Source organism: Pan paniscus, chromosome 7, assembly GCF_029289425.2.
Source record: "Pan paniscus chromosome 7, NHGRI_mPanPan1-v2.0_pri, whole genome shotgun sequence".
Lineage (NCBI taxonomy): Eukaryota > Metazoa > Chordata > Mammalia > Primates > Hominidae > Pan > Pan paniscus.
In genome coordinates this window covers 638,399-710,487 of record NC_073256.2, presented here as the reverse complement: position 1 = coordinate 710,487, position 72,089 = coordinate 638,399, and positions in this window count along the sequence as shown.

The following is a 72,089-nucleotide window of genomic DNA, read 5'->3' as shown; positions in this document are numbered from 1 at the left end:
CATGTTCATAGAGATAGCGGTGTTGATTTTTCCATGTTTACAGAGATAGCGGTGTGGATATTTCCATGTTTATACAGATAGGGGTGTAGATATTTCCATGTTTATATAGATGGCGGTGTAGATATTTCCATGTTTATACAGATCACGGTGCAGATATTTGCTTGTTTATACAAATAGCGGTGTAGTTATATCCATGTTTATACAGATAGCGGTGTACATATTTCCACGTATATAGAGATGGCTGTGTAGATATTTCCATGTTTATACAGATGGCTCTGTAGATATTTCCATGTTTATAGAGATAGCGGTGTAGGTATTTCCATGTTTATAGACATAGCGGTGTAGATATTTCCATGTTTATATAGATGGCGTTGTAGATATTTCCATTTTTATACCGATAGCGGTGTTGGTATTTCCATGTTTATACAGATAGCGATGTAGATATTTCCATGTTTATACAGCTCGTGATGCAGATAATAATATCTTTATACAGATGGCATTGTAGATATTTCCTTATTCACACAGATGGCGGTGTAGATGTTTCCATGTTTACACAGATGGCGGTGTAGTTAGTTCCATGTTTATGGAGATGGCAGTGTGGATATTTCCATGTTTATTGAGATGGCGGTGTAGATATTTCAGTGTTTATAGAGATAGCAGTGTAGATATTTACTTGTTTCTACAGGTGGCTGTGTAGATATTTCCATGTGTATACAGATGGCATTGTAGATATTTCCATGTTTATACAGATGACTGTATATGTATTTCCATGTTTTTACAGATGGCAGTGCAGATATTTCCATGTTTATAAAGATAGCGATGTTGATATTTCCATGTTTGTACAGATGGCTGTGTTGATATTTCCATGTATACACAGATGGCCGTGTAGATATTTCCATGTTTGTACAGATGGCGGTGTAGATATTTCCATGGGCATGCAGATGGCGGTGTAGATATTTCCATGTTTACACAGATTGTGGTGTAGATATTTCCGTGTTTATACACATGGCGGAGTAGATACTTCCATCTTTATGGAGATGGCAGTGTAGATATTTTCATGTTTATAGAGATGGCGGTGTAGATATTTCCATATTTATAGAGATAGCGGTGTAGATATTTCCATCATTCTACAGATGGCAGTGTAGATATTTCCATGTTTATACAGATGGCCGTGTAGATATTTCCATATTTATACAGATGTCTGTGTAGATATTTCCATGTGTATACAGATGGTATTGTAGGTATTTCCATGTTTATACAGATGGTGGTGTAGATATTTACATGTTTATACAGTTGGCGGTGTAGATATTTCCATGTTTTTACTGATGGCAGTGTAGATATTTCAATGTTTATAGAGATGGCGCTGTAGATATTTCCATGTTTATACAGGTAACTGTGGAGATATTTCCATTTTTATACAGAGAGCAGTGGAGATATTTCCATGTTTACACATAGCGGTGTACATATTTCCGTGTTTATAGAGACAGCGGTGTAGTTATTTCCATTTTTATACAGATAGTGGTGCAGGTATTTCCAGGTTTACACAGATGCCTATGCAGATATTTCCATATTTATACAGAGGGCTTTGAAGATATTTGAATGTTTATACAGATGGCAGTGTAGATATTCAAATGTTCCTACACATGACTGTGTAGGTATTTCCATGTTTATACAGATGTCTTTGTAGATATTTCCATGTTTATAAAGATAGCGGTGCAGATATTTCCATGTTTATACAGATAGCGGGGTATATATTTCCATGTTTATACAGATCATGGTGTAGATATTTCCATGTTTATAGAGATGGCGGTGTAGATAATTCCATGTTTATACAGATCACGGTGTAGATATTTGCTTGTTTATACAAATAGCGGTGTAGTTATTTCCATGTTTATACAGATTGCGGTGTAGATATTTCAACGTATATACAGATGGCTGTGTAGATATTTCCAGGTTTATACAGATGGCTGTGTAGATATTTCCATGTTTATACAGATTACTTTGTAGGTATTTCCATGTTTATACAGATGGCGGTGTAGATATTTCCATGTTTATGGAGATAGCTTTTTAGATATTTCCACGTTTATACAGATTGCGGTGTAGATATTTCCATGTTTATACAGATCGCAGTGTAGATATTTCCATGTTTATACAGATCGCGGTGCAGATATTTCCATGTTTATACAGATCGCGGTGTAGATATTTCCATGTTTATACAGATCGCGGTGTAGATATTTCCATGTTTATACAGATAGCGGTGTAGATATTTCCATGTTTATACAGATATCGGTGTAGATATTTCCATGTTTACACAGATTGCGTTGTAGATATTTCCATCTTTCTACAGATGGCATTGTAGATATTTCCATGTTTATACAGATGGCGGTGTAGATATTTCCATGTTTATATAGATGGTGTTGTAGATATTTCCATGTTTATACAGATAGAGGTGTAGATATTTCCACGTTTATAGAGATAGCGGTGTAGGTATTTCCATGTTTACAGAGATGGCGGTGTAGATATTTCCATGTTCATAGAGATAGCGGTGTTGATTTTTCCATGTTTACAGAGATAGCGGTGTGGATATTTCCATGTTTATACAGATAGGGGTGTATATATTTCCATGTTTATAGAGATGGCAGTGTAGATATTTCCATGTTTATACAGATCACGGTGTAGATATTTGCTTGTTTATACAAATAGCGGTGTAGTTATTTCCAAGTTTATACAGATAGCGGTGTAGATATTTCCACGTATATACAGATGGCTGTGTAGATACTTCCATGTGTATACAGATGGTATTGTAGTTATTTCCATGTTTATACAGATGGTGGTGTTGATATTTCCATGTTTATACAGTTGGCGGTGTAGATATTTCCATGTTTTTACAGATGGCAGTGTAGATATTTCAATGTTTATACAGATGGCGCTGTAGTTATTTCCATGTTTATACAGATAACTGTGGAGATATTTCCATGTTTATACAGAGAGCAGTGTAGATATTTCCAGGTTTATACACATAGCGGTGTACATATTTCCATGTTTATAGAGACAGCGGTGTAGGTATTTCCATGTTTATACAGATAGCGGTGCAGATATTTCCATGTTTACACAGACGCCTATGAAGATATTTCCATATTTATACAGAGGGCTGTTTAGATATTTCTATGTTTATACAGAAGGCAGTGTAGATATTTAAATGTTCCTACACATGACTGTGTAGGTATTTCCATGTTTATACAGATGTCTTTGTAGATATTTCCATGTTTATAGAGATAGCGGTGCAGATATTTCCATGTTTATACAGATAGCGGTGTATATATTTCCATGTTTATACAGATCAAGGTGTAGATATTTCCATGTTTATACTGATACCGGTGTAGATATTTCCATGTTTATACAGACCGCAGTGTAGATATTTCCATGTTTATAGAGATAGCAGTGTAGATATTTCCATGTTTGTACAGATGGCGGTGTTGATGTTTCCATCTATACACAGATTGCCGTGTAGGTATTTCCATGTGTATACAGATGGCATTGCAGACATTTCCATGTTTATACAGATGGTGGTGTAGATATTTCCATGTTTACACACATGTCTGTATAGGTATTTCCATGTTTATACAGATGGCGGTGTAGATATTTCCATGTTTATAGAGATAGCGGTGTAGATATTTCCATGTTTATACAGATAGCGGTGTAGATATTTCCATGTTTACACAGACGGTGGTGTAGATATTTCTGTGTTTATACACATGGCGGAGTAGATACTTCCATCTTTATGGAGATGGCAGTGTAGATATTTTCATGTTTATAGAGATGGCGGTGTAGATATTTCCATATTTATAGAGATAGCGGTGTAGATATTTCCATCTTTCTACAGATGGCAGCGTAGATATTTCCATGTTTATACAGATGGCATTGAAGTTATTTCCATATTTATACAGATGTCTGTTTAGATATTTCCTTGTGTATACAGATGGTTTTGTAGGTATTTCCATGTTTATACAGATGGTGGTGTAGATATTTCCATGTTTATACAGTTGGCGGTGTAGATATTTCCATGTTTTTACAGATGGCAGTGCAGATATTTCAATGTTTATAGAGATGGCGCTGTAGATATTTCCATGTTTATACAGGTAACGGTGGAGATATTTCCATGTTTATACAGAGAGCAGTGGAGATATTTCCATGTTTATACACATAGCGGTGTACATATTACCATGTTTATAGAGACAGCGGTGTGGATATTTCCATGTTTATACAGATAGGGGTGTCGATATTTCCATGTTTATAGAGATGGCGGTGTAGTTATTTCCATGTTTATAGACATAGCGGTGTAGATATTTCCATGTTTATATAGATGGCGTTGTAGATATTTCCATGTTTATACCGATAGCGGTGTTGGTATTTCCATATTTATACAGATAGCGATGTAGATATTTCAATGTTTATACAGCTCGCGATGCAGATATTTATATCTTTATACGGATGGCATTGTAGATATTTCCTTATTCACGCAGATAGCGGTGTAGATGTTTCCATGTTTATACAGATGGCGGATTAGTTAGTTCCATGTTTATGGAGATGGCCGTGTAGATAATTCCATGTTTATACAGATGGCGGCGTAGATATTTCCATGGGCATGCAGATGGCCGTGTAGATATTTCCATGTTTATACAGATAGCGGTGTAGATATTTCCATGTTTACACAGATTGTGGTGTAGATATTTCCGTGTTTATACACATGGCGGAGTAGATACTTCCATTTTACGGAGATGGCAGTGTAGATATTTTCATGTTTATTGAGATGGCGGTGTAGATATTTCCATATTTATAGAGATAGCGGGGTAGATATTTCCATCTTTCTACAGATGGCAGTGTAGATATTTCCATGTTTATACAGATGGCCGTGTAGATATTTCCATATTTATACAGATGTCTGTGTAGATATTTCCATGTGTATACAGATGGTATTGTAGGTATTTCCGTGTTTATACAGATGGTGGTGTAGATATTTCCATGTTTATACAGTTGGCTGTGTAGATATTTCCATGTTTTTACAGATGGCAGTGTAGATATTTCCATGTTTATACAGATAACGGTGGGGATATTTCCATTTTTATACAGATGGTAGTGGAGATATTTCCATGTTTATACACATAGCCGTGTACATGTTTCCATGTTTAAAGAGACAGCGGTGTTGTTATTTCCATTTTTATACAGATAGCGGTGCAGATATTTCCATGTTTACACAGATGCCTATGCAGATAATTCCATATTTATACAGAGGGCTTTGTAGATATTTCTATGTTTATACAGATGGCAGTGTAGATATTTAAATGTTCCTAAACATGACTGTGTAGGTATTTCCATGTTTATACACATGTCTTTGTAGATATTAACATGTTTATAAAGATAGCGGTGCAGATATTTCCATGTTTATACAGATAGCGGTGTATATATTTCCATGTTTATACAGATCACGGTGTAGATATTTCCATGTTTATAGAGATAGTGGTGTAGATATTTCCATGTTTATACAGATAGCGGTGTAGATATTTCCATGTTTATACAGACCGCGGTGTAGATATTTCCATGTTTATACAGATAGCGGTGCAGATATTTCCATGATTGTACAGATGGCGGTGTTGATATTTCCATCTATACAGAGATGACCGTGTAGATATTTCCATGTTTATACAGATGGTGGCACAGATATTTCCATGGATATGTAGATGGCAGTGTAGATATTTCCATGTTTATACAGATAGCGGTGTAGTTATTTCCATGTTTATATAGATAGCGGTGTAGTTATTTCCATGTATATACACATGGCAGTGTACATATTTCCATGTTTATACAGATGGCGGTGTAGATATTTCCATGTTTATAGAGATAACTTTGTAAGTATTTCCATGTTTATACAGATGGCGGTGTAGATATTTCGATGTTTATAGAGATTCCAGTGGAGATATTTCCATGTTTATACAGATAGCGATGTAGATATTTCCATGTTTATTCTGATCGTGGTGTAGATATTTCCATGTTTATAGAGATGGCGGTGTAGATATTTCAGTGTTCATAGAGATAGCAGTGTTGATTTTTCCATGTTTATAGAGAAAGTTTTGTGGATATTTCCATGTTTATACAGATAAGGGTGTAGATATTTCCATGTTTATAGAGATGGCGGTGTAGATATTTCCATGTTTATACAGATCACGGTGTAGATATTTCCTTGTTTATACTAATAGCGGTGTAGTTATTTCCAAGTTTATACAGATAGCGGTGTAGATATCCATGTATATACAGATGGCTATGTTGATATTTCCATGTTTATACAGATGGCTGTGTAGATATTTGCATGTTTATACAGATGACTTTGTAGGTATTTCCATGTTTATACAGATGGCGGTGTAGATTTTCCATGTTTATAGTGATAGCTGTTTAGATATTTCCATGTTTATACAGATAGCGGTGTAGATATTTCCATGTTTATAAAGATCGCGGTGTAGATATTTCCATGTTTATACAGATAGCGGTGTAGATATTTCCATGTTTTTACAGATATCGGTGTAGATAATTCCATGTTTACACCGATTGCATAGTAGATATTTCCATCTTTCTACAGATGGCATTGTAGATATTTCCATGTTTATATAGATGGCGGTGTAGATTTTTCCATGTTTATATAGATGGTGGTGTAGATATTACCATGTTTATACAGATAGCGGTGTAGATATTTCCATGTATATACAGATCGTGGTGAAGATATTTCCAAGTTTATACAGATCGCGTTGCAGATATTTCCATGTTTATACAGATAGCGGTGTAGATATTTCCATGTATATGCAGATCGTGGTGTAGATATTTCCATGTTTATAGCGATAGCGGTGTAGGTATTTCCATGTTTATAGACATAGCGGTGTAGATATTTCCATGTTTATATAGATGGCGTTGTAGATATTTCCATGTTTATACCGATAGCGGTGTTGGTATTTCCACGTTTATACAGATAGCGATGTAGATATTTCCATCTTTATACAGCTCGCGGTGCAGATATTTATGTCTTTATACAGATGGAATTGTAGATATTTCCTTGTTCACACAGATGGCGGTGTAGATGTTTCCATGTTTATACAGATGGCGGACTAGCTAGTTCCATATTTATGGAGATGGCAGTGTAGATATTTTCATGTTTATAGAGATGGCGTTGTAGATATTTCCATATTTATAGAGATAGCGGTGTAGATAGTTCCATCTTTCTACAGATGGCAGTGTAGACATTTCCATGTTTATACAGATGGCGGTGTAGATATTTCCATATTTATACAGATGTCTGTGTAGATATTTCCATGTGTATACAGATGGTATTGTAGTTATTTCCATGTTTATACTGATGGTGGTGAAGATATTTCCATGTTTATTCAGATGACTGTGTAGATATTTCCATGTTTTTACAGATGCCAGTGTAGATATTTCAATGTTTATAGAGATGGCGCTGTAGATATTTCCATGTTTATACAGATAACGGTGGAGATATTTCCATGTTTATACAGAGAGCATTGGAGATATTTCCATGTTTATACACATAGCGGTGTACATATTTCCATGTTAATAGAGACAGCGGTGTAGGTATTTCCATGTTTATACAGATAGCGGTGCAGATATTTCCATGTTTACACAGATGCCTATGCAGATATTTCCATATTTATACAGAGGGCTGTGTAGATATTTCTATGTTTATACAGAAGGCAGTGTAGATATTTAAATGTTCCTACACATGACTGTGTAGGTATTTCCATGTTTATACAGATGTCTTTGTAGATATTTCCATGTTTATAGAGATAGCGGTGCAGATATTTCCATGTTTATACAGATAGCGTTGTATATATTTCCATGTTTATACAGATCAAGGTGTAGATATTTCTATGTTTATACAGAAGGCAGTGTAGATATTTAAATGTTCCTACACATGACTGTGTAGGTATTTCCATGTTTATACAGATGTCTTTGTAGATATTTCCATGTTTATAGAGATAGCGGTGCAAATATTTCCATGTTTATACAGATAGCGGTGTATATATTTCCATGTTTATACAGATCAAGGTGTAGATATTTCCATGTTGATACAGATACCGTTGTAGATATTTCCATGTTTATACAGACCGCAGTGTAGATATTTCCATGTTTATAGAGATAGCAGTGTAGATATTTCCATGTTTGTACAGATGGCGGTGTTGATGTTTCCATCTATACACAGATTTCCGTGTAGGTATTTCCATGTGTATACAGATGGCGTTGAAGACATTTCCATGTTTATACAGATGGTGGTGTAGATATTTCCATGTTTACACAGATGACTGTATAGCTATTTCCATGTTATTCAGATGGCGGTGTAGATATTTCCATGTTTATAGAGATAGCGGTGTAGATATTTCCATATTTATACAGATAACAATGTAGAAATTTCCATGTTTATACAGATAGCGGTGTACATATTTCCATGTTTATACAGATCACGGTGTAGGTATTTCCGTGTTTATAGAGATAGCGGTGTAGATATTTCCATGTTTATACAGATAGCGGTGTAGATATTTCTATGTTTATACAGACCGCGGTGCAGATATTTCCATGTTTATACAGATAGCGGTGTAGATATTTCCATGTTTACACAGATTGTGGTGTAGATATTTCCGTGTTTATACACATGGCGGAGTAGATACTTCCATTTTACGGAGATGGCAGTGTAGATATTTTCATGTTTATTGAGATGGCGGTGTAGATATTTCCATATTTATAGAGATAGCGGGGTAGATATTTCCATCTTTCTACAGATGGCAGTGTAGATATTTCCATGTTTATACAGATGGCCGTGTAGATATTTCCATATTTATACAGATGTCTGTGTAGATATTTCCATGTGTATACAGATGGTATTGTAGGTATTTCCGTGTTTATACAGATGGTGGTGTAGATATTTCCATGTTTATACAGTTGGCTGTGTAGATATTTCCATGTTTTTACAGATGGCAGTGTAGATATTTCCATGTTTATACAGATAACGGTGGGGATATTTCCATTTTTATACAGATGGTAGTGGAGATATTTCCATGTTTATACACATAGCCGTGTACATGTTTCCATGTTTAAAGAGACAGCGGTGTTGTTATTTCCATTTTTATACAGATAGCGGTGCAGATATTTCCATGTTTACACAGATGCCTATGCAGATAATTCCATATTTATACAGAGGGCTTTGTAGATATTTCTATGTTTATACAGATGGCAGTGTAGATATTTAAATGTTCCTAAACATGACTGTGTAGGTATTTCCATGTTTATACACATGTCTTTGTAGATATTAACATGTTTATAAAGATAGCGGTGCAGATATTTCCATGTTTATACAGATAGCGGTGTATATATTTCCATGTTTATACAGATCACGGTGTAGATATTTCCATGTTTATAGAGATAGTGGTGTAGATATTTCCATGTTTATACAGATAGCGGTGTAGATATTTCCATGTTTATACAGACCGCGGTGTAGATATTTCCATGTTTATACAGATAGCGGTGCAGATATTTCCATGATTGTACAGATGGCGGTGTTGATATTTCCATCTATACAGAGATGACCGTGTAGATATTTCCATGTTTATACAGATGGTGGCACAGATATTTCCATGGATATGTAGATGGCAGTGTAGATATTTCCATGTTTATACAGATAGCGGTGTAGTTATTTCCATGTTTATATAGATAGCGGTGTAGTTATTTCCATGTATATACACATGGCAGTGTACATATTTCCATGTTTATACAGATGGCGGTGTAGATATTTCCATGTTTATAGAGATAACTTTGTAAGTATTTCCATGTTTATACAGATGGCGGTGTAGATATTTCGATGTTTATAGAGATTCCAGTGGAGATATTTCCATGTTTATACAGATAGCGATGTAGATATTTCCATGTTTATTCTGATCGTGGTGTAGATATTTCCATGTTTATAGAGATGGCGGTGTAGATATTTCAGTGTTCATAGAGATAGCAGTGTTGATTTTTCCATGTTTATAGAGAAAGTTTTGTGGATATTTCCATGTTTATACAGATAGGGGTGTAGATATTTCCATGTTTATAGAGATGGCGGTGTAGATATTTCCATGTTTATACAGATCACGGTGTAGATATTTCCTTGTTTATACTAATAGCGGTGTAGTTATTTCCAAGTTTATACAGATAGCGGTGTAGATATCCATGTATATACAGATGGCTATGTTGATATTTCCATGTTTATACAGATGGCTGTGTAGATATTTGCATGTTTATACAGATGACTTTGTAGGTATTTCCATGTTTATACAGATGGCGGTGTAGATTTTCCATGTTTATAGTGATAGCTGTTTAGATATTTCCATGTTTATACAGATAGCGGTGTAGATATTTCCATGTTTATAAAGATCGCGGTGTAGATATTTCCATGTTTATACAGATAGCGGTGTAGATATTTCCATGTTTTTACAGATATCGGTGTAGATAATTCCATGTTTACACCGATTGCATAGTAGATATTTCCATCTTTCTACAGATGGCATTGTAGATATTTCCATGTTTATATAGATGGCGGTGTAGATTTTTCCATGTTTATATAGATGGTGGTGTAGATATTACCATGTTTATACAGATAGCGGTGTAGATATTTCCATGTATATACAGATCGTGGTGAAGATATTTCCAAGTTTATACAGATCGCGTTGCAGATATTTCCATGTTTATACAGATAGCGGTGTAGATATTTCCATGTATATGCAGATCGTGGTGTAGATATTTCCATGTTTATAGCGATAGCGGTGTAGGTATTTCCATGTTTATAGACATAGCGGTGTAGATATTTCCATGTTTATATAGATGGCGTTGTAGATATTTCCATGTTTATACCGATAGCGGTGTTGGTATTTCCACGTTTATACAGATAGCGATGTAGATATTTCCATCTTTATACAGCTCGCGGTGCAGATATTTATGTCTTTATACAGATGGAATTGTAGATATTTCCTTGTTCACACAGATGGCGGTGTAGATGTTTCCATGTTTATACAGATGGCGGACTAGCTAGTTCCATATTTATGGAGATGGCAGTGTAGATATTTTCATGTTTATAGAGATGGCGTTGTAGATATTTCCATATTTATAGAGATAGCGGTGTAGATAGTTCCATCTTTCTACAGATGGCAGTGTAGACATTTCCATGTTTATACAGATGGCGGTGTAGATATTTCCATATTTATACAGATGTCTGTGTAGATATTTCCATGTGTATACAGATGGTATTGTAGTTATTTCCATGTTTATACTGATGGTGGTGAAGATATTTCCATGTTTATTCAGATGACTGTGTAGATATTTCCATGTTTTTACAGATGCCAGTGTAGATATTTCAATGTTTATAGAGATGGCGCTGTAGATATTTCCATGTTTATACAGATAACGGTGGAGATATTTCCATGTTTATACAGAGAGCATTGGAGATATTTCCATGTTTATACACATAGCGGTGTACATATTTCCATGTTAATAGAGACAGCGGTGTAGGTATTTCCATGTTTATACAGATAGCGGTGCAGATATTTCCATGTTTACACAGATGCCTATGCAGATATTTCCATATTTATACAGAGGGCTGTGTAGATATTTCTATGTTTATACAGAAGGCAGTGTAGATATTTAAATGTTCCTACACATGACTGTGTAGGTATTTCCATGTTTATACAGATGTCTTTGTAGATATTTCCATGTTTATAGAGATAGCGGTGCAGATATTTCCATGTTTATACAGATAGCGTTGTATATATTTCCATGTTTATACAGATCAAGGTGTAGATATTTCTATGTTTATACAGAAGGCAGTGTAGATATTTAAATGTTCCTACACATGACTGTGTAGGTATTTCCATGTTTATACAGATGTCTTTGTAGATATTTCCATGTTTATAGAGATAGCGGTGCAAATATTTCCATGTTTATACAGATAGCGGTGTATATATTTCCATGTTTATACAGATCAAGGTGTAGATATTTCCATGTTGATACAGATACCGTTGTAGATATTTCCATGTTTATACAGACCGCAGTGTAGATATTTCCATGTTTATAGAGATAGCAGTGTAGATATTTCCATGTTTGTACAGATGGCGGTGTTGATGTTTCCATCTATACACAGATTTCCGTGTAGGTATTTCCATGTGTATACAGATGGCGTTGAAGACATTTCCATGTTTATACAGATGGTGGTGTAGATATTTCCATGTTTACACAGATGACTGTATAGCTATTTCCATGTTATTCAGATGGCGGTGTAGATATTTCCATGTTTATAGAGATAGCGGTGTAGATATTTCCATATTTATACAGATAACAATGTAGAAATTTCCATGTTTATACAGATAGCGGTGTACATATTTCCATGTTTATACAGATCACGGTGTAGGTATTTCCGTGTTTATAGAGATAGCGGTGTAGATATTTCCATGTTTATACAGATAGCGGTGTAGATATTTCTATGTTTATACAGACCGCGGTGCAGATATTTCCATGTTTATACAGATAGCGGTGCAGATATTTCCAAGTTTGTACAGACGGCGGTGTTGATAATTCCATGTATACACAGATGACCGTGTAGATATTTCCATGTTTATACAGATAGTGGTGTAGATATTTCCATGTATATACAGATGGCTGTGTAGATATTTCCATGTTTATACCGATGGCTGTGTAGATATTTTCATGTTTATACAGATGACTTTGTTGCTCTTTCCATGTTTATACTGATGGCGGTGTAGATATTTCCTTATTAATAAAGATGGCGGTGTAGATATTTCCATCTTTCTGCAGATGACAGTGTAGGTATTTCCATGTTTATACAGATGGCCGTGTAGTTATTTCCATATTTATACAGATGACTGTGTAGATATTTCCATGTTTATACAGATGGTGTTGTAGTTATTTCCATGTATATACAGACGGTGGTGTAGATATTTCCATGTTTATACAGTTGGCGGTGTAGATATTTCCATGTTTTTACAGATGGCAGTGTAGATATTTCAATGTTTATAGAGATGGTGCTGTAGACATTTCCATGTTTACAGATAAAGGTGGAGATATTTCCATGTTTATACAGAGAGCAGTGGAGATATTTCCATGTTTATACACATAGCGGTGTACATATTTCCATGTTTATAGAGACAGCGGAGTAGGTATTTCCATGTTTATACAGATGGCAGTGTAGTTATTTCAATGTTTATAGAGATGGCGCTGTAGACATTTCCATCTTTACAGATAAAGGTGGAGATATTTCCATGTTTATACAGAGAGCAGTGGAGATATTTCCATGTTTATACACATAGTGGTGTACATATTTCCATGTTTATAGAGACAGCGGAGTAGGTATTTCCATGTTTATACAGATAGCGGTGCAGATATTTCCATGTTTACACAGATTCCTATGCAGATATTTCCATATTTATACGGAGGGCTTTGTAGATATTTCCATCTGTATACAGATGGCGGTGTAGATATTTCCATGTTTATACAGGTAGCGGTGTAGACATTCCCATGTTTATACAGATAGCTTTGTAGATATTTCCATCTTTCTACACATGTCAGTGTAGATATTTCCAAATTTATACAGATGTCTGTGTAGATATTTCATTGTTTATGCAAATGGCGGTGTAGATATTTCCATATTTATAGAGATGGCGGTGTAATTATTTCTATGTTTAAAGAAATAGCAGTGTAAATAATTCCATGTTTATAGAAATGGTGGTTGTAAGTATTTTCATGTTTATAGAGATAGCGGTGTAGATATTTCCATGTTTCTACAGATGACTGTGTAGATATTTCCATGTTTGTACAGATGGCAGTGTAGATATTTTCATGTTTATAGAGATAGCCGTGTAGATATTTTCATGTTTACACAGATTGCGGTGGAGGTATGTCCATGTTTATACAGATAGAAATGGAGATATTTCCACGTTAATACACATAGCGGTGTTGATATTTCCTTGTTTATACAGATAGCGGTGTAGATATTTCCATGTTTATACAGATGGCTGTGCCGATATTTCCATGTTTATACAGAGTTCTCTCTAGGTATTTCCATATTTATATAGATGACAGTGTAGATATTTCCCAGTTTATACAGATGACTGTGTAGGTATTTCCATGTTAATACAGATGGCGGTGTAGATATTTCCATGTTTATAGAGATATCGGTGTAGATATTTCCATGTTTGTAGAGATAGCGGTTTAAATATTTCCATCTTTATACAGATAGTGGTGTAGATATTTCCATGTTTATACAGATGGCGGTGTAGATACAGCCATGTTTCTGAAGATGGCAGTGTAGATATTTTCATGTTGACATAGATGGCGGTGTAAATATTTCCATGTATACAGAGATAGCGGTATAGATATTTCCATATTTATAGTGCAAGTGGTGTAGGTATTCCCATGTTTATAGAGATAGCGGTGTAGACATTTCCATATTTATACACGTAGCGGTGTAGGTATTTCCATGTTTATGCAGATGGCAGTGTAGATATTTCCATATTTCTAAAGATGGCGGTGTAGATATTTCCTTGTTTATACAGATAGCGGTGTAGATATTTCCATGTTTACACAGATAGCGGTGGAGTTATTTCCCTGTTTATACTGATAGCGATGTAGATATTTCCATGTTTATACAGATAGCGGTGTAGATATTTCCATGTTCAGAGAGATAGCGGTGTAGACATTTCCATGTTTATACAGATGGCTGTGTAGATATTTCCATGTGTATACAGATGGCGGTGTAGATATTTCCATGTTTATACATATAGCGGTGTAGATATTTGCATGTTTACAGATATAGCGGTAAAGATATTTCCATCTTTGCACAGATTGCGGTGTAGACATTGCAAACTTTACACAGATAGCGGTGTAGATATTTCCAAGTTTACACAGATAACTGTGTCGATATTTCCATGTTTACAGAGATATCATTGTAGATATTTCCATGTTTATACAGATAGCGGTGTAGTTATTTACATGTTGAAACAGATAGCGGTGTAGATATTTTCAGGGTTATACAGATAGTGGTGTAGATATTTCCACGTTTTACAGATAGCTGTGTAGATATTTCTCTGTTTACACAGATAGCGTTGTAAATATTTTCATGTTTACACAGATAGCGTTGTAGATATTTCCATGCTTACACAGATTGCGGTGTAGATATTTCCAAGTTTACACAGATAGCTGTATAGATATTTCCATGTTTACACAGATAGCGTTATAGATATTTCATTGTTTACAGAGATAGCGGTGTAGGTATTTCCATGTTTTTAAAGACACCGGTGTAGGTATTTCCGTGTTTATAAAGATAGCGGTGGAAATATTTCCATGTTTATACAGATAGAGGTGTAAAAATTTCCATGTTTATACAGATAGCGGTGTATTTATTTCCATGTTTATACAGACAGCGGTGTAGATATTTCCATGTTTGCAGACACTGCGGTGTAGATATTTCCATCTTTGCACAGATTGCTGTGAAGATATTTCCATGTTTATACAGATAGCAGTGTAGTTATTTCCATTTTGATACAGATAGCGGTGTAGATATTTCCATGTTTATACAGGTAGCGGTGTAGAAATTCCCAAGTTTATACAGATTGCTTTGTAGATATTTCCATCTTTCTACACATGTCTGTGTAGATATTTCCAAGTTTATACAGATGTCTGTGTAGATATTTCCATGTTTATGCAGATGGCGGTGTAGATATTTCCATGTTTATAGAGATGGCGGTGTAGTTATTTCTATGTTTATAGAGATAGCGGTGTAAATATTTCCATGTTTATAGAGATGGTGGTGTAAGTATTTTCATGTTTATAGAGATAGCGGTGTAGATATTTCCATGTTTACACAGATAGCGGTGTTGCTACTTCCATGTTTATACAGATAGCGGTGTAGATATTTCCATGTTTATACAGATATCTGTGTAGATATTTCCATGTGTATACAGATGGCGGTGTAGATATTTCCATGTTTATACATATAGCGATGTAGATATTTCCATGTTTACAGATACAGCGGATAAAGATATTTCCATCTTTGCACAGATTGCGGTGTAGACATTGCAAACTTTACACAGATAGCGGTGTAGATATTTCCAAGTTTACACAGATAACTTTGTCCATATTTCCATGTTTACAGAGATATCATTGTAGATATTTCCATGTTTATACAGATTGCGGTGTAGTTATTTACATGTTGAAAGAGATAGCTGTGTAGATATTTTCAGGGTTATACAGATAGTGGTGTAGATATTTCCACGTTTTACAGATAGCTGTGTAGATATTTCCCTGTTTACACAGATAGCGTTGTAAATATTTCCATGTTTACACAGATAGCATTGTAGATATTTCCATGCTTACACAGATTGCGGTGTAGATATTTCCAAGTTTACACATATAGCTGTATAGATATTTCCATGTTTACACAGATAGCGTTATAGATATTTCATTGTTTACAGAGATAGCGGTGTAGGTATTTCCATGTTTTTAAAGACACCGGTGTAGGTATTTCCGTGTTTATAAAGATAGCGGTGGAAATATTTCCATGTTTATACAGATAGCGGTGTAGAAATTTCCATGTTTATACAGATAGCGGTGTATTTATTTACATGTTTATACAGACAGCGGTGTAGATATTTCCATGTTTGTAGACACTGCGGTGTAGATATTTCCATCTTTGCACAGATTGCTGTGAAGATATTTCCATGTTTATACAGATAGCGGTGTAGTTATTTCCATGTTGATACAGATAGCGGTGTAGATATTTCCATGTTTATACAGGTAGCGGTGTAGAAATTCCCATGTTTATACAGATTGCTTTGTAGATATTTCCATCTTTCTACACATGTCAGTGTAGATATTTCCAAGTTTATACAGATGTCTGTGTAGATATTTCCATGTTTATGCAGATGGCGGTGTAGATATTTCCATGTTTATAGAGATGGCGGTGTAGTTATTTCTATGTTTATAGAGATAGCGGTGTAAATATTTCCATGTTTATAGAGATGGTGGTGTAAGTATTTTCATGTTTATAGAGATAGCGGTGTAGATATTTCCATGTTTATACAGATAGCGGTGTTGCTACTTCCATGTTTATACAGATAGCGGTGTAGGTATTTCCATGTTTATACAGCTCGTGGTGTAGATATTTCCATGCTTATACAGAGAGTGGTGTAGATATTACCATGTTTACACAGATAGCGGTGTAGATATTTCTACGTTTTCACAGATGGCGGTGTAGATATTTCCATGTTTATACAGATAGCGGTGTAGATATTTCCATCCTTCCACAGATGGCAGTGTAGATATTTCTATGTTTATACAGACGGCGGCATAGATATTTCCATGTTTACACAGATGGCGGTGTAGATATTTCCATGTTTATAGAGATAGTGGTGTACATATTTCCATGTTTTTAGAGATGGCGGTGCAGGTATTTCTATGTTTATACATATAGTGGTGTAGATAATTCCATGTTTTTAGAGATGGCAGTGCAGATATTTCCATGTTTATAGAGATAGTGGTGTCGATATTTCCATGTTTATACAGATAGTGGTTTAGATATTTCCATGTTTACACAGACGGTGGTGTAGATAGTTCCATGTTTATGGAGATGGCGGTGTAGATATTTTCATGTTTTTAAATATGTCAGTGTAGATATTTCCAGGTTTATACAGATGGCGGTGTAGGTATTTCCATGTTTATAGAGATAGCTGTGTAATTATTTCCATCTGTATAGAGATAGCGGTGTAGTTATTTCCATGTTTATGCAGATGGCTGTGTACATATTTCCATGTTTATACAGGTGGCAATCTAGATATTTCCATGTTTACAGAGATGGTGGTGCAGATATTTCATGTTTATACAGATTACTGTGTAGGTATTTCCATGTTTATACAGATGGCAGCATAGATATTTCATGTTTATAGAGAAAGCGGTGTATATATTTCCATATTGATAGAGATAGCAGTGTAGATATTTCCATGTTTATTCAGAGGGCGGTGTATATATTTCCATGTTTAAACACATAGCGGTGTATTTATTTCCATGTTTATACAGAGAGACTTGTAGATATTTCCATGTTTATACAGATCATGGTGTAGATATTTCCACGTTTATACAGATAGTGGTGTTGTTATTTCCCTGTTTATACAGATAGCAGTGCAGACATTTCCATGTTTATACCTCACGGGATGCAGATATTTCCATCTTTATTCAGACGGCAGTGTAGATATTTCCATGTTTACACAGATGGCGGTGTAGTTATTTCCATCTTTATAGAAATGGCAGTGTAGATATTTCCATGTTTATAGAGTTATTGGTGTATATATTTCCATGTTAATACAGATTACATTGTAGGTGTTTCCATGTGTATAGAGATAGCGGTGAAGATGTTTCCATGTTTATACTGATGGCTCTGTAGACATTTCCGAGTGTATACAGACGGCAGTGTAGATATTTCCATGTTTATAGAGAAGGTGGAGTAGATATTTCCGTGTATATACAGATGATTGTGTAGATATTTCCATGTTTATACAGATGGCAGTGTAGTTTTTTCCATGTTTATAGAGATGGTGGTGTAGATATTTCCATGTATATACAGTTGAGTGTGTAGATATTTCCATTTTTATACAGATAGCGGTGTAGTTATTTCCATATTTAAACAGATAGCGGTGGTGATATTTCCATGTTTACACAGAGAGCGATTTAGATATTTCCATGTTTATAAAGATTGCATTGTAGGTATTTCCATGTTTTTAGAAGTAGCGGTGTAGATATTTCCATGTTTATACAGATGGCTGTGTAGTTATTTCCATGTGTATACATCGCAGTGTAGATATTTCCATGTTTATGGAGATGGAGGTGTAGATATTTCCATGTTTATACAGATGGTGGTGTAGATATTTCCATGTTTATAGACATAGCGGTGTAGATATATCCATGTTCACCGAGATAGCGGTGAGGATATTTCCATCTTTCTACAGACAGCAGTGAAGATATTTCCATTTTTATAGAGATAGCGGTTTAGATATTTCATATTTATAGAGATAGCAGTGTAGATATTTCCATATTTCTACAAATGGCAGTGTAGATATTTCCATGTTTATAGAGATGGCGGTGTAGATATTTCCATGTTTATATAGATGGCAGTGTAGATATTTTCTTGTTTATGTAGATGGCGTTGTAGATATCTCCATGTTTAAAGAGATGGCGGTGTATATATTTCCATGTTGATGGAGATAGTGGTGTAGATATTTCCATGTTTATAGAGATAGCGGTGCAGTTATTTCCATGTTTATAGAGATAGCAGTGTAGATATTTCCATGTTTCTACAGATGACTGTGTAGATATTTCCATGTTTATTCAGATGGCGGTGTAGGTATTTCCATGTCTATAGAGATGGCAGTGTAGTTATTTCTTTGTTTATAGAGATAGTTGTGTAAATATCTCCATTTTTATAGAGATGTTGGTGTAATTATTTTCATGTTTATAGAGATAGCGTTGTAGATGTTTCCATGTTTATACAGATAACGGTGATGGTATTTCCATGTTTATACAGATAGCGGTGTAGATATTTCCATGTTTATACAGCTCGCGGTGTAGATATTTCCATCTTTATACAGATGGCAGTGTAGATATTTCCATGTTTATACCGATAGCGGTGTAGATATTTCCATGTCTATAGAGATAGTGGTGTAGGTATTTCCATATTTATAAAGATTGCGGTGTAGATATTTCCATATATGTACAGATGGCGGTGTAGTTATTTCCATGTTTATACAGATGGCAGTGAAGATATTTCCATGCTTATACAGATAGTGGTGTAGATATTTCCATGTTTATACAGATGGCGTTGTAGATACATCCATGTTTCTGAAAATTGCGGTGTAGACATTTCCATGTTTAGAGAGATAGCGTTGTAGATATTTCCATATTTACAGAGATAGCATTGTAGATCTATCCAGGTTTATACAGATAGCGGAGTCGGTATTTCCATGTTTACACAGATAGCGGTGTTGATATTTCCATATTTATAGAGATGGCGTTGTAGATATTTCCATGTTTATAGAGATAGCGGTGTAGATATTTCCATTTTTATACAAGTCGCAGTGGAGATATTTTCATCTTTATACAGATGGCAGTGAAGTTTTTTCCATGTTTATACAGATAGTGGTGTAGATATTTCCATGTTTATACAGATGGCGGTGTAGATAATTCCATGTTTATAGAGATTGCGATGTAGATATTTCCATGTTTATTGAGAAAGCTGTGTTGGTATTTCCATGTTTATGGAGATAGCGGTGTTGATATTTCCATATTTCTACAGATAGCGGTGTAGGTATTTCCATGTTTATAGAGATGGCGGTGTAGATATTTCCGTGTTTCTACAGATGGCGGTGTAGATATTTCCATGTTTTCCGAGATAGCAGTGTAGATATTTCCCTCTTTGCACAGATTGCCGTGTAGATATTTGCATTTTTACACAGATACCTGTGTAGATATTTCCAAGTTTACACAGATAGCTGTGTAGATATTTCCATTTTTACACAGATAGCTGGGTAGATGTTTCCAAGTTTACAAGATAGCTGTGTAGATATTTGCATGTTTACACAGATAGCATTGTATATATTTCCATTTTATACAGATAGCGGTGTAGATATTTCCATGTTTATACAGATAGCGGTGTAGATATTTCCATGTTTATACTGATAGCGGTGAAGATATTTCCCTGTTTATACAGATAGTGATTTAGATATTTCCATGTTTTTACAGATAGTGGTGTAGATATTTCCATGTTTATAGAGATAGCGGTGTAGATATTTCCATGTTTATGCAGATGGCTGTGTAGACATTTCCGTGTGTGAACAGATGGCAGTGTAGATATTTCCATGTTTACACAGATGGCGCTGTAGATATTTCCATGTTTATACAGATGGCAGTGTAGATATTTCCATGTTTGTACAGATAGCGGTGTAGATATTTCCATGTTTACAGAGATAGCGGTGTAGATATTTCCATCGTTGCAGAGATTGCGGTGTAAGTATTGCCAAATTTACACAGATAGCGGTGTAGATATTTCCAAGTTTACACAGATAGCTGTGTAGATATTTCCATGTTTACAGAGATAGCATTGTAGATATTTCCATGTTTATACAGATTGCGGTGTAGATATTTCCATGTTTATGCAGTTCGCGGTGTAGATATTTCCATCTTTATACAGATGGCAGTGTAGATATTTCCATGTTTATACAGAGAGGGGTGTAGCTATTTACATGTCTATAGAGGTAGCGGTGTAGGTATTTCCATATTTATACAGATTGCGGTGTATTTATTTCCATGTTTATACAGATGTCAGTGAAGATATTTCCATGTTTATACCGATAGTGGTGTAGATATTTCCATGTTTATACAGATGGCGGTGTAGATACATCCATGTTTCTGAAGATGGCGGTGTAGATATTTTCATGATTATAGAGATGGCGGTGTAGATATTTCCATGTTTATAGAGATTGCAGTGTAGATATTTCCATGTTTATAGAGAAATCTGTTTAGGTATTTCCATGTTTATAGAGATAGCGGTGTGGATATTTCCATATTTATAGAGATAGCAGTGTAGGTGTTTCCATGCTTATACAGATGGCGTTGTAGTTATTTCCATGTTTATAGAGATAGCGGTGTAGATATATCCATGTTAATACAACTCGCAGTGCAGATATTTCCATCTTTATACAGATGGCAGTGAAGGTTTTTCCATGTTTATACAGATAGTGGTGTAGATATTTCCATGTTTATACAGATGGCGGTGTAGAATCAGCCATATTTCTGAAGATGACAGTGTAGATATTTTCATGTTTATAGAGATTGCTGTGTAGATAATTCCATGTTTATAGAGATTGCGATGTAGGTATTTCCATGTTTATAGAGAAAGCGGTGTTGGTATTTCCATGTTTATAGAGATAGCGGTGTAGATATTTCCATATTTCTACAGATAGCGGTGTAGGTATTTCCATGTTTATAGAGATGGCGGTGTAGATATTTCCATGTATCTACACATGGCGGTGTTGGTATTTCCATGTTTATAGAGATAGCGGTGTAGATATTTCCATATTTCTACATATAGCAGTGTAGGTATTTCCATGTTTATAGAGATGGCGGTGTAGATTTTTCCATGTTTCTACAGATGGTGGTGTAGATATTTCCTTGTTTATACAGATAGCAGTGTAGATACAGCCATGTTTCTGAAGATGGCGGTGTAGATATTTTCATGTTTATAGAGATGGCGGTGTAGATAATTCCATGTCTATAGAGATTGTGATGTAGATATTTCCATTTTTATAGAGAAATCGATGTTGGTATTTCCATGTGTATAGAGATAGCGGTGTAGATATTTCCATATTTGTACAGATAGCGGTGTAGGTATTTCCATGTTTATACAGATGGTGGTGTAGATATTTCCATGTTTCTACAGATGGCGGTGTAGATATTTCCTTATTTATACTGATAGCGTTTTAGATATTTCCATGTTTATACAGATAGCGGTGTAGATATGTCCATGTTTTCAGAGACAGCGGTGTAGATATTTCCCTCTTTGCACAGATTGCCGTGTAGATATTCCCATTTTTACACAGATACCTGTGTAGATATTTCCAAATTTACACAGATAGCTGTGTAGATATTTCCATGTTTACACAGATAGCGTTGTAGATATTTCCATGTCTATATAGATAGCGGTGTAGATATTTCCATGTTTATACAGATAGCGGTGTAGATATTTCCATGTTTATAGAGATAGCAGTGTAGATATTTCCATGTTTATAGAGAAAGAGGCGTAGATATTTCCATGTTTACAGAGATAGCGGTGTAGATATTCCCATCTTTGCACAGATTGCAGTGTAGATATTTCCATCTTTACAGAGATAGCGGTGTAGATATTTTCATATTTATACAGATCGTGGTGTACATATTTCCATCTTTCCACAGATGGCAGTTCAGATATTTCCATGTTTATACAGATGACAGAGTAGATATTTCCATGTTTATACAGATAGCGGTGTAGATATTTACATGTTTGTAGAGATAGATTTGTAGATATTTCCATGTTTATACAGATGGCGGTGTAGATATTTCCATATTTATACAGATCGCGGTGTAGATATTTTCATCTTTATACAGATGGCAGTGTAGATATTTCCTTGTTTATACAGATAGTGGTGTAGATATTTACATGTCTATAGAGGTAGCGGTGTGGCTATTTCCATATTTATACAGATTGCGGTGTAGGTATTTCCATCTTTATACAGATGGCCGTGTAGATATTTCCATGTTTATACAGATGGCAGTGAAGATATTTCCATGTTTATACAGATAGTGGGGTAGATATTTCCATGTTTATACAGCTCGCGGTGTAGATATTTCCATCTTTATACAGATGGCAGTGTAGATATTTCCATGTTTATACAGATAGCGGTGTAGATATTTACATGTCTATAGAGGTTGCGGTGTAGCTATTTCCATATTTATACAGATTGCGGTGTAGATATTTCCATCTTTATACAGATGGCGGTGTAGATATTTCCATGTTTATACAGATGGCAGGGAAGATATTTCCATGTTTATACAGATAGTGGGGTAGATATTTCCATGTTTGTGCAGATGGCGGTGTAGATATTTCCATGTATATAGAGATTACAGTGTAGATATTTCCATGTATATGGAGAAATCGGTGTAGTTATTTCCATGTTTACAGAGATAGCGGTGTGGATATTTCCATATTTATACAGATAGCGGAGTAGGTATTTCCATGTTATACAGATGGCGGTGTAGATATTTCCTTGTTTATGCCGATATCGGTGTAGATATTTCCAGGTTTATACAGAGAGCAGTGTAGATATTTCCAAGTTTTAGAGATAGTGGTGTAGATATTTCGATCTTTGTACAGATTGCGGTGCAGATATTTCCATGTTTACACGTATAGCCGTGTAGATATTTCTATGTTTTCACAGATAGAGTTGCAGATATTTCCATGTTTATAAAGATAGCGGTGCAGACATTTCCATGTTTACAGATAGCGGTGTGGCTATTTCCATGTTTATACAGATAGCGGAGTGGGCATTTCCCTGTTTATACAGATAGCGATATGGATATTTCATGTTTATAGAGATGACTCTCTAGATATTTCCATGTTTATACAGCTTTCCGTGTAGATATTTCCATGTTTATACAGATGTTGGTGTAGATATTTCCATGTTTATATAGATGACTGTGAAGTTATTTCCATGTTTATACATGTGTCAGTGTAGATATTTTCATGTTTATAGAGACAACGATGTAGATATTTCCATGTTTATAGAGATAGCGGTGTAAACATTTCCATGTTTAGAGAGACAGCGTTGTACATATTTCCATATTTATACAGATAGCTGTGTAGATCTTTCCAGCTTTATACAGATAGCGGTGTAGATATTTCCATGTTTATACAGATAGCGATGCAGATATTTCCATGTTTATACAGATAGTGGCGTAGATATTTCCATGTTTACACAGACAGCGGTGTAGATACTTCCATCTTTGCACAGATTGCGGTGTAGATATTTCCATCTTTACACAGATAGCGGTGTAGATATTTTCATATTTATACAGATCGTGGTGTAGATATTTCCATCTTTCCACAGATTGCAGTTCAGATATTTCCGTGTTTATACAGATGTCTGTGTAGATATTTCCATGTTTATACAGATGGCCATGTAGATATTTCCATGTTTATACAGATCGCGGTGTAGATATTTCCGTGTTTATACAGATCGTGGTGTAGATATTTCCAAGTTTATACAGATAGCGGTGTAGATATTTCCATGTTTTTACAGATATCGGTGTAGATATTTCCATATTTACACAGATTGCGGTGTAGATATTTCCATCTTTCTACAGATGGCATTGTAGATATTTCCATGTTTATACAGATGGAGGTGTAGATATGTCCATGTTTATATAGATGGTGGTGTAGATATTACCATGTTTATACAGATAGCGGTGTAGATCTTTCCATTTTTACAGAGATCGTGTTGAAGATATTTCCATGTTTATACAGATCGCGGTGTAGATATTCCATGTTTATACAGATCGCAGTGTAGATATTTCCATGTTTATACAGATAGCGGTGTAGATATTTCCATGTTTATACCGATAGTGGTGTAGATATTTCCATGTTTATGCAGATGGCGGTGTAGATAGTTCCATGTTTATAGAGATGGCGGTGTAGATATTTCCATGTTCATAGAGATAGTGGTGTAGATATCTCCATGTTCATAGAGATAGCAGTCAGGATATTTCCAAGTTTATACAGATAGCAGTGTAGATATATCCATTTTTATACAGATAGCGGTTTTGATATTTCATATATATTAAGATAGCGGTGTAGATATTTCCATGTTTATACAGATTGCGGTGTAGATATTTCCATGTTTATAGACATAGCGATCTAGATATTTCCATGTTTATACAGCTCGCGGTGCAGATATTTATATCTTTATACAGATGTCATTGTAGATATTTCCTTATTCACACAGATGGCGGTGTAGATGTTTCCATGTTTATACAGATGGCGGAGTAGTTAGTTCCATGTTCATGGAGACGGCAGTGTAGATATTTTCAGGTTTATAGAGATGGCGGTGTAGATGTTTCCATGTTTATAGAGATAGCAGTGTAGATATTTACATGTTTATACAGATGGCTGTGTAGATATTTCCATGGGTATACAGATGGCATTGTAGATATTTTCATGTTTATACAGATGACTGTATAGGTATTTCCATGTTTTTACAGATGGCAGTGCAGATATTTCCATGTTTATAGAGATAGCGGTGTAGATATTTTCATGTTTAGAAAGATTGCGGTGGAGATATGTCCATGTTTATACAGATAGCAATGGAGATATTTCCACGTTAATTCTCATAGCGGTGTCGATATTTCCATGTTTATACAGATAGCGGTGTAGATATTTCCATGCTTATACAGATGGCTGTGCCGATATTTCCATGTTTATACTGAGTTCTCTGTAGATATTTCCATGTTTACATAGATGACAGTGTAGATATTTCCAGGTTTATACAGATGACTGTGTAGATATTTCCATGTTAATACAGATGGCGGTTTAGATATTTCCATGTTTATAGAGATAGCGGTGTAGATATTTCCATGTTTATTGAGATAGCGGTGTAAATATTTCCATATTTATACAGATAGTGGTTTAGATATTTCCATGTTTTTACAGATAGCGGTGTAGATATTTCCATCTTTAGTCAGAGAGTGCTGTACATATTTCCATGTTTATACAGATCTCTCTGTAGATATTTCCATGTTTATACAGATAACGTTGTAGAGATTTCCATCTTTATTCAAACGGTGGTGTAGATATTTCCATGTTCCTACACACGACTGTGTAATTATTTCCATGTTTATACAGATGGCGGTGTAGATATTTCCATATTTATAGTGACAGCAGTGTAGATATTTCCAGGATTATACAGATAACGGTGTAAATATTTCCATGTTTATACAGATCGTCGTGTAGATATTTCCATGTTTATACAGATACCGGTGTAGATATTTCCATGTTTATACAGATAACTTTGTAAGTATTTTCATGTTTATACAGATGGCGGTGTAGATATTTCGATGTTTATAGAGATAGCAGTGGAGATATTTCCATGTTTATACAGATAGCGATGTAGATATTTCCATGTATATACAGATGGCTGTGTAGATATTTCCATGTTATACCGATAGCGGTGTTGGTATTTCCACGTTTTACAGATAGCGATGTAGATATTTCCATGTTTTTACAGCTCGCAGTGCAGATATTTATATCTTTATACTGATGGCAGTGTAGATATTTCCTTATTCACACAGATGGCGGTGTAGGTGTTTCCATGTTTATACAGATGGCGAAGTAGTTAGTTTCATGTTTATGGAGATGGCAGTGTAGATAATTTCATGTTTATAGAGATGGCGGTGTAGATATTTCCATGTTTATAGAGATAGCAGTGTAGATATTTACATGTTTATACAGATGGCTGTGTAGATATTTCCATGTGTATAGAGATGGCATTGTAGATATTTCCATGTTTATACAGATGACTGTATCGGTATTTCCATGTTTTTACAGATGACAGTGCAGATATTTCCATGTTTATAGAGATAGCGATGTAGATATTTCCATGTTTGAACAGATGGCGGTGTTGATATTTCCATCTATACACAGATGGCTTTGTAGATATTTCCATCTTTATACAGATGGCGGCGTAGATATTTCCATGGACATGCAGATGGTGGTGTAGATATTTCCATGTTTATACAGATAGCGTTGTAGATATTTCCATGTTTACACAGATGGTGGTGTAGATATTTCCGTGTTTATACACATTGCAGGGTAGATACTTCCATCTTTATGGAGATGGCAGTGTATATATTTTCATGTTTATAGAGATGGCGGTGTAGATATTTCCATATTTATAGAGATAGCGGTGTACATATTTCCATCTTTCTACAGATGGCAGTGTAGATATTTCCATGTTTATACAGATGGCCCTGTAGATATTTCCATATTTATACAGATGTCTGTGTAGATATTTCCATGTGTATACAGATGGTGGTTTCCAGGGTTGTACAGATGGCGGTGTTGATGTTTCCATCTATACACAGATGGCCGTGTAGGTATTTCCATGTTTATACAGATGGCATTGTAGATATTTCCATGTTTATACAGATGGTGGTGTAGATATTTCCATGTTTACACAGATGACTGTATAGGTATTTCCATGTTTATACAGAAGGCACTGTAGATATTTCCATGTTTATAGAGATAGCAGTGAATATATTTCCATATTTATACAGATAACGGTGTAGAAATTTCCATGTTTATACATATAGCGGTGTAAATATTTCCATGTTTATACAGATCACGGTGTGGATATTTCCATGTTTATAGAGATAGCGGTGTAGATATTTCCATGTTTATACAGATAGCGGTGTAGATATTTCCATGTTTATACAGACCGCGGTGTAGATATTTCCATGTTTATACAGATAGCGGTGCATATATTTCCTTGTTTGTACAGATGGCGGTGTTGATATTTCTATCTATACACAGATGACCGTGTAGATATTTCCATGTTTATACAGATGGCGGCGCAGATATTTCCATGGATATGTAGATGGCGGTGTAGATATTTCCATGTTTATACAGATAGCGGTGTAAATATTTCCATGTTCATACAGATCACGGTGTAGTTATATCCATGTTTATAGAGATAGCGGTGTAGATATTTCCATGTTTACACAGATAGCGGTGTAGATATTTCCATGTATATACAGATGGCTGTGTAGATATTTCCATGTTTATAGAGATGGCTGTGTAGATATTTCCATGTTTATACAGATGACTTTGTAGTTATTTCCATGTTTATACAGATGGCGGTGTAGATATTTCCATGTTTACAGAGATAGCTGTGTAGATATTTCCATGTTTATACAGATCGTGGTGTAGATATTTCCATGTTTATACAGATCGCGGTGAAGATATTTCCATATTTATACAGAGAGCGGTGTATATATTTCCATGTTTTTACAGATATCGGTGTAGATATTTCCATGTTTAAAAAGATTGCGGTGTAGATATTTCCATCTTTCTACAGATGGCATTGTAGATATTTCCATATTTATACAGATGGCGGTGTAGATATTTCCATGTTTATATAGATGGTGTTGTAGATATTACCATGTTTATACAGATAGCGGTGTAGATATTTCCATGTATATACAGATGTCTGTGTAGATATTTCCATGTTTATACAGATGGCTTTGTAGATATTACCATGTTTATAAAGATTGTGGTGTAGATATTTCCATGTTTATAGAGATAGCTGTGTAGATATTTCCATGTTTGTACAGATTGCGGTGTAGATATTTCCATGTTTTTACAGATAGCGGAGTAGATATTTCCATGTTTTTACAGATATCGGTGTAGATATTTCCATGTTTACACAAATTGCGGTGTAAATATTTCCATCTTTCTACAGATGGCATTGTAGATATTTCCATGTTTATACAGATGTCGGTGTAGATATTTCCATGTTTATATAGATGGTGGTGTAGATATTACCATGTTTATACAGATCGTGGTGTTTATATTACCATATTTATAGGGATAGCGGTGCAAATATTTCCACATTTATACAGATAGCGGTGTAGTTATTAGCATGTTTATACAGATAGCGGTGTAGATATTTCCATGTATAAATAGATGTCTGTGTATATATTTCCATGTTTATACAGATAGCAGTGTAGATATTTCCAGTTTTATAGAGACAGCGGTTTAGATATTTCATATTTATACAGATAGCGGTGTAGATATTTCCATGTTTATACAGATTGCGGTGTAGATATTTCCATGTTTATACAGATAGCTGTGTAGGTATTTCCACGTTAACACAGATGGCGGTGTAGATATTTCCATCTTTCTACAGATGGCGGTGTAGATATTTCCATCTTTCTACAAATGGCAGTGTAGATATTTCCATGTTTATATAGATGGCAGTGTAGATATTTTCTTGTTTATGTAGATGGCGTTGTAGATACCTCCATGTTTAAAGAGATGGCGGTGTGTATATTTCCATGTTGATGGAGATAGCTGTATAGATATTTCCATGTTTATAGAGAAAGCGGTGAAGTTATTTCCATGTTTATAGAGATTGCGGTGTAGATATATCCATGTTTCTACAGATGACTGTGTAGATATTTCCATGTTTGTACAGATGGCAGTGTAGATATTTCCATGCTTATACAGATAGCGGTGTAGTTATTTCCATATTTATACAGATAGTGGTGTAGATATTTCCATGTTTATACACGTAGGGGTGTAGAAATTCCCTTGTTTATACAGATCGCTTGGTAGATATTTCCATCTTTCTACAGATGTCAGTGTAGATATTTCCAAGTTTATACAGATGTCTGTGTATATTTTTCCATGTTTATGCAGATGGCGGTGTAGATATTTCCATGTTTATAGTGACGGCGGTGTAGTTATTTCTATGTTTATAGAGATAGCGGTGTAAATATTTCCATGTTTGTAGAGATGGTGGTGTAAGTATTTTCATGTTTATAGAGATAGCGTTGTAGATATTTCCATGTTTATACAGATAGCGGTGTTGCTACTTCCATGTTTATACAGATAGCGGTGTAGATATTTCCATGTTTATACAGCTCGTGGTGTAGATATTTCCATCTTTATACAGATGGGAGTGAAGATATTTCCATGTGTATACAGATTGCGGTGTAGGTATTTCCATGTCTATAGAGATAGCAGTGTAGGTATTTCCATATTTATACAGATTGCGGTGTAGTTACTTCCATTTTTATACAGATGGCGGTGTAGATGTTTCCATGTTTATACAGATAGCGGTGTAGATATTTACATGTCTATAGAGGTTGCGGTGTAGCTATTTCCATATTTATACAGATTGCAGTGTAGATATTTCCATCTTTATACAGATGGCGGTGTAGATATTTCCATGTTTATACAGATGGCAGGGAAGATATTTCCATGTTTATACAGATAGTGGGGTAGATATTTCCATGTTTATGCAGATGGCGGTGTAGATATTTCCATGTATATAGAGATTACAGTGTAGATATTTCCATGTATATGGAGAAATCGGTGTAGTTATTTCCATGTTTACAGAGATAGCGGTGTGGATATTTCCATATTTATACAGATAGCGGAGTAGGTATTTCCATGTTATACAGATGGCGGTGTAGATATTTCCTTGTTTATGCCGATATCGGTGTAGATATTTCCAGGTTTATACAGAGAGCAGTGTAGATATTTCCAAGTTTTAGAGATAGTGGTGTAGATATTTCGATCTTTGTACAGATTGCGGTGCAGATATTTCCATGTTTACACGTATAGCCGTGTAGATATTTCTATGTTTTCACAGATAGAGTTGCAGATATTTCCATGTTTATAAAGATAGCGGTGCAGACATTTCCATGTTTACAGATAGCGGTGTGGCTATTTCCATGTTTATACAGATAGCGGAGTGGGCATTTCCCTGTTTATACAGATAGCGATATGGATATTTCATGTTTATAGAGATGACTCTCTAGATATTTCCATGTTTATACAGCTTTCCGTGTAGATATTTCCATGTTTATACAGATGTTGGTGTAGATATTTCCATGTTTATATAGATGACTGTGAAGTTATTTCCATGTTTATACATGTGTCAGTGTAGATATTTTCATGTTTATAGAGACAACGATGTAGATATTTCCATGTTTATAGAGATAGCGGTGTAAACATTTCCATGTTTAGAGAGACAGCGTTGTACATATTTCCATATTTATACAGATAGCTGTGTAGATCTTTCCAGCTTTATACAGATAGCGGTGTAGATATTTCCATGTTTATACAGATAGCGATGCAGATATTTCCATGTTTATACAGATAGTGGCGTAGATATTTCCATGTTTACACAGACAGCGGTGTAGATACTTCCATCTTTGCACAGATTGCGGTGTAGATATTTCCATCTTTACACAGATAGCGGTGTAGATATTTTCATATTTATACAGATCGTGGTGTAGATATTTCCATCTTTCCACAGATTGCAGTTCAGATATTTCCGTGTTTATACAGATGTCTGTGTAGATATTTCCATGTTTATACAGATGGCCGTGTAGATATTTCCATGTTTATACAGATCGCGGTGTAGATATTTCCGTGTTTATACAGATCGTGGTGTAGATATTTCCGTGTTTATACAGATCGTGGTGTAGATATTTCCATGTTTTTACAGATATCGGTGTAGATATTTCCATATTTACACAGATTGCGGTGTAGATATTTCCATCTTTCTACAGATGGCATTGTAGATATTTCCATGTTTATACAGATGGAGGTGTAGATATGTCCATGTTTATATAGATGGTGGTGTAGATATTACCATGTTTATACAGATAGCGGTGTAGATCTTTCCATTTTTACAGAGATCGTGTTGAAGATATTTCCATGTTTATACAGATCGCGGTGTAGATATTCCATGTTTATACAGATCGCAGTGTAGATATTTCCATGTTTATACAGACAGCGGTGTAGATATTTCCATGTTTATACCGATAGCGGTGTAGATATTTCCATGTTTATGCAGATGGCGGTGTAGATAGTTCCATGTTTATAGAGATGGCGGTGTAGATATTTCCATGTTCATAGAGATAGTGGTGTAGATATCTCCATGTTCATAGAGATAGCAGTCAGGATATTTCCAAGTTTATACAGATAGCAGTGTAGATATATCCATTTTTATAGAGATAGCGGTTTTGATATTTCATATATATTAAGATAGCGGTGTAGATATTTCCATGTTTATACAGATTGCGGTGTAGATATTTCCATGTTTATAGACATAGCGATCTAGATATTTCCATGTTTATACAGCTCGCGGTGCAGATATTTATATCTTTATACAGATGTCATTGTAGATATTTCCTTATTCACACAGATGGCGGTGTAGATGTTTCCATGTTTATACAGATGGCGGAGTAGTTAGTTCCATGTTCATGGAGACGGCAGTGTAGATATTTTCAGGTTTATAGAGATGGCGGTGTAGATGTTTCCATGTTTATAGAGATAGCAGTGTAGATATTTACATGTTTATACAGATGGCTGTGTAGATATTTCCATGGGTATACAGATGGCATTGTAGATATTTTCATGTTTATACAGATGACTGTATAGGTATTTCCATGTTTTTACAGATGGCAGTGCAGATATTTCCATGTTTATAGAGATAGCGGTGTAGATATTTTCATGTTTAGAAAGATTGCGGTGGAGATATGTCCATGTTTATACAGATAGCAATGCAGATATTTCCACGTTAATTCTCATAGCGGTGTCGATATTTCCATGTTTATACAGATAGCGGTGTAGATATTTCCATGCTTATACAGATGGCTGTGCCGATATTTCCATGTTTATACAGAGTTCTCTGTAGATATTTCCATGTTTACATAGATGACAGTGTAGATATTTCCAGGTTTATACAGATGACTGTGTAGATATTTCCATGTTAATACAGATGGCGGTTTAGATATTTCCATGTTTATAGAGATAGCGGTGTAGATATTTCCATGTTTATTGAGATAGCGGTGTAAATATTTCCATATTTATACAGATAGTGGTTTAGATATTTCCATGTTTTTACAGATAGCGGTGTAGATATTTCCATCTTTAGTCAGAGAGTGCTGTACATATTTCCATGTTTATACAGATCTCTCTGTAGATATTTCCATGTTTATACAGATAACGTTGTAGAGATTTCCATCTTTATTCAAACGGTGGTGTAGATATTTCCATGTTCCTACACACGACTGTGTAATTATTTCCATGTTTATACAGATGGCGGTGTAGATATTTCCATATTTATAGTGACAGCAGTGTAGATATTTCCAGGATTATACAGATAGCGGTGTAAATATTTCCATGTTTATACAGATCGTCGTGTAGATATTTCCATGTTTATACAGATACCGGTGTAGATATTTCCATGTTTATACAGATAACTTTGTAAGTATTTTCATGTTTATACAGATGGCGGTGTAGATATTTCGATGTTTATAGAGATAGCAGTGGAGATATTTCCATGTTTATACAGATAGCGATGTAGATATTTCCATCTATATACAGATGGCTGTGTAGATATTTCCATGTTATACCGATAGCGGTGTTGGTATTTCCACGTTTTACAGATAGCGATGTAGATATTTCCATGTTTTTACAGCTCGCAGTGCAGATATTTATATCTTTATACTGATGGCAGTGTAGATATTTCCTTATTCACACAGATGGCGGTGTAGGTGTTTCCATGTTTATACAGATGGCGAAGTAGTTAGTTTCATGTTTATGGAGATGGCAGTGTAGATAATTTCATGTTTATAGAGATGGCGGTGTAGATATTTCCATGTTTATAGAGATAGCAGTGTAGATATTTACATGTTTATACAGATGGCTGTGTAGATATTTCCATGTGTATAGAGATGGCATTGTAGATATTTCCATGTTTATACAGATGACTGTATCGGTATTTCCATGTTTTTACAGATGACAGTGCAGATATTTCCATGTTTATAGAGATAGCGATGTAGATATTTCCATGTTTGAACAGATGGCGGTGTTGATATTTCCATCTATACACAGATGGCTTTGTAGATATTTCCATCTTTATACAGATGGCGGCGTAGATATTTCCATGGACATGCAGATGGTGGTGTAGATATTTCCATGTTTATACAGATAGCGTTGTAGATATTTCCATGTTTACACAGATGGTGGTGTAGATATTTCCGTGTTTATACACATTGCAGGGTAGATACTTCCATCTTTATGGAGATGGCAGTGTATATATTTTCATGTTTATAGAGATGGCGGTGTAGATATTTCCATATTTATAGAGATAGCGGTGTACATATTTCCATCTTTCTACAGATGGCAGTGTAGATATTTCCATGTTTATACAGATGGCCCTGTAGATATTTCCATATTTATACAGATGTCTGTGTAGATATTTCCATGTGTATACAGATGGTGGTTTCCAGGGTTGTACAGATGGCGGTGTTGATGTTTCCATCTATACACAGATGGCCGTGTAGGTATTTCCATGTTTATACAGATGGCATTGTAGATATTTCCATGTTTATACAGATGGTGGTGTAGATATTTCCATGTTTACACAGATGACTGTATAGGTATTTCCATGTTTATACAGAAGGCACTGTAGATATTTCCATGTTTATAGAGATAGCAGTGAATATATTTCCATATTTATACAGATAACGGTGTAGAAATTTCCATGTTTATACATATAGCAGTGTAAATATTTCCATGTTTATACAGATCACGGTGTAGATATTTCCATGTTTATAGAGATAGCGGTGTAGATATTTCCATGTTTATACAGATAGCGGTGTAGATATTTCCATGTTTATACAGACCGCGGTGTAGATATTTCCATGTTTATACAGATAGCGGTGCATATATTTCCTTGTTTGTACAGATGGCGGTGTTGATATTTCTATCTATTCACAGATGACCGTGTAGATATTTCCATGTTTATACAGATGGCGTCGCAGATATTTCCATGGATATGTAGATGGCGGTGTAGATATTTCCATGTTTATACAGATAGCGGTGTAAATATTTCCATGTTCATACAGATCACGGTGAAGTTATATCCATGTTTATAGAGATAGCGGTGTAGATATTTCCATGTTTATACAGATAGCGGTGTAGATATTTCCATGTATATACAGATGGCTGTGTAGATATTTCCATGTTTATAGAGATGGCTGTGTAGATATTTCCATGTTTATACAGATGACTTTGTAGTTATTTCCATGTTTATACAGATGGCGGTGTAGATATTTCCATGTTTACAGAGATAGCTGTGTAGATATTTCCATGTTTATACAGATCGTGGTGTAGATATTTCCATGTTTATACAGATCACGGTGAAGATATTTCCATATTTATACAGAGAGCGGTATATATATTTCCATGTTTTTACAGATATCGATGTAGATATTTCCATGTTTAAAAAGATTGCGGTGTAGATATTTCCATCTTTCTACAGATGGCATTGTAGATATTTCCATATTTATACTGATGGCGGTGTAGATATTTCCATGTTTATATAGATGGTGTTGTAGATATTACCATGTTTATACAGATAGCGGTGTAGATATTTCCATGTTTATACAGATCGTGGTGAACATATTTCCATGTTTATACAGATCGCGGTGTAGATATTTCCATGTTTATACAGATCGAGGTGCAGATATTTCCATGTTTGTACAGATGGCGGTGTTGATATTTCTATCTATACACAGATGACCTTGTAGATATTTCCATGTTTATACAGATGGCGGCGCAGATATTTCCATGGATATGTAGATGGCGGTGTAGATATTTCCATGTTTATACAAATAGCGGTGTAGTTATTTCCATGTTTATATAGATAGCGTTGTAGATATTTCCATGTATATACACATGGCTTTATAGATATTTCCATGTTTTTACAGATGGCGGTGTAGATATTTCCATGTTTATAGAGATAGCAGTGGAGATATTTCCATGTTTATACAGATAGCGGTGTAGATATTTCCATGTTTATACTGATCGTGGTGTATATATTTCCATGTTTATAGAGATGGGGGTGTAGATATTTCCATGTTCATAGAGATAGCGTTGTTGATTTTTCCATGTTTATAGAGATAGCGTTGTAGATATTTCCATGTTTATACAGATAGGGGTGTAGATATTTCCATGTTTTTACATATATCGGTGTAGATATTTCCATGTTTACACAGATTGCGGTGTAGATATTTCCATCTTTCTACAGATGGCATTGTAGATATTTCCATGTTTATACAGGTGTCGGTGTAGATATTTCCATGTTTATATAGATGGTGGTGTAGATATTACCATGTTTATACACATAGCAGTGTAGATATTTCCATGTTTATACAGATCGTGGTGAAGATATTTCCATGTTTATACAGATCGCGGTGTAGATTTTTCCATGTTTATACAGATAGCGGTGTAGATATTTCCATGTTTATACAGATCGTCGTGTAGATATTTCCATGTTTATACAGATACCGGTGTAGATATTTCCATGTTTATACAGATAACTTTGTAAGTATTTTCATGTTTATACAGATGGCGGTGTAGATATTTCGATGTTTATAGAGATAGCAGTGGAGATATTTCCATGTTTATACAGATAGTGGTGTAGATATTTCCATGTATATACAGATGGCTGTGTAGATATTTCCATGTTATACCGATAGCGGTGTTGGTATTTCCACGTTTTACAGATAACGATGTAGATATTTCCATGTTTTTACAGCTCGCAGTGCAGATATTTATATCTTTATACTGATGGCAGTGTAGATATTTCCTTATTCACACAGATGGCGGTGTAGGTGTTTCCATGTTTATACAGATGGCGAAGTAGTTAGTTTCATGTTTATGGAGATGGCAGTGTAGATATTTTCATGTTTATAGAGATGGCGGTGTAGATATTTCCATGTTTATAGAGATAGCAGTGTAGATATTTACATGTTTATACAGATGGCTGTGTAGATATTTCCATGTGTATAGAGATGGCATTGTAGATATTTCCATGTTTATACAGATGACTGTATCGGTATTTCCATGTTTTTACAGATGACAGTGCAGATATTTCCATGTTTATAGAGATAGCGATGTAGATATTTCCATGTTTGAACAGATGGCGGTGTTGATATTTCCATCTATACACAGATGGCTTTGTAGATATTTCCATCTTTATACAGATGGCGGCGTAGATATTTCCATGGACATGCAGATGGTGGTGTAGATATTTCCATGTTTATACAGATAGCGTTGTAGATATTTCCATGTTTACACAGATGGTGGTGTAGATATTTCCGTGTTTATACACATTGCAGGGTAGATACTTCCATCTTTATGGAGATGGCAGTGTATATATTTTCATGTTTATAGAGATGGCGGTGTAGATATTTCCATATTTATAGAGATAGCGGTGTACATATTTCCATCTTTCTACAGATGGCAGTGTAGATATTTCCATGTTTATACAGATGGCCCTGTAGATATTTCCATATTTATACAGATGTCTGTGTAGATATTTCCATGTGTATACAGATGGTGGTTTCCAGGGTTGTACAGATGGCGGTGTTGATGTTTCCATCTATACACAGATGGCCGTGTAGGTATTTCCATGTTTATACAGATGGCATTGTAGATATTTCCATGTTTATACAGATGGTGTTGTAGATATTTCCATGTTTACACAGATGACTGTATAGGTATTTCCATGTTTATACAGAAGGCACTGTAGATATTTCCATGTTTATAGAGATAGCAGTGAATATATTTCCATATTTATACAGATAACGGTGTAGAAATTTCCATGTTTATACATATAGCGGTGTAAATATTTCCATGTTTATACAGATCACGGTGTGGATATTTCCATGTTTATAGAGATAGCGGTGTAGATATTTCCATGTTTATACAGATAGCGGTGTAGATATTTCCATGTTTATACAGACCGCGGTGTAGATATTTCCATGTTTATACAGATAGCGGTGCATATATTTCCTTGTTTGTACAGATGGCGGTGTTGATATTTCTATCTATACACAGATGACCGTGTAGATATTTCCATGTTTATACAGATGGCGGCGCAGATATTTCCATGGATATGTAGATGGCGGTGTAGATATTTCCATGTTTATACAGATAGCGGTGTAAATATTTCCATGTTCATACAGATCACGGTGTAGTTATATCCATGTTTATAGAGATAGCGGTGTAGATATTTCCATGTTTATACAGATAGCGGTGTAGATATTTCCATGTATATACAGATGGCTGTGTAGATATTTCCATGTTTATAGAGATGGCTGTGTAGATATTTCCATGTTTATACAGATGACTTTGTAGTTATTTCCATGTTTATACAGATGGCGGTGTAGATATTTCCATGTTTACAGAGATAGCTGTGTAGATAATTCCATGTTTATACAGATCGTGGTGTAGATATTTCCATGTTTATACAGATCGCGGTGAAGATATTTCCATATTTATACAGAGAGCGGTGTATATATTTCCATGTTTTTACAGATATCGGTGTAGATATTTCCATGTTTAAAAAGATTGCGGTGTAGATATTTCCATCTTTCTACAGATGGCATTGTAGATATTTCCATATTTATACAGATGGCGGTGTAGATATTTCCATGTTTATATAGATGGTGTTGTAGATATTACCATGTTTATACGGATAGCGGTGTAGATATTTCCATGTTTATACAGATCGTGGTGAACATATTTCCATGTTTATACAGATCGCGGTGTAGATATTTCCATGTTTATACAGATCGAGGTGCAGATATTTCCATGTTTGTACAGATGGCGGTGTTGATATTTCTATCTATACACAGATGACCTTGTAGATATTTCCATGTTTATACAGATAGCGGCGCAGATATTTCCATGGATATGTAGATGGCGGTGTAGATATTTCCATGTTTATACAAATAGCGGTGTAGTTATTTCCATGTTTATATAGATAGCGTTGTAGATATTTCCATGTATATACACATGGCTTTGTAGATATTTCCATGTTTTTACAGATGGCGGTGTAGATATTTCCATGTTTATAGAGATAGCAGTGGAGATATTTCCATGTTTATACAGATAGCGGTGTAGATATTTCCATGTTTATACTGATCGTGGTGTATATATTTCCATGTTTATAGAGATGGGGGTGTAGATATTTCCATGTTCATAGAGATAGCGTTGTTGATTTTTCCATGTTTATAGAGATAGCGTTGTAGATATTTCCATGTTTATACAGATAGGGGTGTAGATATTTCCATGTTTTTACATATATCGGTGTAGATATTTCCATGTTTACACAGATTGCGGTGTAGATATTTCCATCTTTCTACAGATGGCATTGTAGATATTTCCATGTTTATACAGGTGTCGGTGTAGATATTTCCATGTTTATATAGATGGTGGTGTAGATATTACCATGTTTATACACATAGCAGTGTAGATATTTCCATGTTTATACAGATCGTGGTGAAGATATTTCCATGTTTATACAGATCGCGGTGTAGATTTTTCCATGTTTATACAGATAGCGGTGTAGATATTTCCATGTTTATACAGATCGTCGTGTAGGTATTTCCATGTTTATACAGATACCGGTGTAGATATTTCCATGTTTATACAGATAACTTTGTAAGTATTTTCATGTTTATACAGATGGCGGTGTAGATATTTCGATGTTTATAGAGATAGCAGTGGAGATATTTCCATGTTTATACAGATAGCGGTGTAGATATTTCCATGTATATACAGATGGCTGTGTAGATATTTCCATGTTATACCGATAGCGGTGTTGGTATTTCCACGTTTTACAGATAGCGATGTAGATATTTCCATGTTTTTACAGCTCGCAGTGCAGATATTTATATCTTTATACTGATGGCAGTGTAGATATTTCCTTATTCACACAGATGGCGGTGTAGGTGTTTCCATGTTTATACAGATGGCGAAGTAGTTAGTTTCATGTTTATGGAGATGGCAGTGTAGATATTTCCATGTTTATAGAGATAGCAGTGTAGATATTTACATGTTTATACAGATGTCTGTGTAGATATTTCCATGTGTATTGAGATGGCATTGTAGATATTTCCATGTTTATACAGATGACTGTATCGGTATTTCCATGTTTTTACAGATGACAGTGCAGATATTTCCATGTTTATAGAGATAGCGATGTAGATATTTCCATGTTTGAACAGATGGCGGTGTTGATATTTCCATCTATACACAGATGGCTTTGTAGATATTTCCATCTTTATACAGATGGCGGCGTAGATATTTCCATGGACATGCAGATGGTGGTGTAGATATTTCCATGTTTATACAGATAGCGTTGTAGATATTTCCATGTTTACACAGATGGTGGTGTAGATATTTCCGTGTTTATACACATTGCAGGGTAGATACTTCCATCTTTATGGAGATGGCAGTGTATATATTTTCATGTTTATAGAGATGGCGGTGTAGATATTTCCATATTTATAGAGATAGCGGTGTACATATTTCCATCTTTCTACAGATGGCAGTGTAGATATTTCCATGTTTATACAGATGGCCCTGTAGATATTTCCATATTTATACAGATGTCTGTGTAGATATTTCCATGTGTATACAGATGGTGGTTTCCAGGGTTGTACAGATGGCGGTGTTGATGTTTCCATCTATACACAGATGGCCGTGTAGGTATTTCCATGTTTATACAGATGGCATTGTAGATATTTCCATGTTTATACAGATGGTGGTGTAGATATTTCCATGTTTACACAGATGACTGTATAGGTATTTCCATGTTTATACAGAAGGCACTGTAGATATTTCCATGTTTATAGAGATAGCAGTGAATATATTTCCATATTTATACAGATAACGGTGTAGAAATTTCCATGTTTATACATATAGCGGTGTAAATATTTCCATGTTTATACAGATCACGGTGTGGATATTTCCATGTTTATAGAGATAGCGGTGTAGATATTTCCATGTTTATACAGATAGCGGTGTAGATATTTCCATGTTTATACAGACCGCGGTGTAGATATTTCCATGTTTATACAGATAGCGGTGCATATATTTCCTTGTTTGTACAGATGGCGGTGTTGATATTTCTATCTATACACAGATGACCGTGTAGATATTTCCATGTTTATACAGATGGCGGCGCAGATATTTCCATGGATATGTAGATGGCGGTGTAGATATTTCCATGTTTATACAGATAGCGGTGTAAATATTTCCATGTTCATACAGATCACGGTGTAGTTATATCCATGTTTATAGAGATAGCGGTGTAGATATTTCCATGTTTACACAGATAGCGGTGTAGATATTTCCATGTATATACAGATGGCTGTGTAGATATTTCCATGTTTATAGAGATGGCTGTGTAGATATTTCCATGTTTATACAGATGACTTTGTAGTTATTTCCATGTTTATACAGATGGCGGTGTAGATATTTCCATGTTTACAGAGATAGCTGTGTAGATATTTCCATGTTTATACAGATCGTGGTGTAGATATTTCCATGTTTATACAGATCGCGGTGAAGATATTTCCATATTTATACAGAGAGCGGTGTATATATTTCCATGTTTTTACAGATATCGGTGTAGATATTTCCATGTTTAAAAAGATTGCGGTGTAGATATTTCCATCTTTCTACAGATGGCATTGTAGATATTTCCATATTTATACAGATGGCGGTGTAGATATTTCCATGTTTATATAGATGGTGTTGTAGATATTACCATGTTTATACAGATAGCGGTGTAGATATTTCCATGTATATACAGATGTCTGTGTAGATATTTCCATGTTTATACAGATGGCTTTGTAGATATTACCATGTTTATAAAGATTGTGGTGTAGATATTTCCATGTTTATAGAGATAGCTGTGTAGATATTTCCATGTTTGTACAGATTGCGGTGTAGATATTTCCATGTTTTTACAGATAGCGGAGTAGATATTTCCATGTTTTTACAGATATCGGTGTAGATATTTCCATGTTTACACAAATTGCGGTGTAAATATTTCCATCTTTCTACAGATGGCATTGTAGATATTTCCATGTTTATACAGATGTCGGTGTAGATATTTCCATGTTTATATAGATGGTGGTGTAGATATTACCATGTTTATACAGATCGTGGTGTTTATATTACCATATTTATAGGGATAGCGGTGCAAATATTTCCACATTTATACAGATAGCGGTGTAGTTATTAGCATGTTTATACAGATAGCGGTGTAGATATTTCCATGTATAAATAGATGTCTGTGTATATATTTCCATGTTTATACAGATAGCAGTGTAGATATTTCCAGTTTTATAGAGACAGCGGTTTAGATATTTCATATTTATACAGATAGCGGTGTAGATATTTCCATGTTTATACAGATTGCGGTGTAGATATTTCCATGTTTATACAGATAGCTGTGTAGGTATTTCCACGTTAACACAGATGGCGGTGTAGATATTTCCATCTTTCTACAGATGGCGGTGTAGATATTTCCATCTTTCTACAAATGGCAGTGTAGATATTTCCATGTTTATATAGATGGCAGTGTAGATATTTTCTTGTTTATGTAGATGGCGTTGTAGATACCTCCATGTTTAAAGAGATGGCGGTGTGTATATTTCCATGTTGATGGAGATAGCTGTGTAGATATTTCCATGTTTATAGAGAAAGCGGTGAAGTTATTTCCATGTTTATAGAGATTGCGGTGTAGATATATCCATGTTTCTACAGATGACTGTGTAGATATTTCCATGTTTGTACAGATGGCAGTGTAGATATTTCCATGCTTATACAGATAGCGGTGTAGTTATTTCCATATTTATACAGATAGTGGTGTAGATATTTCCATGTTTATACACGTAGGGGTGTAGAAATTCCCTTGTTTATACAGATCGCTTGGTAGATATTTCCATCTTTCTACAGATGTCAGTGTAGATATTTCCAAGTTTATACAGATGTCTGTGTATATTTTTCCATGTTTATGCAGATGGCGGTGTAGATATTTCCATGTTTATAGTGACGGCGGTGTAGTTATTTCTATGTTTATAGAGATAGCGGTGTAAATATTTCCATGTTTGTAGAGATGGTGGTGTAAGTATTTTCATGTTTATAGAGATAGCGTTGTAGATATTTCCATGTTTATACAGATAGCGGTGTTGCTACTTCCATGTTTATACAGATAGCGGTGTAGATATTTCCATGTTTATACAGCTCGTGGTGTAGATATTTCCATCTTTATACAGATGGGAGTGAAGATATTTCCATGTGTATACAGATTGCGGTGTAGGTATTTCCATGTCTATAGAGATAGCAGTGTAGGTATTTCCATATTTATACAGATTGCGGTGTAGTTACTTCCATTTTTATACAGATGGCGGTGTAGATGTTTCCATGTTTATACAGATAGAATTGAAGATATTTCCATGTTTATACAGATAGTGGTGTAGATATATCCAAGTTTATACAGATGGCGGTGTAGATACATCCATGTTTCTGAAGATGGCGGTGTAGATATTTTCATGTTTATAGAGATGGTGGTGTAGATATTTCCTTGTATATAGAGATTGCAGTGTAGATATTTCCATGTTTATAGAGAAAGTGGTGTAGGTATTTCCATGTTTACAGAGATAGCGGTGTAGGCATTTCCATATTTATACAGATAGCGGTGTAGGTATTTCCATGTTTATACAGATTGCGGTGTAGATATTTAAATGTTTCAACAGATGGCAGTGTAGATATTTCCTTGTTTATACAGACAGCGGTGTAGATATTTCCATGTTTATACAGGTAGCGGTGTAGATATTTCCATGTTAACAGAGATAGCGGTGTAGTTATTTCCATCTTTGCACAGATTGCTGTGTAGATATTTCCATATTTACGCAGATAGCTGTGTAGATATTTACAAGTTTACACAGATAGCTGTGTAGATATTTCAATGTTTACACACATAGCGTTGTAGATATTTCCATGTTTATAGAGATTGCGGTGTAGATATGTCCATGTTTATACAGAAAGCGGTGTAGATATTTTCATGTTTATACAGATAGCGGTGGAGATATTTCCATGTTTATAGAGACTGCGGTATAGATATTTCCATGTTTATACAGATAGCGGTGTAGATATTTCCATGTTTACAGAGATAGCAGTGTAGATATTTCCATCTTTGCACAGATTGCTGTGTTGATATTTCCATTTTTACACAGATATCTGTGTAGATATTTCCTAGTTTACACAGATAGCTGTGTAGATATTTACATGTTTATACAGATAGCGGTTGAGACATTTCCTGTTTATACAGATAGCGGTGTAGATATTTCCATGTTTATAGAGATAGCAGTGTAGATATTTCCATGTTTATACAGATGGCTGTGTAGATATTTCCATGTGTGTACAGATGGCGGTGTAGATATTTCCATGTTTATACAGATGGCGCTGTAGATATTTCCATGTTTATACAGATGGCAGTGTTGATATTTCCATGTTTATACAAATATCGGTGTAGATATTTCCATGTTTACAAAGATAGCGGTGTAGGTATTTCCATCTTTGCACAGATTGCAGTGTAGGTATTGCCAAATTTACACAGATATCGGTGTAGATATTTCCAAGTTTTCACAGATAGCTGTGTAGATATTTCCATGTTTAGGAGATAGCATTTTAGATATTTCTGTGTTTATACAGATTGCGGTGTACTTATTTCCATGTTGATACAGATAGCGGTGTAGATATTTCCATGTTTATACAGGTAGCGGTGTAGAAATTTCCATGTTTTTACAGATTGCTTTGTAGACATTTCCATTTTTCTACAGATGTCAGTGTAGATATTTCCAAGTTTATACAGATGGCAGTGTAGATATTTCCATGTTTATACAGATGTCTGTGTAGATATTTCCATGTTTATTCAGATGGCGGTGTAGATATTTCCATGTTTATAGAGATGGGGGTGTAGTTGTTTCTATGTTTATAGAGATAGCGGTGTAAATATCTCCATGTTTATACAGATGGTGGTGTAAGTATTTTCATGTTTATAGAGATGGCGGTGTAGATATTTCCATGTTTATAGAGATAGCAGTGTAGATATTTACATGTTTATACAGATGGCTGTGTAGATATTTCCATGTGTATAGAGATGGCATTGTAGATATTTCCATGTTTATACAGATGACTGTATCGGTATTTCCATGTTTTTACAGATGACAGTGCAGATATTTCCATGTTTATAGAGATAGCGATGTAGATATTTCCATGTTTGAACAGATGGCGGTGTTGATATTTCCATCTATACACAGATGGCTTTGTAGATATTTCCATCTTTATACAGATGGCGGCGTAGATATTTCCATGGACATGCAGATGGTGGTGTAGATATTTCCATGTTTATACAGATAGCGTTGTAGATATTTCCATGTTTACACAGATGGTGGTGTAGATATTTCCGTGTTTATACACATTGCAGGGTAGATACTTCCATCTTTATGGAGATGGCAGTGTATATATTTTCATGTTTATAGAGATGGCGGTGTAGATATTTCCATATTTATAGAGATAGCGGTGTACATATTTCCATCTTTCTACAGATGGCAGTGTAGATATTTCCATGTTTATACAGATGGCCCTGTAGATATTTCCATATTTATACAGATGTCTGTGTAGATATTTCCATGTGTATACAGATGGTGGTTTCCAGGGTTGTACAGATGGCGGTGTTGATGTTTCCATCTATACACAGATGGCCGTGTAGGTATTTCCATGTTTATACAGATGGCATTGTAGATATTTCCATGTTTATACAGATGGTGGTGTAGATATTTCCATGTTTACACAGATGACTGTATAGGTATTTCCATGTTTATACAGAAGGCACTGTAGATATTTCCATGTTTATAGAGATAGCAGTGAATATATTTCCATATTTATACAGATAACGGTGTAGAAATTTCCATGTTTATACATATAGCGGTGTAAATATTTCCATGTTTATACAGATCACGGTGTGGATATTTCCATGTTTATAGAGATAGCGGTGTAGATATTTCCATGTTTATACAGATAGCGGTGTAGATATTTCCATGTTTATACAGACCGCGGTGTAGATATTTCCATGTTTATACAGATAGCGGTGCATATATTTCCTTGTTTGTACAGATGGCGGTGTTGATATTTCTATCTATACACAGATGACCGTGTAGATATTTCCATGTTTATACAGATGGCGGCGCAGATATTTCCATGGATATGTAGATGGCGGTGTAGATATTTCCATGTTTATACAGATAGCGGTGTAAATATTTCCATGTTCATACAGATCACGGTGTAGTTATATCCATGTTTATAGAGATAGCGGTGTAGATATTTCCATGTTTACACAGATAGCGGTGTAGATATTTCCATGTATATACAGATGGCTGTGTAGATATTTCCATGTTTATAGAGATGGCTGTGTAGATATTTCCATGTTTATACAGATGACTTTGTAGTTATTTCCATGTTTATACAGATGGCGGTGTAGATATTTCCATGTTTACAGAGATAGCTGTGTAGATATTTCCATGTTTATACAGATCGTGGTGTAGATATTTCCATGTTTATACAGATCGCGGTGAAGATATTTCCATATTTATACAGAGAGCGGTGTATATATTTCCATGTTTTTACAGATATCGGTGTAGATATTTCCATGTTTAAAAAGATTGCGGTGTAGATATTTCCATCTTTCTACAGATGGCATTGTAGATATTTCCATATTTATACAGATGGCGGTGTAGATATTTCCATGTTTATATAGATGGTGTTGTAGATATTACCATGTTTATACAGATAGCGGTGTAGATATTTCCATGTATATACAGATGTCTGTGTAGATATTTCCATGTTTATACAGATGGCTTTGTAGATATTACCATGTTTATAAAGATTGTGGTGTAGATATTTCCATGTTTATAGAGATAGCTGTGTAGATATTTCCATGTTTGTACAGATTGCGGTGTAGATATTTCCATGTTTTTACAGATAGCGGAGTAGATATTTCCATGTTTTTACAGATATCGGTGTAGATATTTCCATGTTTACACAAATTGCGGTGTAAATATTTCCATCTTTCTACAGATGGCATTGTAGATATTTCCATGTTTATACAGATGTCGGTGTAGATATTTCCATGTTTATATAGATGGTGGTGTAGATATTACCATGTTTATACAGATCGTGGTGTTTATATTACCATATTTATAGGGATAGCGGTGCAAATATTTCCACATTTATACAGATAGCGGTGTAGTTATTAGCATGTTTATACAGATAGCGGTGTAGATATTTCCATGTATAAATAGATGTCTGTGTATATATTTCCATGTTTATACAGATAGCAGTGTAGATATTTCCAGTTTTATAGAGACAGCGGTTTAGATATTTCATATTTATACAGATAGCGGTGTAGATATTTCCATGTTTATACAGATTGCGGTGTAGATATTTCCATGTTTATACAGATAGCTGTGTAGGTATTTCCACGTTAACACAGATGGCGGTGTAGATATTTCCATCTTTCTACAGATGGCGGTGTAGATATTTCCATCTTTCTACAAATGGCAGTGTAGATATTTCCATGTTTATATAGATGGCAGTGTAGATATTTTCTTGTTTATGTAGATGGCGTTGTAGATACCTCCATGTTTAAAGAGATGGCGGTGTGTATATTTCCATGTTGATGGAGATAGCTGTGTAGATATTTCCATGTTTATAGAGAAAGCGGTGAAGTTATTTCCATGTTTATAGAGATTGCGGTGTAGATATATCCATGTTTCTACAGATGACTGTGTAGATATTTCCATGTTTATACAGATAGCGGTGTAGATATTTACATGTTTGTAGAGATAGATTTGTAGATATTTCCATGTTTATACAGATGGCGGTGTAGATATTTCCATATTTATACAGATCGCGGTGTAGATATTTTCATCTTTATACAGATGGCAGTGTAGATATTTCCTTGTTTATACAGATAGTGGTGTAGATATTTACATGTCTATAGAGGTAGCGGTGTGGCTATTTCCATATTTATACAGATTGCGGTGTAGGTATTTCCATCTTTATACAGATGGCCGTGTAGATATTTCCATGTTTATACAGATGGCAGTGAAGATATTTCCATGTTTATACAGATAGTGGGGTAGATATTTCCATGTTTATACAGCTCGCGGTGTAGATATTTCCATCTTTATACAGATGGCAGTGTAGATATTTCCATGTTTATACAGATAGCGGTGTAGATATTTACATGTCTATAGAGGTTGCGGTGTAGCTATTTCCATATTTATACAGATTGCGGTGTAGATATTTCCATCTTTATACAGATGGCGGTGTAGATATTTCCATGTTTATACAGATGGCAGGGAAGATATTTCCATGTTTATACAGATAGTGGGGTAGATATTTCCATGTTTGTGCAGATGGCGGTGTAGATATTTCCATGTATATAGAGATTACAGTGTAGATATTTCCATGTATATGGAGAAATCGGTGTAGTTATTTCCATGTTTACAGAGATAGCGGTGTGGATATTTCCATATTTATACAGATAGCGGAGTAGGTATTTCCATGTTATACAGATGGCGGTGTAGATATTTCCTTGTTTATGCCGATATCGGTGTAGATATTTCCAGGTTTATACAGAGAGCAGTGTAGATATTTCCAAGTTTTAGAGATAGTGGTGTAGATATTTCGATCTTTGTACAGATTGCGGTGCAGATATTTCCATGTTTACACGTATAGCCGTGTAGATATTTCTATGTTTTCACAGATAGAGTTGCAGATATTTCCATGTTTATAAAGATAGCGGTGCAGACATTTCCATGTTTACAGATAGCGGTGTGGCTATTTCCATGTTTATACAGATAGCGGAGTGGGCATTTCCCTGTTTATACAGATAGCGATATGGATATTTCATGTTTATAGAGATGACTCTCTAGATATTTCCATGTTTATACAGCTTTCCGTGTAGATATTTCCATGTTTATACAGATGTTGGTGTAGATATTTCCATGTTTATATAGATGACTGTGAAGTTATTTCCATGTTTATACATGTGTCAGTGTAGATATTTTCATGTTTATAGAGACAACGATGTAGATATTTCCATGTTTATAGAGATAGCGGTGTAAACATTTCCATGTTTAGAGAGACAGCGTTGTACATATTTCCATATTTATACAGATAGCTGTGTAGATCTTTCCAGCTTTATACAGATAGCGGTGTAGATATTTCCATGTTTATACAGATAGCGATGCAGATATTTCCATGTTTATACAGATAGTGGCGTAGATATTTCCATGTTTACACAGACAGCGGTGTAGATACTTCCATCTTTGCACAGATTGCGGTGTAGATATTTCCATCTTTACACAGATAGCGGTGTAGATATTTTCATATTTATACAGATCGTGGTGTAGATATTTCCATCTTTCCACAGATTGCAGTTCAGATATTTCCGTGTTTATACAGATGTCTGTGTAGATATTTCCATGTTTATACAGATGGCCATGTAGATATTTCCATGTTTATACAGATCGCGGTGTAGATATTTCCGTGTTTATACAGATCGTGGTGTAGATATTTCCAAGTTTATACAGATAGCGGTGTAGATATTTCCATGTTTTTACAGATATCGGTGTAGATATTTCCATATTTACACAGATTGCGGTGTAGATATTTCCATCTTTCTACAGATGGCATTGTAGATATTTCCATGTTTATACAGATGGAGGTGTAGATATGTCCATGTTTATATAGATGGTGGTGTAGATATTACCATGTTTATACAGATAGCGGTGTAGATCTTTCCATTTTTACAGAGATCGTGTTGAAGATATTTCCATGTTTATACAGATCGCGGTGTAGATATTCCATGTTTATACAGATCGCAGTGTAGATATTTCCATGTTTATACAGATAGCGGTGTAGATATTTCCATGTTTATACCGATAGTGGTGTAGATATTTCCATGTTTATGCAGATGGCGGTGTAGATAGTTCCATGTTTATAGAGATGGCGGTGTAGATATTTCCATGTTCATAGAGATAGTGGTGTAGATATCTCCATGTTCATAGAGATAGCAGTCAGGATATTTCCAAGTTTATACAGATAGCAGTGTAGATATATCCATTTTTATACAGATAGCGGTTTTGATATTTCATATATATTAAGATAGCGGTGTAGATATTTCCATGTTTATACAGATTGCGGTGTAGATATTTCCATGTTTATAGACATAGCGATCTAGATATTTCCATGTTTATACAGCTCGCGGTGCAGATATTTATATCTTTATACAGATGTCATTGTAGATATTTCCTTATTCACACAGATGGCGGTGTAGATGTTTCCATGTTTATACAGATGGCGGAGTAGTTAGTTCCATGTTCATGGAGACGGCAGTGTAGATATTTTCAGGTTTATAGAGATGGCGGTGTAGATGTTTCCATGTTTATAGAGATAGCAGTGTAGATATTTACATGTTTATACAGATGGCTGTGTAGATATTTCCATGGGTATACAGATGGCATTGTAGATATTTTCATGTTTATACAGATGACTGTATAGGTATTTCCATGTTTTTACAGATGGCAGTGCAGATATTTCCATGTTTATAGAGATAGCGGTGTAGATATTTTCATGTTTAGAAAGATTGCGGTGGAGATATGTCCATGTTTATACAGATAGCAATGGAGATATTTCCACGTTAATTCTCATAGCGGTGTCGATATTTCCATGTTTATACAGATAGCGGTGTAGATATTTCCATGCTTATACAGATGGCTGTGCCGATATTTCCATGTTTATACTGAGTTCTCTGTAGATATTTCCATGTTTACATAGATGACAGTGTAGATATTTCCAGGTTTATACAGATGACTGTGTAGATATTTCCATGTTAATACAGATGGCGGTTTAGATATTTCCATGTTTATAGAGATAGCGGTGTAGATATTTCCATGTTTATTGAGATAGCGGTGTAAATATTTCCATATTTATACAGATAGTGGTTTAGATATTTCCATGTTTTTACAGATAGCGGTGTAGATATTTCCATCTTTAGTCAGAGAGTGCTGTACATATTTCCATGTTTATACAGATCTCTCTGTAGATATTTCCATGTTTATACAGATAACGTTGTAGAGATTTCCATCTTTATTCAAACGGTGGTGTAGATATTTCCATGTTCCTACACACGACTGTGTAATTATTTCCATGTTTATACAGATGGCGGTGTAGATATTTCCATATTTATAGTGACAGCAGTGTAGATATTTCCAGGATTATACAGATAACGGTGTAAATATTTCCATGTTTATACAGATCGTCGTGTAGATATTTCCATGTTTATACAGATACCGGTGTAGATATTTCCATGTTTATACAGATAACTTTGTAAGTATTTTCATGTTTATACAGATGGCGGTGTAGATATTTCGATGTTTATAGAGATAGCAGTGGAGATATTTCCATGTTTATACAGATAGCGATGTAGATATTTCCATGTATATACAGATGGCTGTGTAGATATTTCCATGTTATACCGATAGCGGTGTTGGTATTTCCACGTTTTACAGATAGCGATGTAGATATTTCCATGTTTTTACAGCTCGCAGTGCAGATATTTATATCTTTATACTGATGGCAGTGTAGATATTTCCTTATTCACACAGATGGCGGTGTAGGTGTTTCCATGTTTATACAGATGGCGAAGTAGTTAGTTTCATGTTTATGGAGATGGCAGTGTAGATAATTTCATGTTTATAGAGATGGCGGTGTAGATATTTCCATGTTTATAGAGATAGCAGTGTAGATATTTACATGTTTATACAGATGGCTGTGTAGATATTTCCATGTGTATAGAGATGGCATTGTAGATATTTCCATGTTTATACAGATGACTGTATCGGTATTTCCATGTTTTTACAGATGACAGTGCAGATATTTCCATGTTTATAGAGATAGCGATGTAGATATTTCCATGTTTGAACAGATGGCGGTGTTGATATTTCCATCTATACACAGATGGCTTTGTAGATATTTCCATCTTTATACAGATGGCGGCGTAGATATTTCCATGGACATGCAGATGGTGGTGTAGATATTTCCATGTTTATACAGATAGCGTTGTAGATATTTCCATGTTTACACAGATGGTGGTGTAGATATTTCCGTGTTTATACACATTGCAGGGTAGATACTTCCATCTTTATGGAGATGGCAGTGTATATATTTTCATGTTTATAGAGATGGCGGTGTAGATATTTCCATATTTATAGAGATAGCGGTGTACATATTTCCATCTTTCTACAGATGGCAGTGTAGATATTTCCATGTTTATACAGATGGCCCTGTAGATATTTCCATATTTATACAGATGTCTGTGTAGATATTTCCATGTGTATACAGATGGTGGTTTCCAGGGTTGTACAGATGGCGGTGTTGATGTTTCCATCTATACACAGATGGCCGTGTAGGTATTTCCATGTTTATACAGATGGCATTGTAGATATTTCCATGTTTATACAGATGGTGGTGTAGATATTTCCATGTTTACACAGATGACTGTATAGGTATTTCCATGTTTATACAGAAGGCACTGTAGATATTTCCATGTTTATAGAGATAGCAGTGAATATATTTCCATATTTATACAGATAACGGTGTAGAAATTTCCATGTTTATACATATAGCGGTGTAAATATTTCCATGTTTATACAGATCACGGTGTGGATATTTCCATGTTTATAGAGATAGCGGTGTAGATATTTCCATGTTTATACAGATAGCGGTGTAGATATTTCCATGTTTATACAGACCGCGGTGTAGATATTTCCATGTTTATACAGATAGCGGTGCATATATTTCCTTGTTTGTACAGATGGCGGTGTTGATATTTCTATCTATACACAGATGACCGTGTAGATATTTCCATGTTTATACAGATGGCGGCGCAGATATTTCCATGGATATGTAGATGGCGGTGTAGATATTTCCATGTTTATACAGATAGCGGTGTAAATATTTCCATGTTCATACAGATCACGGTGTAGTTATATCCATGTTTATAGAGATAGCGGTGTAGATATTTCCATGTTTACACAGATAGCGGTGTAGATATTTCCATGTATATACAGATGGCTGTGTAGATATTTCCATGTTTATAGAGATGGCTGTGTAGATATTTCCATGTTTATACAGATGACTTTGTAGTTATTTCCATGTTTATACAGATGGCGGTGTAGATATTTCCATGTTTACAGAGATAGCTGTGTAGATATTTCCATGTTTATACAGATCGTGGTGTAGATATTTCCATGTTTATACAGATCGCGGTGAAGATATTTCCATATTTATACAGAGAGCGGTGTATATATTTCCATGTTTTTACAGATATCGGTGTAGATATTTCCATGTTTAAAAAGATTGCGGTGTAGATATTTCCATCTTTCTACAGATGGCATTGTAGATATTTCCATATTTATACAGATGGCGGTGTAGATATTTCCATGTTTATATAGATGGTGTTGTAGATATTACCATGTTTATACAGATAGCGGTGTAGATATTTCCATGTATATACAGATGTCTGTGTAGATATTTCCATGTTTATACAGATGGCTTTGTAGATATTACCATGTTTATAAAGATTGTGGTGTAGATATTTCCATGTTTATAGAGATAGCTGTGTAGATATTTCCATGTTTGTACAGATTGCGGTGTAGATATTTCCATGTTTTTACAGATAGCGGAGTAGATATTTCCATGTTTTTACAGATATCGGTGTAGATATTTCCATGTTTACACAAATTGCGGTGTAAATATTTCCATCTTTCTACAGATGGCATTGTAGATATTTCCATGTTTATACAGATGTCGGTGTAGATATTTCCATGTTTATATAGATGGTGGTGTAGATATTACCATGTTTATACAGATCGTGGTGTTTATATTACCATATTTATAGGGATAGCGGTGCAAATATTTCCACATTTATACAGATAGCGGTGTAGTTATTAGCATGTTTATACAGATAGCGGTGTAGATATTTCCATGTATAAATAGATGTCTGTGTATATATTTCCATGTTTATACAGATAGCAGTGTAGATATTTCCAGTTTTATAGAGACAGCGGTTTAGATATTTCATATTTATACAGATAGCGGTGTAGATATTTCCATGTTTATACAGATTGCGGTGTAGATATTTCCATGTTTATACAGATAGCTGTGTAGGTATTTCCACGTTAACACAGATGGCGGTGTAGATATTTCCATCTTTCTACAGATGGCGGTGTAGATATTTCCATCTTTCTACAAATGGCAGTGTAGATATTTCCATGTTTATATAGATGGCAGTGTAGATATTTTCTTGTTTATGTAGATGGCGTTGTAGATACCTCCATGTTTAAAGAGATGGCGGTGTGTATATTTCCATGTTGATGGAGATAGCTGTATAGATATTTCCATGTTTATAGAGAAAGCGGTGAAGTTATTTCCATGTTTATAGAGATTGCGGTGTAGATATATCCATGTTTCTACAGATGACTGTGTAGATATTTCCATGTTTGTACAGATGGCAGTGTAGATATTTCCATGCTTATACAGATAGCGGTGTAGTTATTTCCATATTTATACAGATAGTGGTGTAGATATTTCCATGTTTATACACGTAGGGGTGTAGAAATTCCCTTGTTTATACAGATCGCTTGGTAGATATTTCCATCTTTCTACAGATGTCAGTGTAGATATTTCCAAGTTTATACAGATGTCTGTGTATATTTTTCCATGTTTATGCAGATGGCGGTGTAGATATTTCCATGTTTATAGTGACGGCGGTGTAGTTATTTCTATGTTTATAGAGATAGCGGTGTAAATATTTCCATGTTTGTAGAGATGGTGGTGTAAGTATTTTCATGTTTATAGAGATAGCGTTGTAGATATTTCCATGTTTATACAGATAGCGGTGTTGCTACTTCCATGTTTATACAGATAGCGGTGTAGATATTTCCATGTTTATACAGCTCGTGGTGTAGATATTTCCATCTTTATACAGATGGGAGTGAAGATATTTCCATGTGTATACAGATTGCGGTGTAGGTATTTCCATGTCTATAGAGATAGCAGTGTAGGTATTTCCATATTTATACAGATTGCGGTGTAGTTACTTCCATTTTTATACAGATGGCGGTGTAGATGTTTCCATGTTTATACAGATAGCGGTGTAGATATTTACATGTCTATAGAGGTTGCGGTGTAGCTATTTCCATATTTATACAGATTGCAGTGTAGATATTTCCATCTTTATACAGATGGCGGTGTAGATATTTCCATGTTTATACAGATGGCAGGGAAGATATTTCCATGTTTATACAGATAGTGGGGTAGATATTTCCATGTTTATGCAGATGGCGGTGTAGATATTTCCATGTATATAGAGATTACAGTGTAGATATTTCCATGTATATGGAGAAATCGGTGTAGTTATTTCCATGTTTACAGAGATAGCGGTGTGGATATTTCCATATTTATACAGATAGCGGAGTAGGTATTTCCATGTTATACAGATGGCGGTGTAGATATTTCCTTGTTTATGCCGATATCGGTGTAGATATTTCCAGGTTTATACAGAGAGCAGTGTAGATATTTCCAAGTTTTAGAGATAGTGGTGTAGATATTTCGATCTTTGTACAGATTGCGGTGCAGATATTTCCATGTTTACACGTATAGCCGTGTAGATATTTCTATGTTTTCACAGATAGAGTTGCAGATATTTCCATGTTTATAAAGATAGCGGTGCAGACATTTCCATGTTTACAGATAGCGGTGTGGCTATTTCCATGTTTATACAGATAGCGGAGTGGGCATTTCCCTGTTTATACAGATAGCGATATGGATATTTCATGTTTATAGAGATGACTCTCTAGATATTTCCATGTTTATACAGCTTTCCGTGTAGATATTTCCATGTTTATACAGATGTTGGTGTAGATATTTCCATGTTTATATAGATGACTGTGAAGTTATTTCCATGTTTATACATGTGTCAGTGTAGATATTTTCATGTTTATAGAGACAACGATGTAGATATTTCCATGTTTATAGAGATAGCGGTGTAAACATTTCCATGTTTAGAGAGACAGCGTTGTACATATTTCCATATTTATACAGATAGCTGTGTAGATCTTTCCAGCTTTATACAGATAGCGGTGTAGATATTTCCATGTTTATACAGATAGCGATGCAGATATTTCCATGTTTATACAGATAGTGGCGTAGATATTTCCATGTTTACACAGACAGCGGTGTAGATACTTCCATCTTTGCACAGATTGCGGTGTAGATATTTCCATCTTTACACAGATAGCGGTGTAGATATTTTCATATTTATACAGATCGTGGTGTAGATATTTCCATCTTTCCACAGATTGCAGTTCAGATATTTCCGTGTTTATACAGATGTCTGTGTAGATATTTCCATGTTTATACAGATGGCCGTGTAGATATTTCCATGTTTATACAGATCGCGGTGTAGATATTTCCGTGTTTATACAGATCGTGGTGTAGATATTTCCAAGTTTATACAGATAGCGGTGTAGATATTTCCATGTTTTTACAGATATCGGTGTAGATATTTCCATATTTACACAGATTGCGGTGTAGATATTTCCATCTTTCTACAGATGGCATTGTAGATATTTCCATGTTTATACAGATGGAGGTGTAGATATGTCCATGTTTATATAGATGGTGGTGTAGATATTACCATGTTTATACAGATAGCGGTGTAGATCTTTCCATTTTTACAGAGATCGTGTTGAAGATATTTCCATGTTTATACAGATCGCGGTGTAGATATTCCATGTTTATACAGATCGCAGTGTAGATATTTCCATGTTTATACAGACAGCGGTGTAGATATTTCCATGTTTATACCGATAGCGGTGTAGATATTTCCATGTTTATGCAGATGGCGGTGTAGATAGTTCCATGTTTATAGAGATGGCGGTGTAGATATTTCCATGTTCATAGAGATAGTGGTGTAGATATCTCCATGTTCATAGAGATAGCAGTCAGGATATTTCCAAGTTTATACAGATAGCAGTGTAGATATATCCATTTTTATAGAGATAGCGGTTTTGATATTTCATATATATTAAGATAGCGGTGTAGATATTTCCATGTTTATACAGATTGCGGTGTAGATATTTCCATGTTTATAGACATAGCGATCTAGATATTTCCATGTTTATACAGCTCGCGGTGCAGATATTTATATCTTTATACAGATGTCATTGTAGATATTTCCTTATTCACACAGATGGCGGTGTAGATGTTTCCATGTTTATACAGATGGCGGAGTAGTTAGTTCCATGTTCATGGAGACGGCAGTGTAGATATTTTCAGGTTTATAGAGATGGCGGTGTAGATGTTTCCATGTTTATAGAGATAGCAGTGTAGATATTTACATGTTTATACAGATGGCTGTGTAGATATTTCCATGGGTATACAGATGGCATTGTAGATATTTTCATGTTTATACAGATGACTGTATAGGTATTTCCATGTTTTTACAGATGGCAGTGCAGATATTTCCATGTTTATAGAGATAGCGGTGTAGATATTTTCATGTTTAGAAAGATTGCGGTGGAGATATGTCCATGTTTATACAGATAGCAATGCAGATATTTCCACGTTAATTCTCATAGCGGTGTCGATATTTCCATGTTTATACAGATAGCGGTGTAGATATTTCCATGCTTATACAGATGGCTGTGCCGATATTTCCATGTTTATACAGAGTTCTCTGTAGATATTTCCATGTTTACATAGATGACAGTGTAGATATTTCCAGGTTTATACAGATGACTGTGTAGATATTTCCATGTTAATACAGATGGCGGTTTAGATATTTCCATGTTTATAGAGATAGCGGTGTAGATATTTCCATGTTTATTGAGATAGCGGTGTAAATATTTCCATATTTATACAGATAGTGGTTTAGATATTTCCATGTTTTTACAGATAGCGGTGTAGATATTTCCATCTTTAGTCAGAGAGTGCTGTACATATTTCCATGTTTATACAGATCTCTCTGTAGATATTTCCATGTTTATACAGATAACGTTGTAGAGATTTCCATCTTTATTCAAACGGTGGTGTAGATATTTCCATGTTCCTACACACGACTGTGTAATTATTTCCATGTTTATACAGATGGCGGTGTAGATATTTCCATATTTATAGTGACAGCAGTGTAGATATTTCCAGGATTATACAGATAGCGGTGTAAATATTTCCATGTTTATACAGATCGTCGTGTAGATATTTCCATGTTTATACAGATACCGGTGTAGATATTTCCATGTTTATACAGATAACTTTGTAAGTATTTTCATGTTTATACAGATGGCGGTGTAGATATTTCGATGTTTATAGAGATAGCAGTGGAGATATTTCCATGTTTATACAGATAGCGATGTAGATATTTCCATCTATATACAGATGGCTGTGTAGATATTTCCATGTTATACCGATAGCGGTGTTGGTATTTCCACGTTTTACAGATAGCGATGTAGATATTTCCATGTTTTTACAGCTCGCAGTGCAGATATTTATATCTTTATACTGATGGCAGTGTAGATATTTCCTTATTCACACAGATGGCGGTGTAGGTGTTTCCATGTTTATACAGATGGCGAAGTAGTTAGTTTCATGTTTATGGAGATGGCAGTGTAGATAATTTCATGTTTATAGAGATGGCGGTGTAGATATTTCCATGTTTATAGAGATAGCAGTGTAGATATTTACATGTTTATACAGATGGCTGTGTAGATATTTCCATGTGTATAGAGATGGCATTGTAGATATTTCCATGTTTATACAGATGACTGTATCGGTATTTCCATGTTTTTACAGATGACAGTGCAGATATTTCCATGTTTATAGAGATAGCGATGTAGATATTTCCATGTTTGAACAGATGGCGGTGTTGATATTTCCATCTATACACAGATGGCTTTGTAGATATTTCCATCTTTATACAGATGGCGGCGTAGATATTTCCATGGACATGCAGATGGTGGTGTAGATATTTCCATGTTTATACAGATAGCGTTGTAGATATTTCCATGTTTACACAGATGGTGGTGTAGATATTTCCGTGTTTATACACATTGCAGGGTAGATACTTCCATCTTTATGGAGATGGCAGTGTATATATTTTCATGTTTATAGAGATGGCGGTGTAGATATTTCCATATTTATAGAGATAGCGGTGTACATATTTCCATCTTTCTACAGATGGCAGTGTAGATATTTCCATGTTTATACAGATGGCCCTGTAGATATTTCCATATTTATACAGATGTCTGTGTAGATATTTCCATGTGTATACAGATGGTGGTTTCCAGGGTTGTACAGATGGCGGTGTTGATGTTTCCATCTATACACAGATGGCCGTGTAGGTATTTCCATGTTTATACAGATGGCATTGTAGATATTTCCATGTTTATACAGATGGTGGTGTAGATATTTCCATGTTTACACAGATGACTGTATAGGTATTTCCATGTTTATACAGAAGGCACTGTAGATATTTCCATGTTTATAGAGATAGCAGTGAATATATTTCCATATTTATACAGATAACGGTGTAGAAATTTCCATGTTTATACATATAGCAGTGTAAATATTTCCATGTTTATACAGATCACGGTGTAGATATTTCCATGTTTATAGAGATAGCGGTGTAGATATTTCCATGTTTATACAGATAGCGGTGTAGATATTTCCATGTTTATACAGACCGCGGTGTAGATATTTCCATGTTTATACAGATAGCGGTGCATATATTTCCTTGTTTGTACAGATGGCGGTGTTGATATTTCTATCTATTCACAGATGACCGTGTAGATATTTCCATGTTTATACAGATGGCGTCGCAGATATTTCCATGGATATGTAGATGGCGGTGTAGATATTTCCATGTTTATACAGATAGCGGTGTAAATATTTCCATGTTCATACAGATCACGGTGAAGTTATATCCATGTTTATAGAGATAGCGGTGTAGATATTTCCATGTTTATACAGATAGCGGTGTAGATATTTCCATGTATATACAGATGGCTGTGTAGATATTTCCATGTTTATAGAGATGGCTGTGTAGATATTTCCATGTTTATACAGATGACTTTGTAGTTATTTCCATGTTTATACAGATGGCGGTGTAGATATTTCCATGTTTACAGAGATAGCTGTGTAGATATTTCCATGTTTATACAGATCGTGGTGTAGATATTTCCATGTTTATACAGATCACGGTGAAGATATTTCCATATTTATACAGAGAGCGGTATATATATTTCCATGTTTTTACAGATATCGATGTAGATATTTCCATGTTTAAAAAGATTGCGGTGTAGATATTTCCATCTTTCTACAGATGGCATTGTAGATATTTCCATATTTATACTGATGGCGGTGTAGATATTTCCATGTTTATATAGATGGTGTTGTAGATATTACCATGTTTATACAGATAGCGGTGTAGATATTTCCATGTTTATACAGATCGTGGTGAACATATTTCCATGTTTATACAGATCGCGGTGTAGATATTTCCATGTTTATACAGATCGAGGTGCAGATATTTCCATGTTTGTACAGATGGCGGTGTTGATATTTCTATCTATACACAGATGACCTTGTAGATATTTCCATGTTTATACAGATGGCGGCGCAGATATTTCCATGGATATGTAGATGGCGGTGTAGATATTTCCATGTTTATACAAATAGCGGTGTAGTTATTTCCATGTTTATATAGATAGCGTTGTAGATATTTCCATGTATATACACATGGCTTTATAGATATTTCCATGTTTTTACAGATGGCGGTGTAGATATTTCCATGTTTATAGAGATAGCAGTGGAGATATTTCCATGTTTATACAGATAGCGGTGTAGATATTTCCATGTTTATACTGATCGTGGTGTATATATTTCCATGTTTATAGAGATGGGGGTGTAGATATTTCCATGTTCATAGAGATAGCGTTGTTGATTTTTCCATGTTTATAGAGATAGCGTTGTAGATATTTCCATGTTTATACAGATAGGGGTGTAGATATTTCCATGTTTTTACATATATCGGTGTAGATATTTCCATGTTTACACAGATTGCGGTGTAGATATTTCCATCTTTCTACAGATGGCATTGTAGATATTTCCATGTTTATACAGGTGTCGGTGTAGATATTTCCATGTTTATATAGATGGTGGTGTAGATATTACCATGTTTATACACATAGCAGTGTAGATATTTCCATGTTTATACAGATCGTGGTGAAGATATTTCCATGTTTATACAGATCGCGGTGTAGATTTTTCCATGTTTATACAGATAGCGGTGTAGATATTTCCATGTTTATACAGATCGTCGTGTAGATATTTCCATGTTTATACAGATACCGGTGTAGATATTTCCATGTTTATACAGATAACTTTGTAAGTATTTTCATGTTTATACAGATGGCGGTGTAGATATTTCGATGTTTATAGAGATAGCAGTGGAGATATTTCCATGTTTATACAGATAGTGGTGTAGATATTTCCATGTATATACAGATGGCTGTGTAGATATTTCCATGTTATACCGATAGCGGTGTTGGTATTTCCACGTTTTACAGATAACGATGTAGATATTTCCATGTTTTTACAGCTCGCAGTGCAGATATTTATATCTTTATACTGATGGCAGTGTAGATATTTCCTTATTCACACAGATGGCGGTGTAGGTGTTTCCATGTTTATACAGATGGCGAAGTAGTTAGTTTCATGTTTATGGAGATGGCAGTGTAGATATTTTCATGTTTATAGAGATGGCGGTGTAGATATTTCCATGTTTATAGAGATAGCAGTGTAGATATTTACATGTTTATACAGATGGCTGTGTAGATATTTCCATGTGTATAGAGATGGCATTGTAGATATTTCCATGTTTATACAGATGACTGTATCGGTATTTCCATGTTTTTACAGATGACAGTGCAGATATTTCCATGTTTATAGAGATAGCGATGTAGATATTTCCATGTTTGAACAGATGGCGGTGTTGATATTTCCATCTATACACAGATGGCTTTGTAGATATTTCCATCTTTATACAGATGGCGGCGTAGATATTTCCATGGACATGCAGATGGTGGTGTAGATATTTCCATGTTTATACAGATAGCGTTGTAGATATTTCCATGTTTACACAGATGGTGGTGTAGATATTTCCGTGTTTATACACATTGCAGGGTAGATACTTCCATCTTTATGGAGATGGCAGTGTATATATTTTCATGTTTATAGAGATGGCGGTGTAGATATTTCCATATTTATAGAGATAGCGGTGTACATATTTCCATCTTTCTACAGATGGCAGTGTAGATATTTCCATGTTTATACAGATGGCCCTGTAGATATTTCCATATTTATACAGATGTCTGTGTAGATATTTCCATGTGTATACAGATGGTGGTTTCCAGGGTTGTACAGATGGCGGTGTTGATGTTTCCATCTATACACAGATGGCCGTGTAGGTATTTCCATGTTTATACAGATGGCATTGTAGATATTTCCATGTTTATACAGATGGTGTTGTAGATATTTCCATGTTTACACAGATGACTGTATAGGTATTTCCATGTTTATACAGAAGGCACTGTAGATATTTCCATGTTTATAGAGATAGCAGTGAATATATTTCCATATTTATACAGATAACGGTGTAGAAATTTCCATGTTTATACATATAGCGGTGTAAATATTTCCATGTTTATACAGATCACGGTGTGGATATTTCCATGTTTATAGAGATAGCGGTGTAGATATTTCCATGTTTATACAGATAGCGGTGTAGATATTTCCATGTTTATACAGACCGCGGTGTAGATATTTCCATGTTTATACAGATAGCGGTGCATATATTTCCTTGTTTGTACAGATGGCGGTGTTGATATTTCTATCTATACACAGATGACCGTGTAGATATTTCCATGTTTATACAGATGGCGGCGCAGATATTTCCATGGATATGTAGATGGCGGTGTAGATATTTCCATGTTTATACAGATAGCGGTGTAAATATTTCCATGTTCATACAGATCACGGTGTAGTTATATCCATGTTTATAGAGATAGCGGTGTAGATATTTCCATGTTTATACAGATAGCGGTGTAGATATTTCCATGTATATACAGATGGCTGTGTAGATATTTCCATGTTTATAGAGATGGCTGTGTAGATATTTCCATGTTTATACAGATGACTTTGTAGTTATTTCCATGTTTATACAGATGGCGGTGTAGATATTTCCATGTTTACAGAGATAGCTGTGTAGATAATTCCATGTTTATACAGATCGTGGTGTAGATATTTCCATGTTTATACAGATCGCGGTGAAGATATTTCCATATTTATACAGAGAGCGGTGTATATATTTCCATGTTTTTACAGATATCGGTGTAGATATTTCCATGTTTAAAAAGATTGCGGTGTAGATATTTCCATCTTTCTACAGATGGCATTGTAGATATTTCCATATTTATACAGATGGCGGTGTAGATATTTCCATGTTTATATAGATGGTGTTGTAGATATTACCATGTTTATACGGATAGCGGTGTAGATATTTCCATGTTTATACAGATCGTGGTGAACATATTTCCATGTTTATACAGATCGCGGTGTAGATATTTCCATGTTTATACAGATCGAGGTGCAGATATTTCCATGTTTGTACAGATGGCGGTGTTGATATTTCTATCTATACACAGATGACCTTGTAGATATTTCCATGTTTATACAGATAGCGGCGCAGATATTTCCATGGATATGTAGATGGCGGTGTAGATATTTCCATGTTTATACAAATAGCGGTGTAGTTATTTCCATGTTTATATAGATAGCGTTGTAGATATTTCCATGTATATACACATGGCTTTGTAGATATTTCCATGTTTTTACAGATGGCGGTGTAGATATTTCCATGTTTATAGAGATAGCAGTGGAGATATTTCCATGTTTATACAGATAGCGGTGTAGATATTTCCATGTTTATACTGATCGTGGTGTATATATTTCCATGTTTATAGAGATGGGGGTGTAGATATTTCCATGTTCATAGAGATAGCGTTGTTGATTTTTCCATGTTTATAGAGATAGCGTTGTAGATATTTCCATGTTTATACAGATAGGGGTGTAGATATTTCCATGTTTTTACATATATCGGTGTAGATATTTCCATGTTTACACAGATTGCGGTGTAGATATTTCCATCTTTCTACAGATGGCATTGTAGATATTTCCATGTTTATACAGGTGTCGGTGTAGATATTTCCATGTTTATATAGATGGTGGTGTAGATATTACCATGTTTATACACATAGCAGTGTAGATATTTCCATGTTTATACAGATCGTGGTGAAGATATTTCCATGTTTATACAGATCGCGGTGTAGATTTTTCCATGTTTATACAGATAGCGGTGTAGATATTTCCATGTTTATACAGATCGTCGTGTAGGTATTTCCATGTTTATACAGATACCGGTGTAGATATTTCCATGTTTATACAGATAACTTTGTAAGTATTTTCATGTTTATACAGATGGCGGTGTAGATATTTCGATGTTTATAGAGATAGCAGTGGAGATATTTCCATGTTTATACAGATAGCGGTGTAGATATTTCCATGTATATACAGATGGCTGTGTAGATATTTCCATGTTATACCGATAGCGGTGTTGGTATTTCCACGTTTTACAGATAGCGATGTAGATATTTCCATGTTTTTACAGCTCGCAGTGCAGATATTTATATCTTTATACTGATGGCAGTGTAGATATTTCCTTATTCACACAGATGGCGGTGTAGGTGTTTCCATGTTTATACAGATGGCGAAGTAGTTAGTTTCATGTTTATGGAGATGGCAGTGTAGATATTTCCATGTTTATAGAGATAGCAGTGTAGATATTTACATGTTTATACAGATGTCTGTGTAGATATTTCCATGTGTATTGAGATGGCATTGTAGATATTTCCATGTTTATACAGATGACTGTATCGGTATTTCCATGTTTTTACAGATGACAGTGCAGATATTTCCATGTTTATAGAGATAGCGATGTAGATATTTCCATGTTTGAACAGATGGCGGTGTTGATATTTCCATCTATACACAGATGGCTTTGTAGATATTTCCATCTTTATACAGATGGCGGCGTAGATATTTCCATGGACATGCAGATGGTGGTGTAGATATTTCCATGTTTATACAGATAGCGTTGTAGATATTTCCATGTTTACACAGATGGTGGTGTAGATATTTCCGTGTTTATACACATTGCAGGGTAGATACTTCCATCTTTATGGAGATGGCAGTGTATATATTTTCATGTTTATAGAGATGGCGGTGTAGATATTTCCATATTTATAGAGATAGCGGTGTACATATTTCCATCTTTCTACAGATGGCAGTGTAGATATTTCCATGTTTATACAGATGGCCCTGTAGATATTTCCATATTTATACAGATGTCTGTGTAGATATTTCCATGTGTATACAGATGGTGGTTTCCAGGGTTGTACAGATGGCGGTGTTGATGTTTCCATCTATACACAGATGGCCGTGTAGGTATTTCCATGTTTATACAGATGGCATTGTAGATATTTCCATGTTTATACAGATGGTGGTGTAGATATTTCCATGTTTACACAGATGACTGTATAGGTATTTCCATGTTTATACAGAAGGCACTGTAGATATTTCCATGTTTATAGAGATAGCAGTGAATATATTTCCATATTTATACAGATAACGGTGTAGAAATTTCCATGTTTATACATATAGCGGTGTAAATATTTCCATGTTTATACAGATCACGGTGTGGATATTTCCATGTTTATAGAGATAGCGGTGTAGATATTTCCATGTTTATACAGATAGCGGTGTAGATATTTCCATGTTTATACAGACCGCGGTGTAGATATTTCCATGTTTATACAGATAGCGGTGCATATATTTCCTTGTTTGTACAGATGGCGGTGTTGATATTTCTATCTATACACAGATGACCGTGTAGATATTTCCATGTTTATACAGATGGCGGCGCAGATATTTCCATGGATATGTAGATGGCGGTGTAGATATTTCCATGTTTATACAGATAGCGGTGTAAATATTTCCATGTTCATACAGATCACGGTGTAGTTATATCCATGTTTATAGAGATAGCGGTGTAGATATTTCCATGTTTACACAGATAGCGGTGTAGATATTTCCATGTATATACAGATGGCTGTGTAGATATTTCCATGTTTATAGAGATGGCTGTGTAGATATTTCCATGTTTATACAGATGACTTTGTAGTTATTTCCATGTTTATACAGATGGCGGTGTAGATATTTCCATGTTTACAGAGATAGCTGTGTAGATATTTCCATGTTTATACAGATCGTGGTGTAGATATTTCCATGTTTATACAGATCGCGGTGAAGATATTTCCATATTTATACAGAGAGCGGTGTATATATTTCCATGTTTTTACAGATATCGGTGTAGATATTTCCATGTTTAAAAAGATTGCGGTGTAGATATTTCCATCTTTCTACAGATGGCATTGTAGATATTTCCATATTTATACAGATGGCGGTGTAGATATTTCCATGTTTATATAGATGGTGTTGTAGATATTACCATGTTTATACAGATAGCGGTGTAGATATTTCCATGTATATACAGATGTCTGTGTAGATATTTCCATGTTTATACAGATGGCTTTGTAGATATTACCATGTTTATAAAGATTGTGGTGTAGATATTTCCATGTTTATAGAGATAGCTGTGTAGATATTTCCATGTTTGTACAGATTGCGGTGTAGATATTTCCATGTTTTTACAGATAGCGGAGTAGATATTTCCATGTTTTTACAGATATCGGTGTAGATATTTCCATGTTTACACAAATTGCGGTGTAAATATTTCCATCTTTCTACAGATGGCATTGTAGATATTTCCATGTTTATACAGATGTCGGTGTAGATATTTCCATGTTTATATAGATGGTGGTGTAGATATTACCATGTTTATACAGATCGTGGTGTTTATATTACCATATTTATAGGGATAGCGGTGCAAATATTTCCACATTTATACAGATAGCGGTGTAGTTATTAGCATGTTTATACAGATAGCGGTGTAGATATTTCCATGTATAAATAGATGTCTGTGTATATATTTCCATGTTTATACAGATAGCAGTGTAGATATTTCCAGTTTTATAGAGACAGCGGTTTAGATATTTCATATTTATACAGATAGCGGTGTAGATATTTCCATGTTTATACAGATTGCGGTGTAGATATTTCCATGTTTATACAGATAGCTGTGTAGGTATTTCCACGTTAACACAGATGGCGGTGTAGATATTTCCATCTTTCTACAGATGGCGGTGTAGATATTTCCATCTTTCTACAAATGGCAGTGTAGATATTTCCATGTTTATATAGATGGCAGTGTAGATATTTTCTTGTTTATGTAGATGGCGTTGTAGATACCTCCATGTTTAAAGAGATGGCGGTGTGTATATTTCCATGTTGATGGAGATAGCTGTGTAGATATTTCCATGTTTATAGAGAAAGCGGTGAAGTTATTTCCATGTTTATAGAGATTGCGGTGTAGATATATCCATGTTTCTACAGATGACTGTGTAGATATTTCCATGTTTGTACAGATGGCAGTGTAGATATTTCCATGCTTATACAGATAGCGGTGTAGTTATTTCCATATTTATACAGATAGTGGTGTAGATATTTCCATGTTTATACACGTAGGGGTGTAGAAATTCCCTTGTTTATACAGATCGCTTGGTAGATATTTCCATCTTTCTACAGATGTCAGTGTAGATATTTCCAAGTTTATACAGATGTCTGTGTATATTTTTCCATGTTTATGCAGATGGCGGTGTAGATATTTCCATGTTTATAGTGACGGCGGTGTAGTTATTTCTATGTTTATAGAGATAGCGGTGTAAATATTTCCATGTTTGTAGAGATGGTGGTGTAAGTATTTTCATGTTTATAGAGATAGCGTTGTAGATATTTCCATGTTTATACAGATAGCGGTGTTGCTACTTCCATGTTTATACAGATAGCGGTGTAGATATTTCCATGTTTATACAGCTCGTGGTGTAGATATTTCCATCTTTATACAGATGGGAGTGAAGATATTTCCATGTGTATACAGATTGCGGTGTAGGTATTTCCATGTCTATAGAGATAGCAGTGTAGGTATTTCCATATTTATACAGATTGCGGTGTAGTTACTTCCATTTTTATACAGATGGCGGTGTAGATGTTTCCATGTTTATACAGATAGAATTGAAGATATTTCCATGTTTATACAGATAGTGGTGTAGATATATCCAAGTTTATACAGATGGCGGTGTAGATACATCCATGTTTCTGAAGATGGCGGTGTAGATATTTTCATGTTTATAGAGATGGTGGTGTAGATATTTCCTTGTATATAGAGATTGCAGTGTAGATATTTCCATGTTTATAGAGAAAGTGGTGTAGGTATTTCCATGTTTACAGAGATAGCGGTGTAGGCATTTCCATATTTATACAGATAGCGGTGTAGGTATTTCCATGTTTATACAGATTGCGGTGTAGATATTTAAATGTTTCAACAGATGGCAGTGTAGATATTTCCTTGTTTATACAGACAGCGGTGTAGATATTTCCATGTTTATACAGGTAGCGGTGTAGATATTTCCATGTTAACAGAGATAGCGGTGTAGTTATTTCCATCTTTGCACAGATTGCTGTGTAGATATTTCCATATTTACGCAGATAGCTGTGTAGATATTTACAAGTTTACACAGATAGCTGTGTAGATATTTCAATGTTTACACACATAGCGTTGTAGATATTTCCATGTTTATAGAGATTGCGGTGTAGATATGTCCATGTTTATACAGAAAGCGGTGTAGATATTTTCATGTTTATACAGATAGCGGTGGAGATATTTCCATGTTTATAGAGACTGCGGTATAGATATTTCCATGTTTATACAGATAGCGGTGTAGATATTTCCATGTTTACAGAGATAGCAGTGTAGATATTTCCATCTTTGCACAGATTGCTGTGTTGATATTTCCATTTTTACACAGATATCTGTGTAGATATTTCCTAGTTTACACAGATAGCTGTGTAGATATTTACATGTTTATACAGATAGCGGTTGAGACATTTCCTGTTTATACAGATAGCGGTGTAGATATTTCCATGTTTATAGAGATAGCAGTGTAGATATTTCCATGTTTATACAGATGGCTGTGTAGATATTTCCATGTGTGTACAGATGGCGGTGTAGATATTTCCATGTTTATACAGATGGCGCTGTAGATATTTCCATGTTTATACAGATGGCAGTGTTGATATTTCCATGTTTATACAAATATCGGTGTAGATATTTCCATGTTTACAAAGATAGCGGTGTAGGTATTTCCATCTTTGCACAGATTGCAGTGTAGGTATTGCCAAATTTACACAGATATCGGTGTAGATATTTCCAAGTTTTCACAGATAGCTGTGTAGATATTTCCATGTTTAGGAGATAGCATTTTAGATATTTCTGTGTTTATACAGATTGCGGTGTACTTATTTCCATGTTGATACAGATAGCGGTGTAGATATTTCCATGTTTATACAGGTAGCGGTGTAGAAATTTCCATGTTTTTACAGATTGCTTTGTAGACATTTCCATTTTTCTACAGATGTCAGTGTAGATATTTCCAAGTTTATACAGATGGCAGTGTAGATATTTCCATGTTTATACAGATGTCTGTGTAGATATTTCCATGTTTATTCAGATGGCGGTGTAGATATTTCCATGTTTATAGAGATGGGGGTGTAGTTGTTTCTATGTTTATAGAGATAGCGGTGTAAATATCTCCATGTTTATACAGATGGTGGTGTAAGTATTTTCATGTTTATAGAGATGGCGGTGTAGATATTTCCATGTTTATAGAGATAGCAGTGTAGATATTTACATGTTTATACAGATGGCTGTGTAGATATTTCCATGTGTATAGAGATGGCATTGTAGATATTTCCATGTTTATACAGATGACTGTATCGGTATTTCCATGTTTTTACAGATGACAGTGCAGATATTTCCATGTTTATAGAGATAGCGATGTAGATATTTCCATGTTTGAACAGATGGCGGTGTTGATATTTCCATCTATACACAGATGGCTTTGTAGATATTTCCATCTTTATACAGATGGCGGCGTAGATATTTCCATGGACATGCAGATGGTGGTGTAGATATTTCCATGTTTATACAGATAGCGTTGTAGATATTTCCATGTTTACACAGATGGTGGTGTAGATATTTCCGTGTTTATACACATTGCAGGGTAGATACTTCCATCTTTATGGAGATGGCAGTGTATATATTTTCATGTTTATAGAGATGGCGGTGTAGATATTTCCATATTTATAGAGATAGCGGTGTACATATTTCCATCTTTCTACAGATGGCAGTGTAGATATTTCCATGTTTATACAGATGGCCCTGTAGATATTTCCATATTTATACAGATGTCTGTGTAGATATTTCCATGTGTATACAGATGGTGGTTTCCAGGGTTGTACAGATGGCGGTGTTGATGTTTCCATCTATACACAGATGGCCGTGTAGGTATTTCCATGTTTATACAGATGGCATTGTAGATATTTCCATGTTTATACAGATGGTGGTGTAGATATTTCCATGTTTACACAGATGACTGTATAGGTATTTCCATGTTTATACAGAAGGCACTGTAGATATTTCCATGTTTATAGAGATAGCAGTGAATATATTTCCATATTTATACAGATAACGGTGTAGAAATTTCCATGTTTATACATATAGCGGTGTAAATATTTCCATGTTTATACAGATCACGGTGTGGATATTTCCATGTTTATAGAGATAGCGGTGTAGATATTTCCATGTTTATACAGATAGCGGTGTAGATATTTCCATGTTTATACAGACCGCGGTGTAGATATTTCCATGTTTATACAGATAGCGGTGCATATATTTCCTTGTTTGTACAGATGGCGGTGTTGATATTTCTATCTATACACAGATGACCGTGTAGATATTTCCATGTTTATACAGATGGCGGCGCAGATATTTCCATGGATATGTAGATGGCGGTGTAGATATTTCCATGTTTATACAGATAGCGGTGTAAATATTTCCATGTTCATACAGATCACGGTGTAGTTATATCCATGTTTATAGAGATAGCGGTGTAGATATTTCCATGTTTACACAGATAGCGGTGTAGATATTTCCATGTATATACAGATGGCTGTGTAGATATTTCCATGTTTATAGAGATGGCTGTGTAGATATTTCCATGTTTATACAGATGACTTTGTAGTTATTTCCATGTTTATACAGATGGCGGTGTAGATATTTCCATGTTTACAGAGATAGCTGTGTAGATATTTCCATGTTTATACAGATCGTGGTGTAGATATTTCCATGTTTATACAGATCGCGGTGAAGATATTTCCATATTTATACAGAGAGCGGTGTATATATTTCCATGTTTTTACAGATATCGGT